This window comes from Rutidosis leptorrhynchoides, chromosome 2, assembly GCF_046630445.1.
Source record: "Rutidosis leptorrhynchoides isolate AG116_Rl617_1_P2 chromosome 2, CSIRO_AGI_Rlap_v1, whole genome shotgun sequence".
NCBI lineage: Eukaryota > Viridiplantae > Streptophyta > Magnoliopsida > Asterales > Asteraceae > Rutidosis > Rutidosis leptorrhynchoides.
In genome coordinates, this window is record NC_092334.1 from 467,613,917 (window position 1) to 467,686,005 (window position 72,089).

At 34.0% G+C, this 72,089-nt stretch overlaps 3 protein-coding genes across 3 annotated transcripts; all 3 read right to left on the reverse strand.

Annotated features, from left to right (window-relative positions):
• Positions 1-18,033: 18,033 nt before the first annotated feature.
• On the reverse strand, positions 18,034-45,256 carry LOC139892571 (11-beta-hydroxysteroid dehydrogenase A-like). Its single transcript, XM_071875684.1, has 6 exons — positions 45,074-45,256; positions 28,201-28,393; positions 28,045-28,123; positions 18,912-19,050; positions 18,644-18,808; positions 18,034-18,321 (listed from the first exon to the last, which is right to left on the reverse strand). The coding sequence occupies exons 1-6, from the start codon at positions 45,254-45,256 to the stop codon at positions 18,034-18,036; spliced, it is 1,047 nt and encodes a 348-aa protein (XP_071731785.1).
• A 647-nt stretch (positions 45,257-45,903) lies between these two features.
• Positions 45,904-49,106, reverse strand: LOC139892572 (recQ-mediated genome instability protein 1-like). The gene is made up of 8 exons (XM_071875685.1): positions 48,501-49,106; positions 48,252-48,422; positions 47,720-47,865; positions 47,446-47,582; positions 46,685-47,337; positions 46,498-46,608; positions 46,299-46,427; positions 45,904-46,182 (listed from the first exon to the last, which is right to left on the reverse strand). Exons 1-8 carry the CDS (start codon positions 49,104-49,106, stop codon positions 46,009-46,011), a joined length of 2,127 nt encoding a protein of 708 aa, XP_071731786.1. The 3' UTR covers positions 45,904-46,008.
• Positions 49,107-49,921: 815 nt separating this feature from the next.
• On the reverse strand, positions 49,922-54,013 carry LOC139892573 (SWI/SNF complex subunit SWI3A-like). The gene is made up of 8 exons (XM_071875686.1): positions 53,812-54,013; positions 53,186-53,724; positions 51,894-52,388; positions 51,681-51,806; positions 51,428-51,564; positions 51,288-51,337; positions 51,023-51,165; positions 49,922-50,332 (listed from the first exon to the last, which is right to left on the reverse strand). Exons 1-8 carry the CDS (start codon positions 53,906-53,908, stop codon positions 50,135-50,137), a joined length of 1,785 nt encoding a protein of 594 aa, XP_071731787.1. The 5' UTR covers positions 53,909-54,013; the 3' UTR covers positions 49,922-50,134.
• Between the last annotated feature and the right edge of the window lie 18,076 nt (positions 54,014-72,089).

A 72,089-nucleotide genomic window follows, 5' to 3' on the forward strand; every position in this document is an offset into this window, starting at 1 on the left:
TACTGTTGGTGAATAGTAAAATGAATTTGCTCAATTGTAATATTATTAATATTAATATTAATTTTATGACTTTTTAATTATGAACATTTGCATTTATTCTAGGAATAAAGGTAATAGTAATTGGCCAATGGTTCTTCCCATGTACTTTGTGTCATGAGATAGGGAGAGGTCATGGGTTCGATCCTTAGAAATGACATGATTTTCTTTAAACCAATTGAACACCAATCATTGTGGTATATATTAACCCTATAGAGAGGTTTTACCGGATTCGCTCACGGACCCCTACCCGGAACCACTGCCCGAATGAATGTGTTCCCGGGTACCGTCGATCGGGTTTGAGTTTCCTCCCGAACATGTTTGTTACGTGCAAATGATGAGGGTCGTTGAAAGAAATGATCTACTAATGACAAAAAAATCGCCGATCAAAAAAAAAATGGTAATAGTAATTAGTTACATAACAACCTGCCAGAAAAAGAAAACAGCTACTAACTGGTATCTATTGTGATGCAGTTAATGTGAATGACAACAACTACTTCATTTATTGGAGTCAAAATATGTACAGTAAATTATGTATTATAAATATTCCATCAAATGTAATCATAAGAATACACTTGAATAAAAATATCACTCATATCTTTCTTATCTAATACTCCATATAGTAATCTAATATCAAGAATCAAGCCAATAAAGGTAGTTATATACTGCTATATTATAACACGTTATCAGCATGAAGTGCTCCGTATAATCAAGATTTATCTAAGCAAGCACAAATCACTAATCAAGGTAATAATAAAAAAATTCTTTAACGATATCTTGTATTGTTTATTAGTAAGGTAAATATTATTATCATCATAACTAACATTTATATTTATGTTATATATGGTCGGTTATACCTCCTGAATTATATTTCTGTAATCTAACTATTATTAACTTCACTAACATTTATATTTATGTTATATATGGTCGGTTATACCGCCTGAACTATATTTCTGTAATCTAATTATTATTAACTTCACTAACATTTATATTTATGTTATACATAGTCGGTTATACCGCCTGAATTATATTTTTGTAATCTAACTCTTATTAACTTCACTAACATTTATATTTATGTTATCTAACATTTATAATTACTTATGCAATTAATCATTATTTATTTATGCATAATATGTTTATTCTCTTAATCTTCGTATTTATACTAAACGTATTTATACTAAATGTATTTTATAGTAATCATATTTATACTAATAAAATTCTTTTATTAAAATTCTTTTAATACAACGGCAACATAACGATCGTTAACATTAATTAACGACGTTACAACGGTCATATATACATAACGTTTGTTAACGTCGATTGACGACGTTACAACGACTATATTTTTCAAATATAAATTAAACATCCACGTTTTCACATTTTCACAAATCAATCTTCATTTTCTCAAATTACTACTCTCAAATTTTTTTAAAAAGATGATTAACTCAAGGATGATTTTTCCTACTGTATTGGTCATAATAGCTATCATCCTTGTTGCTTGTACACCACTAGATGAACCTATATTTTATCCTTCCCTTATGGTTTTATTATTTGTAATCATACCATTATTCCTTTGTTTGCTACTTATGAATCTAAACTAATTCTAATTTCATGTTGTTATTTGTCTATGGAAAAAAAATTGATTATGATTATGATTTATGTTGTTCATCTTTCTGAAAATAGAAAATGTCAAACTTATCAAAGCTTGAGTTTGATGCCTTAGACGTATCGGGAACAAACTACACATCATGGGTTATGGACGTAGAAATAAATCTTGGATCATTGGGTATTCTAGAAACTTTAAAAGAAAACAATACTTGTTCCGATCAAGATAAATTAAAATCAATTGCTTTTATTCGCAAACATATTGATACCACCTTAAAACATATGTTTCTCACTATCAAAGATCCACATGTTTTATGGGAAAGTATCAAGAGTAGATTCGATAATCAAAAGGAAATATTACTCCCAGCTGCGAGGGAAGAATGGAGAAATCTAAGGTTCCAAGATTTCAAAAAGGTAAGTGAATACAGCTCGGCCATGTTCAAGATCCGTTCAAAGCTTCAATTCTGTGGTCAAGAAATAAGTGATGCTGATATGATGGAGAAAACTTTCTCCACAATGCATTCTGCAAACATAACTGTGCAAGAAAATTTAAGAATGCAGAATTATAAAACTTTTTCCAAACTTCAAACTTATCTCTTAGTTGCAGAAGTTAATAAAGAATTACTGATGAAAAATCAAGAATCTCGTCCTACCGGTGCGCTAGCATTTCCTGAAGCTAATGCTATTAACAATAATAATAATAAAAGAAGAAATGCACATGGACGAGGGCGTGGACAAGGTCGTAGCCATATTGGCCAAAACCATCATCATGAAAATTACCATAACAATAATAAAAATCATAACTATGTTCGAAATCACCCTTATTGTGACGATCGCTCCAAATCCATATGGACGAACACGTCATTCATCGATTTCATTGCGAGGTATTTGACCTCTATATGATACGTTTTGTAAATATTGCATTCTTTTGAAAAGGCACACCATAAATGAATATTTAAATCAAAGGTTTTCGACATCTGATGATTTCTACATATAGACAATCACCGTAATATAATAGTTTACAATAGTACTTCCGTTCACAATGCAGTTAAAATAAGATACATGGTGATGATTTGGTGAATGCAACGTTTCCTTGAAAAAATATGTCATGTAAGACTCCATGCACATAACTTGTCTAACATATAAGCAAACAGCGGAAGACTTCTAGGGAACCTGAGAATAAACATGCTAACAAGTATCAACACAAAGGTTGGTGAGTTCATAGTTTTAATGTTTTGCATAATCTGTATATAAAGGTGGATCACAAGATTTCAGTTGTTTCATTCAGAAACGTTTATCAAAATATTCTACGAAATTGAGCACCCTGGTAACTAAACTTAACGTATATATAATAAGTACCCTTGTTTTAACATACATGCAACCAACATGTACAATACACGTAAACCAACGTGTATTAAACTCAAATAACATACGTCTGTTTAATAGTTCTGGCTAAGGTTTCTAAACCTGGAACAGACGGGGATGTCAAGTCCTATGGATCCATATACTACTACTCGTGCCCACCAGTTCTTATAACTGGCAGTTACTAGTTACCAAAGCTAAGAGATTTTCGGTTCAAACTCGGTGTAGAATTTAGTATGTACTTGTATCCATTGCGTTTAAAATAAAGTGCATGTATTCTCAGCCCAAAAATATAGATTACAAAAGCATTTAAAAGGGGAGCAAATGAAACTCACCTTAGCAGCATATAAAGTCGTTCACCAAAATGTGACCGAAACTCGGATTACCAAATAACCGTAGATCTCAACCTAGAGAACATATGTTGGTCAATAAATGTCTATTAAGCTAGGTCAGGTCATAGTGTATCACAATCCTAATGCTCGAGATTGACATACAAAATTTATCCAAAGTCGTTTCAAAAAGTCAATTTTGACTATAGTTCAACAAAACGAGACGTGCCGTATATAAGGATTCATTTACTCGGTTGGTAATATTCAAAAATCCAATTTATCAATCTTACAAACAAGTTGTTTAAATATTAATTGCAGATTCAAAAGCAATTCCAATTAACGTCAATCATAATTCAGTTGACCATATCTTTTAATTCGTTCATCGAAATTACTCGATTTCTAAATGAAAAGTTATTGATTTTTCGCCAGCTTTCCAAAAAAATGTATATCGTATACCTTTTACCAGTAATATATGTATTTAATTCGTGATTCATCATAAACTGTCTAACGATAAAAATTAGCATACAAGCATGCATAAATATATATACTCGGGCACTAGACATGGATACACAATTAATATATAAAAGATAAGATATGAATGCTCACGTATCAATATTGTGATTCAATATTGCAGGAAAGTACGTATACGCAACATAGATGATAAACACTAGGTTTGATTTGCCAATAATACCCACGTACATTACCCATAACCTCCATAGCTATAACCCATAATTTCCTTAGCTCTATCCCGCTTGAAAACCCATTTTGAAAGTGACACGCTCATGACTTCGTCATAGTATTTTATGTATAATAATACTACTAATAATAATCATTAATAATAATAATATTAATCTTAATAATAATAATAATAATATTAATAATAATAATAATAATAATAATAATAATAATAATAATAATATATAATTGAGAGATGAGATTGAGAGAGATTAGCAAATGAAACTGGTACCAGACTTCGCGTTTTATAGCATCTGAATTGTCCAGCCTTCCCATGCGATCACATGGGACTCAAGGCATATAGCCATGCTATCGCATGGCTCTGTTTGCCAGCCCACATTCTTTTGTTTTGTAGTTCGTCGACGTATTAAATAAATATATAATATATATATAATTTATATTAATTAATTATATATTATATTATATTCTCGTGCCTAGTTAACTTGTAATTTTTGTTCCGATAAGTCGTACGTTGTCACTCGACTTATGTCCCGATTTCGGTTTCTCGAACGCATTTTCGTACGTTTAGAAAACTTGCATTTTACGTTACGCGACGTGTACCTTTATCAAAAATTAAACTTAATCATTGATAAATTTTGTCACTCGAAGTGTAGCTTTAATCAATTAAGTGTTTTGGTTATTTGCTTCTATAAATCATCGTCTCGTAGTATATACATATACATATATACATTTTCATTTTGAAATAGTGTTTCACTGTAGCAAATAGTGATTTTTGAAAACATTGTAGCTTTTCGGGTACTTCGAAAATACTGTAGCAAATTAGTGTTTTACTGGTTCATCTTAAACGTTTTAATTAACTTATCTAAATATCAATTTAATCAATAATCGAATGTTACTATCGTTTACTAAATAACTTGAAATCATATATATATATATATATATATATATATATATATATATATATATATATATATATATATATATATACACACACATTAAGTTATATATATATTGTTCGTGAATCTTCGAGAACAGTCAAAGAATAATTGATTACATGAATATAGTTCCAAAACTTTGAGACTCAACATTACAGACTTTGCTTATCGTGTCGAAAATATTAAATCATTTAAAGATAAAGTTTAAATTTGGTCAGAAATTTTCGAGTCGTCACAGTACCTACCCGTTAAAGAAATTTCGTCTCGAAATTTGAGTGAGGTCGCCATGGCTAACAATAAAAATGTTTTCATGACGAATATGAGTTGATAATTAGAGTTTTATCACCATTGAATAATATGGATAAAACAATCCAATTACTCGAAGCGTATGAGAGAAATTATCGTAAAAGAGTGAAATGAAGGAATAGAGATTCGTCTTAATTTTTGACGTAGTAACGATTGATTTCCGGAATTTAAGGAATAGAAAATCTTCATATTCTAAATAAGATTTGATTCTTCGGGAATTAAGGAGATTAAGATCTTTTTTAATTAAATGCGTAATCTGCCTCGATTGCTATGTCTGATATTTCACTATAAATTGACCTCTTCCGTTTCATTTATTTTCACTACTCCTATAAGCTTCTTCCTTATTTCATACTTCCTAATAGATTGTGAAAATGCTTAATCCAGTTCTGATTCTTGATATTTTCTTGGCTATCGTATCCTTCATTCTTCTTTTTCATCTGCCACCAGAGGAGGTTATTTTCTTCTACTATTACCTTGGGGTTATAGTGTTTTTCATTCTCCAGTGTCTTTATATTGCTATACGCATTGATATACACGGTTTGTAATTTCGGGGTTTTTATCGGGTTTTTTATTCTCCATTATATTTCGGAGCTTCATTTTTTTGTTTTCTCTTCCCGACTTTAAGTCAAGCGAATAATGGTCCAGAATTCGTAGGTATGAATTTCGGAATGAACATAATTAATGTTCTAAGAAAGAAACGGTAATGGCACAATCTGACTTTTCAAATTACCAGAATACCTCGAAAAAGACCGAATCATCAAGAAAAATATTTTCTTGATATGTTTAGAGGTTAAATAGAATGAAAGAGTTATGTAACATGGTTCATGATGAGGGTATGATCTGTGAACCTTCATCACGTTCCATTAGAAACTCAGCATGACTTACTGTAATATAATCACGTTGATCAAGTGTCATTATATTATACTAACTCATGCTTCAGTTCCCAACAATACTTCAAAAACATTCATTTTTCAAAATTTTTAGAATTTAGAAACTAAAATAGTTTCTTTTATGATGTAACACAGATAGCGCAAAGAGATAAATAATTTCGGATGATAATAGTTATGAAGATATCTTCAGAAATATCGGAGATATTTATAATGAAAGATATGATAATATCTTAGAATTTCTAATATCGAAGGATGATGAAGAAGATTTGTTCGTAACGGATTTAGAGTCAGGAGCAAGGTATTCGTTAATGACTTTAGCAGATACTGAATCATTTGTATTCTTTGAAGGCAGGTTTAGTCTTTGTGATTTGTCCACAGCCTCCTTCATGGTCTGCTCAATCCGTTTTCAGTTCTAAACCTTCTCTTTTTCTCAGCTTTACCACCATACTATTCTTTATCATCAAACTTTTGACTGTTAAGGTCGTTTACAGTTTTTGCTGCTTCATCAGCATTTTTCCAAAATTCGGAGAACTAGTTTCGCAGTTTGGGTGTTTTTCAGAAACTTCACCTTCGAAGTAAATAAGTCTAGGAGATAGACATTATATGTATATATATAACTGTTGGCGTAGAATTGCTGCGAAATTCGAAATACTGATTGCTAATTCCCGGTAGTTGGTATGGTAATTACCGTTACAAGATGTGGATGAGTACATGATAGAGTTTCAATGAACAATTATAATGGTTTTTCGGAGAGACTTTAAGTCACAGATTAATGAATTTGCTGGTACATTTACTATTAATGTGGTGGAACATGAAAGGTTCCCCAGTAACAAAAACGTATATGCCAGAACGGTTGATAATACTGAATACTTTGAAAAAGAATTGCAAGGTTATTTTCGGTAAAAACAATGCTAATGGATCTTGCACAGATTTAAAGTCAAAGTATAGCTTTGAAAGATATAGATATCTAAGAATGATATCACCAGTTCAGAGTTATGACTTGGATTCTGATCCGTCAATATCAGAATATATAATTGAATTTGTATGAAAACGATTGTATATCATTGTGAGCATTGTTAATAATTTTTGAATCAAAGTTGAAGAATGTACAGTGTAACATATTAATTGCGAACTTATATATTTTCCGGGTATTACCTACCCGTTAAAGATTTCATAATTAATACTTTGTACAAAAGAATTTTTATTACCATCTTTATGAAAATATATGTATGTATATTTTCTTCAAATGTAACACAGATTTAATGAGTTAATATCATATTAAGCTCATTTATTTTTTTTTGGCTGGATTAGAAATGAATAATCTCTAAAACATTAAAGATTTCATAATTTTCGTGGAGTATTTTACTAATGTAATCAATACTTCGTTATTCGGTTTTATTGATATTTCCTCAGTGAGTCATATTGGTGCTTATGGAACTCTTGCTAACTTCGCAAGGTACAAATGATGTTTTCTGGAAAGTTTCGAGTATATCGAAAATGAAAATGTAAAATCAATTATGTAATTGAATAATACACTTGGTTTATTATGAAATGGAATTCATTAAGTTGAAACAGAGATTGTAGTTAACAATGGTTAAGTTATTAAGAAAGGATGTACATCATTACATATTAGTAATATGAACTAACCGAGTAGTACCTATCAGTTAAGATTCACACGTAATAGCTTAGTACGAAAAGATTTATTTTGATTTCAAAATTCATATATATTAAATATACATAAAATTTCTTCAGGGAAAATGAGTTAATACTTCATCGGTTATTGTTGCTGGTATTTCTTGGTAACTACGGTGCGTATGACGTTGATGCTCGTGGAACAGATTGTGAAGTTGAGGTTTGTGATGCGGTTGTTGTTGGTGGTGGTAATGGTACTGTTGGTGTTATTGTCGGTGGTACTGTTGATGCCGGTGATGCTGCTGGTGCTTGTAACCTTTGCACCATATTCTTCAAAGCCACTACCCAAGCGCGAAGCTCGTTGACTTCTTCTATTACACCGGGATGATTGTTGGTTCGGACGAGCGGATGAATAAGATTCAGAATTTGAGATAGTATATTATCGTGATGAGATACTCTGGAAATGAGAGAGAAAATGGTATTACGAACAGGTTCGCCGTTAAGTGCTTCAGGTTCTTCGCCAAGAGGGCAATGTGGTGGACGGAAGGGATCGCCTTCTTCTTGTCTCCAATAATTAAGTAGGCTACGAACCCATCCCCAATTCATCCAGAATAGATGATGGCTAATTGGTTGATCCATTCCGGTTACACTGTCTTCGGAATTCAGGTGAATATCCATATCGGAATAGCTGTCAGAGTTTAAGGAATTTGAACTAGATACGGGATCCATCTTGTATAATTAGGGAGATGATTTTTGATATGAATTAAATTATAGAATTTAGTTTGATATTCTTCAATACATAATTTGCATATGTATATATAATACCAAATTCCATAAATCACAGAGAAATTTTCGAAAGATGTCAGGAAAAGTTTACAGTAACAGATACGCTAAGATATGAATTTTTGTCTATACACTATTTATGCAATAAATGCAGGAAAACGTGTCTAGACTTAAGAATGATAAGCATGTAATTTTTGACAAGAAATTATAAGCAACACTTTTAACATGCAGACACGGTCGAAGTCCAGACTTACTAATGCATCTTAACAACTATCAGTTAGACACACTCATGCAAGACCTGGTTCGCTAGGACCAACGCTCTGATACCAACTGTGATGATCGCTCCAAATCCATATGGACGAACACGTCATTCATCGATTTCATTGCGAGGTATTTGACCTCTATATGATACCTTTTGTAAATATTGCATTCTTTTGAAAAAGCACACCATAAATGAATATTTAAATCAAAGGTTTTCGACATCTGATGATTTCTACATATACACAATCACCGTAATATAATAGTTTACAATAGTACTTCCGTTGACAATGCAGTCAAAATAAAATACATGGTGATGATTTGGTGAATGCAACGTTTCCTTGAAAAAAATATGCCATGTAAGACTCTATGCACATAGCTTGTCTAACATATAAGCAAACAGCGGAAGACTTCTAGGGAACCTGAGAATAAACATGCTAACAAGTGTCAACACAAAGGTTGGTGAGTTCATAGTTTTAATGTTTTGCATAATCTGTATATAAAGGTGGATCACAAGATTTCAGTTGTTTCATCCAGAAACGTTTTTCAAAATATTCTACGAAATTGACCACCCTGGTAACTAAACTTAACGTATATATAATAAGTACCCATATTTTAACATACATGCAACCAACATGTACAATACACGTAAACCAACGTGTACTAAACTCAAATAACATACGTCTGTTTAATAGTTCAGGCTAGGGTTTCTAAACCTGGAACAGACGGGGATGTCAAGCCCTATGGATCCATATACTACTACTCGCGTCCACCAGTTCTTATAACTGGCAGTTACTAGTTACCAAAGCTAGGGGATTTTCGGTTCAAACTCGGTGTAGAATTTAGTATGTACTTGTATCCATTGCGTTTAAAATAAAGTGCATGTATTCTCAGCCCAAAAATATAGATTACAAAAGCATTTAAAAAGGGAGCAAATGAAACTCACCTTAGCAGCATATAAAGTCGTTCACCAAAATGTGACCGAAACTCGGATTACCAAATAACCGTAGATCTCAACCTACAGAACATATGTTGGTCAATAAATGTCTATTAAGTTAGGTCAGGTCATAGTGTATCACAATCCTAATGCTCGAGATTGACATACAAAAGTTATCCAAAGTCGTTTCAAAAAGTCAATTTTGACTATAGTTCAACAAAACGAGACGTGCCTTATATAAGGATTCATTTACTCGGTTGGTAATATTCAAAAATCTAATTTATCAATCTTACAAACAAGTTGTTTAAATATTAATTGCAGATTCAAAAGCAATTCCGATTAACGTCAATCATAATTCAGTTGACCATATCTTTTAATTCGTTCATCGAAATTACTCGATTTCTAAATGAAAAGTTATTGATTTTTCGCCAGCTTTCCAAAAACATGTATATCATATACCTTTTACCGGTAATATATGTATTTAATTCGTGATTCATCATAAACTGTCTAACGATAAAAATTAGCATACAAGCATGCATAAATATATATACTCGAGCACTAGACATGGATACACAATTAATATATAAAAGATAAGATATGAATGCTCACGTATCAATATTGTGATTCAATATTGCAGGAAAGTACGTATACGCAACCGAGATGATAAACACTAGGTTTGATTTGCCAATAATACCCACGTACATTACCCATAACCTCCATAGCTATAACCCATAATTTCCTTAGCTCTATCCCGCTTGAAAACCCATTTTGAAAGTGACACGCTCATGACTTCGTCATAGTATTTTATGTATAATAATACTACTAATAATAATCATTAATAATAATAATATTAATCTTAATAATAATAATATTATTATTAATAATAATAATAATAATAATATATATAATTGAGAGATGAGATTGAGAGAGATTAGCAAATGAATCTGGTACCAGACTTCGCGTTTTATAGCATCTGAATTGTCCAGCCTTCCCATGCGATCGCATGGGACTCAAGGCATATAGCCATGCTATCGCATGGCTCTGTTTGCCAGCGCACATTCTTTTGTTTTGTAGTTCGTCGACGTATTAAATAAATATATAATATATATATAATTTATATTAATTAATTATATATTATATTATATTCTCGTGCCTAGTTAACTTGTAATTTTTGTTCCGATAAGTCGTACGTTGTCACTCGACTTATGTCCCGGTTTCGGTTTCTCGAACGCATTTTCGTACGTTTAGAAAACTTGCATTTTACGTTACGCGACGTGTACCTTTATCAAAAATTAAACTTAATCATTGATAAATTATGTCACTCGAAGTGTAGCTTTAATCAATTAAGTGTTTTGGTTATTTGCTTCTATAAATCATCGTCTCGTAATATATACATATACATATATACATTTTCATTTTGAAATAGTGTTTTACTGTAGCAAAGTTACTACTGAAAAGTTTTTTACTGTAGCAAATAGTGATTTTTGAAAACATTGTAGCTTTTCGGGTACTGTAGCAATTCGAAAATACTGTAGCAAATTAGTGTTTTACTGGTTCATCTTAAACGTTTTAGTTAACTTATCTAAATATCAATTTAATCAATAATCGAATGTTACTATCGTTTACTAAATAACTTGAAATCATATATATATATATATATATATATATATATATATATATATATATATATATATATATATATATATATATACACACACACACACATTAAGTTATATATATATTGTTCGTGAATCTTCGAGAACAGTCAAAGAATAATTGATTACATGAATATAGTTCCAAAACTTTGATACTCAACATTACAGACTTTGCTTATCGTGTCGAAAATATTAAATCATTTAAAGATAAAGTTTAAATTTGGTCAAAAATTTCTGGGTCGTCACACTTATGGTAATGGTCGTGGTGGTGGTCATGGTCGTGGTGGTCGTGGTCGTGGACAAAGAAATAATAATCCACAAAATTATAAAATCCAAACACCATACAATCCCACAAATCACAATGTTGAAGAAGGCTCTTCAAAGAATGTTGAAGATTCTTGTTACCGATGTGGTAAAATTGGCCACTGGTCTAAAAACTGCCGAACAAATCAGCATTCTGTTAATTGGTATCAAGAATCCCTAAAGGAAAAAGGAAAAGAAGCAAATCTTGTGGATGACCTTGATACAAAAATCACTGAGCCAACTTGTGACTACTTTAATGAATAAATTTCTAATATCTATATATATAGATATCCTATTATATGTTCCCATTAAATAAATGGTTGTAGATTTTCAATCTACACCATATCTAGTTTACTACATATTTCCTTATTATGTGCTATCGTTTGTAACATGTTTTGAATGTAATATATTGATGAATTATGTACTCATTATTTGTTTCTCATATTTTTTTGAAGTTCATGATGTATACTGCTGGAGTAAAAAATCAATCAAATGGTGGAGATATTTGTATTGCAGACAGTGGTGCCACTCACACCATACTCAAATCTAAAAAATATTTCACAGACTTGAAAGCAACGGAAGGAACTATACATACTATATCGGGTCCTGTGGACTTAATAAAAGGAATGGGAAAGGCAAAATTCATGTTACCAAATGGTACGAATTTTCTGATAAATAATGCCTTATTTTCTCCCATGTCGAAGAGAAATTTGTTAAGTTTCTCTGACATATACCAAAATGGATATGATTATCAGTCAATGACAACAGAAAATAAAAAATATTTAAGTATCACTGATAAGAATCGTGTAATTGAAAAACTACCAAGACTTCATTCTGGTTTACATTATACACATATAAATGTACCTGAAGTAAATGTGGTAGTTAAAGAAAAATCATGTGATCCTGTAATGATCAGTTTGTGGCATGAGAGATTAGGTCACCCAGGTTCAACAATGATGAAAAGAATAATACAAAATACACATGGACATCCATTGGCGGATCAAAGGATCCCTCATGATGCACTTATCCCATGTACATCATGCTCGCTTGGAAAGTTGATAATAAGACCATCACCTCTTAAGGTTGAAAAAGAATCACCAATGTTTCTTGAAAGAATTCAAGGTGATATATGTGGACCAATTCATCCACCATGTGGATCATTTAGATATTTCATGGTTCTAATAGACGCATCTAGTAGATGGTCTCATGTTTGTCTATTATCAAGTCGAAATGTGGCATTTGCAAAATTTCTTGCTCAAATTATTAAATTGAGAGCACATTTCCCTGATACTATTAAAAGGGTGAGACTAGATAATGCCGGTGAGTTTACATCTCAAGCATTTAATAACTTTTGCATGTCTATTGGGATTGTTGTTGAACATCCTGTTGCTCATGTGCATACACAAAATGGTTTAGCTGAATCATTAATTAAACGATTGCAGCTAATAGCTAGACCATTGATAATGAGAACAAAACTCCCGATATCTGTATGGGGCCATGCAATATTGCATGCTACATCATTGATTCGCATTAGACCAAGTGCAAGTCATACATATTCTCCCATGCAACTTGCTTTTGGCCATCAGCCAAATATTTCCCACCTTAGAACATTTGGTTGTGCAGTTTATGTCCCTATCGCACCGCCACAACGCACTAAAATGGGTCCTCAAAGAAGGATGGGAATATATGTTGGATATGAAACATCTTCAATAATAAGATATATTAAACCCATGACGGTTGATGTTTTTACACCACGTTTTGCTGATTGTCACTTTAATGAAACATTGTTCCCTAGATTAGGGGGAGAAATGAAAAATAAAGAAAATGATGTTTCATGGTATGAACCACAATTAATGTATCTTGATCCTCGCACAAAAGAATGCGAGACTGAAGTTCACAAAATTATGCATATGCAAGAACTTGCGAATAAATTGCCTGATGCATTTACAGATACAAAAAGGGTGACTAAATCAAATATACCAGCAGCAAATGCCCCAGCTCGAATTGAAATTCCAAAAGCTGACAATAAAGTCACTCTGGAGTCTTTGCCATGCCAGAAACGTGGGAGACCAAATGGTTCCAAAGACAAAAATCCTCGAAAAAGAAAATCAGCTGATAATGAGGTAAAAGAAAGTGTTCAAGAAGAACCACAAATCAATACTCCTTCTGCAGAGGAGATTGATGATGTAAATATGGAAATTGCAATCAATTATGCACACTCAAAAATAATATGGAACCGAAATGAAATGAAAAATCTTGATGAGAAATTTTCATATAATGTTGCATATGATATCATGAATGATGATGATGATCTAGAACCAAAATCTGTCATTGAATGTCAAAATAGACATGACTGGGATCAATGGAAAGGAGCAATACGAGCTGAATTTGAATCACTCAATAAAAGAAAAGTTTTCGAATCTATTGTTCTCATACCTAAAGATGTGAAACCTGTGGGGTATAAATGGATTTTTGTACGAAAAAGAAATGAGAAAAATGAAGTTACAAGATATAAAGCCAGACTTGTAGCTCAAGGTTTTTCTCAAAGACCAGGAATTGATTATGAGGAAACTTATTCTCCTGTTATGAATGCAATTACTTTTAGATATTTAATCAGTCTGGCCGTTTCTAAAAATTTAGAAATGCATCTCATGGATGTTGTTATTACTTATCTATATGGATCACTTGCTAGTGATATATATATATGAAGATACCCGAAGGATTTAAGGTATCAGAAGCATCAAATGAAAAACTCAAGGAAATGTATTCGATTAAATTACAAAGATCTTTATATGGGTTGAAACAATCGGGACGTGTGTGGTATAACCGATTGAGTGATTACTTGATAAGCAAAGGGTATACAAATAACCTTATTTGCCCTTGTGTTTTCATTAAGAAAACAACATCCAGATATGTGATCATAGCTGTTTATGTCGATGATATTAACATCATAGGGACAAATAAAGAGATCAATGAAGCCATTCAACTTCTAAAGAAATAATTTGAAATGAAAGATCTTGGAAAAACCAAGTATTGCCTTGGTTTTCAAATTGAGCATATGCCTAATGGTTTACTTGTACATCAAACCACTTATACCGAAAAGGTTTTAAAACTATTCAATATGGACAAGGCAAAACCATTAAGTACTCCTATAGTTGTTAGATCACTCAATGTTGACACTGATCCATTTCGTCCCCGTGAAGAACATGAAGATGTTCTTGGTTCAGAAGTTCCATATCTCAGTGCAATTGGAGCTCTTATGTATCTTACAAATTTTACAAGACCTGACATTTCTTTTGCAGTTAATTTGTTAGCAAGATTCAGCTCAGCTCCTACCAAAAGACACTGGAATGGGATCAAACACATATTTCGATACCTTCGAGGAACTACTGATTTAGGATTATTTTATTCTAACAATTCAAAACAAAATTTAGTTGGTTATGCAGATGCAGGTTATTTATCTGATCCACATAATGCTAAATCTCAAACTGGATATGTATTCCTAAATGGAGGTACTGCAATTTCATGGCGTTCTCAAAAACAAACACTTGTTGCAACATCATCAAATCATGCTGAAGTGATTGCATTACATGAAGCTACTCGAGAATGTGTTTGGTTGAGATCAATGACACAACTCATCATTGATTCTTGTGGGCTATATCGCAATAAAATTCCAACAACTATCTATGAAGACAATGCAGCTTGCATAGCACAGATGAAAGAAGGGTATATCAAAAGTGATCGAACAAAGCATATACCTCCCAGATTCTTTTCATATACTCAAAATCTTATTAAGGACAACCAGATTGAAATGAGATATGTTCAATCCAGCAACAACTCTGCTGATCTTTTCACCAAAGCACTTCCAACTGCTATTTTCAGAAAACACGTTCACAATATTGGCATGAGGCACGTTCAAAAGATGTAACAACTGAGGCAATGTCTATTTGATGGGGAGTCAACTATATGCTGCACTCTTTTTCCCTTAGCTAAAGTTTTTATCCCACTGGGTTTTTCTTTGGCCAAGGTTTTTAACGAGGCAGTAATTTATAGTCAATATCCGATCTAATAAAATTGTCATTCAAGGGGGAGTGTTGTGATGCAGTTAATGTGAATGACAATAATGTCTATAAGTACTGTGTCAACTACTTCATTTATTGGAGTCAAAATATGTACAGTAAATTATGTATTATAAATACCCCATCAAATGTAATCATAAGGATACACTTGAATAAAAATATCACTCATATCTTTCTTATCTAATACTCCATATAGTAATCTAATATCAAGAATCAAGCCAATAAATGTAGTTATATACTGCTATATTATAACAGTTACAAGATATAAAGCCAGACTTGTTGCTCAAGGTTTTTCTCAAAGACCAGGAATTGATTATGAAGAAACTTATTCTCCTGTTATGGATGCAATTACTTTTAGATATTTAATCAGCCTGGCCATTTTTAAAAATTTAGAAATGCATCTCATGGATGTTGTTACTACTTATCTATATGGATCACTTGATAGTGATATATATATGAAGATACCCGAAGGATTTAAGGTATCAGAAGCATCAAATGAAAAACCCAAGGAAATGTATTCGATTAAATTACAAAGATCTTTATATGGGTTGAAACAATCGGGACGTATGTGGTATAACCGATTGAGTGATTACTTGATAAGCAAAGGGTATACAAATAACTTTATTTGCCCTAGTGTTTTCATTAAGAAAACAACATCCGGATATGTGATCATAGCTGTTTATGTCGATGATCTTAACATCATAGGGACAAATAAAGAGATCAATGAAGCCATTCAACTTCTAAAGAAAGAATTTGAAATGAAAGATCTTGGAAAAACCAAGTATTGCCTTGGTTTGCAAATTGAGCATATGCCTAATGGTTTACTTGTACATCAAACCACTTATACCAAAAAGGTTTTAAAACATTTCAATATGGACAAGGCAAAACCATTAAGTACTCCTATAGTTGTTAGATCACTCAATGTTGACACTGATCCATTTCGTCCCCGTGAAGAACATGAAGATGTTCTTGGTTCAGAAGTTCCATATCTTAGTGCAATTGGAGCTCTTATGTATCTTACAAATTGTACAAGACCTGACATTTCTTTTGCAGTTAATTTGTTAGCAAGATTCAGCTCAGCTCCTACCAAAAGACACTGGAATGGGATCAAACACATATTTCGATACCTTCGAGGAACTACTGATTTAGGATTATTTTATTCTAACAATTCAAAACAAAATTTAGTTGGTTATGCAGATGCACGTTATTTATCTGATCCACATAATGCTAAATCTCAAACTGGATATGTATTCCTAAATGGAGGTACCGCAATTTCATGGCGTTCTCAAAAACAAACACTTGTTGCAACATCATCAAATCATGCTGAAGTGATTGCATTACATGAAGCTACTCGAGAATGTGTTTGGTTGAGATTAATGACACAACTCATCATTGATTCTTGTGGGCTATATCACGATAAAAGTCCAACAACTATCTATGAAGACAATGCAGCTTGCATAGCACAGATGAAAGAAGGGTATATCAAAAGTGATCGAACAAAGCATATACCTCCCAGATTCTTTTCATATACTCAAAATCTTATTAAGGACAACCATATTGAAATGAGATATGTTCAATCCAGCAACAACTCTGCTGATCTTTTCACCAAAGCACTTCCAACTGCTATTTTCAGAAAACACGTTCACAATATTGGCATGAGGCATGTTCAAAAGATGTAACAACTGAGGCAATGTTTATTTGATGGGGAGTCAACTATATGCTGCACTCTTTTTCCCTTAGCTAAAGTTTTTATCCCACTGGATTTTTCTTTGGCCAAGGTTTTTAACGAGGCAGTAATTTATAGTCGATATCCGATCTAATAAAATTGTCATTCAAGGGGGAGTGTTGTGATGCAGTTAATGTGAATGACAATAATGTCTATAAGTACTGTGTCAACTACTTCATTTATTGGAGTCAAAATATGTACAGTAAATTATGTATTATAAATACCCCATCAAATGTAATCATAATAATACACTTGAATAAAAATATCACTCATATCTTTCTTATCTAATACTCCATATAGTAATCTAATATCAAGAATCAAGCCAACAAAGGTAGTTATATACTGCTATATTATAACAGTATCATATATGTTTATTTATATATGAAGTCACAACCCTAATGGTTCATTCTTACCTAGATAAGATTAACATCAATTACTATCTATTTGTAAAACATTGATTCTTATCTCTATTTTTTTTTATCTAAAGTTTACATATAATGATTATTCCTTTATCTCTGAAGATCTCACAGATGCTGGCTGCGAGATTTGCCTTAGACCAGGAACATTCAAGAGCATCTTGCTTGGTGCGTCCGTTGATGAGGCCCCCAGCTTGACCCATAAGAACCAGCGGTTGACCCATTCCACCATCTCAGGGAAAAAAGCCACCCAATACACTGTTGTCTGGACCCATTTTGGCTCCGATAAGTACGCGTCTCCTCTGCAAGCACCTTCGACAATAGCCTTAGCCGAATTCACAGCACGCTCTATTGGCACAATACTCATTTCAACCTATCACCTGGTCAAAGAAAAAGTCAACAAAGATTAGAAATCCTTTGCATCAATAGCAAAAATGGGTCAGGTTGGATAACGGGTCAAAATAGGTTCGACTTAATTGTGGTAAGACAGTTTTTGTACAAAGTACGCATTTTAGCATCTTCAACTTGTTCCATTCTCGGTCACTCATCTAAGCCAATTTTTTCTTATATTTCCTGTTTGACCCGTTAATTAAAGATGTAATAACACAATCCAATAAAAATCCATAAGGAGTGATCCCATAACGTTTAATAAATGAAATTCAGAACTTAAAATGTATAATTACGACATCACTTACATCTCTCAAATCTTGGTCAACAACCATTTTGCCATCTTTGTTCATGATTTTTCCTTGACTCATTTCTGATTCGGTCAACCCTGGAGTCACAATTGTAATTCTAACTTCCGAATTAAGTTCAAGCCTCAGTGACTCGTAAAAGCTAACAACCGCCGCTTTGCTTGCCTAACGCAACACAAATATATAATAAAACTTAAACCAAACACTAAACCATAACAAACAATAATACTTCGTAATATATATTTTTAAAGGATCATTAAATTCTTACATTATAGAAGCTCATTCTTGGTACAGGCATCCAAGAAGTAGACGAAGCAATCGCAACAATTTTTCCGTTACTCCTTCTCAAATATGGAATCGATAAATACGTCATGTATACATAACCCCAAAAGTTTATGTCCTGTACCACATAATTATTACGTTGAGATATTTAATTGTTAATATATAAGTTCTAAACATGTACAAAATAGGTAACAAGTAACAAGTAACAACATAGGTGGAGAGAGTCGGAGACAGCGGGATGCATGTGGATGATTTGCCACCCCCAACTCTTCATAAATGCATATTATAATGTATTAAAATTTGTGAATTAATAGTCAGTATCCCATAATTATAAATTCTAGCACCCCAAATATAAGTATAAAAGTGTAAAAGTGGGACTATGATCTCACCTTTGATTGCAAGAGTAAATAAGTACTTCAACAAGTAATGTGCGCAAAGGATAACGCTAGCCTCGACCTAAACAAATAGGTTGTATCAATAACGATAGTCACGAAGGGTCAAAGTTGCTCAATTAGTCCTATGGCTCAACACGACTCAGTTATGAAGCATGTGAAGCAAATAGTCAAGTTTCATGCAAGATACATGTATAGAAACAAGTTAGAAAGATTGCATAATCAATTGGTTAAGTTTGACAAAAAGTCAAACTTTGGTCGGTCAAAGTCAACGAAAAAGTCAACATGTTCGGGTCGGGTCCCGAACAAATTTTCTATGCTAATTATTCATATATAAGTATATTAAAACAAGTTTCATGTGAATCGGAGGTCGGTAGCTAGTCAAACATTTCACGTGAAATGGGACACGGAGGTCAGAATCTGTCCAGGTTGTTCTGCGCGCCGCGCGGGGTGAGGTGCGCGCCGCGCCACCTGCTGTTCAGCTATTTTCCTGTTTTTCAAAAATATCCACGAACCAAAACCAATTCTAACACAACACTTGACCCGCAATTACATATAACGCTTATCATACATCGTTGGAAAGGTGTTTTGACGAGGAATGCAACTAAACACATATCATCAATCAAACTTCCACTTATAACAACCAAAAACCGCAATTAATGTTCCTCATTCAATGCATACAAGTCATAAATGCCATTTAATGATTCGGTAACCAATTTACATGAACAATATGCCGTTTCGAAGGTAATTAAGCATACAACACAACCTAACACTTACAATTAGCATTTCGTGTCATTTAAAGCATCAAAAGTCCATTTCTAGTTCATGAAACCCTAACTCAAATTCACCAAATTTCATAATCAAGTTTAGAAGGTTTCTTTAACCAAACCATACATCATAACGAAGCTAGTAACACTAGAAATAAGATTAAAACATGAACTCTTAGCATCAAACAACATATGAACACTCAAAACTCAAGATTAAGCATGTGAACTTTCAGTATGAACTAGTTACATCAAAATAGAAAGAACAAACATACAAATCACATAACCATACTAGACTTGAGCCATAGACACTAATTAACAACCTTTTAACTCAAAAATCTCAAGAACACATAAAATTAGTGATTTTAGAAAGTTACCCAAATGCAATGAGATTGGTATGGAATCGAAGAGGAGATCACGAGGAGTTCAAATATGTAATTTGTTTGGCCCGAAGCTTGATCGATTGAATATGGATGAAGATTTGCTTTTTGAAGAATTTAAAGAAAATACGAAAGTAGAGAATAAAAAGAGAAAAGAAAATGAAAAAAAAAATGGAGGTGGAAGATGGTTGACTAGTCAAGTGCTAGTCACCATTTTGGGGTTTTGGCAAAACAAGTCCCTCAAGTCGTAGTCGGGTGCGTTAAATTACCTAAATGAGATAATTTGAAACGCGTATTAACGGGAGATGTTATAAACATATAACGGAGTTTAAAATAGTTAAACGGAAAAGTAAACGGAAAAAGGCGGGATGTTACATTACCTACTCCTTAAAAGAAATTTCGTCCCGAAATTAAGCATGCGTAGTAATCGTTGTCTCTTCCTCTGAATCCGACGGTTCCGGAATCGGAAATAGATGAGGGTATTTCTTTCGCATTTGATCTTCCCTTTCCCAAGTAAACTCGGGTCCTCTTTTGGCGTTCCATCGGACCTTAACAATCGGGATCCGGCTCTGTTTTAATTCCTTCTCGACGTAGTCCACGACTTCAACCGGTTCCTCCACAAAATGAAGTTTGTCATTAATAGTAAGTTCCTCGAGAGGGAAGACGATATCAGGCTCGGCAAGACATTTCTTCAAGTTAGATACATGAAAAGTAGGATGGACGGAGCTTAGTTGAGGCGGAAGATCCAAACGATACGCAACGGTTCCAACACGCTCTAAGATTTCGAAAGGACCAACATACCGTGGATTTAGTTTCCCACGTTTCACAAAACGGATGACACCTTTCCAAGGTGCGACCTTTAACATGACGCGGTCACCGACTTGAAATTCGAGGTCTTTGCGTCTTTTGTCGGTATAGCATTTTTGACGACTCCGGACCGTCCGAAGCCTATCTCGGATTTGAAGGATCTTCTCGGTGGTTTCATGAATGAGTTCGGGCCCGAAAATTTGCACGTCACCCACTTCGGCCCAACAAAGAGGAGAGCTACATTTTCGGCCATATAATGCTTCAAAAGGTGCGGCCTTAATACTCGCGTGATAACTATTGTTATAAGAGAACTCGGCGAGAGGTAAGTGCTTGTCCCAAGCTTTTCCAAAATCAACAACACAAGCTCGTAGCATATCTTCCAAGGTTTGTATTGTACGTTCACTTTGCCCATCGGTTTGAGGATGATATGCGGTGCTCATGTCCAAACGCGTTCCCAACGCTTCTTGTAAAGTACGCCAAAATCTAGAAACGAAACGACCATCTCAGTCGGAGATAATCGATAAAGGTACACCGTGTCGGGCTACAATCTCCTTAATGTAAAGTCGTGCAAGTTTCTCCATTTTGTCGGTCTCTTTCATGGCGAGAAAGTGCGCAGATTTGGTGAGGCGATCGACAATGACCCAAATAGTATCATAACCGCCCGACGTTTTTGGTAGTTTGGTGATAAAATCCATCGTGATCCTTTCCCACTTCCATTGCGGGATCTCGGGTTGTTGAAGTAACCCGGACGGTCTTTGGTGTTCGGCTTTGACTTTTGTGCAAGTCAAACATTTGGCAACGTATCTAGCAACTTCCTTTTTGATGTTCGGCCACCAATATTGTTCTTTAAGGTCATGGTACATCTTATTGGCGCCGGGATGAATCGAGTATCGTGATTTGTGGGCTTCGTCTAAGATGAGGTTTCGTAAATCGCCATATTTAGGCACCCAAATTCTTCCGGCGTAATATCGAAGTCCGTTCTCCTTAACTTCTAATCGAGAGACGAGGATGTTTAAAAGTTCACGTCCGATGTGATTGTCCTTAAGAGCCTCCTCTTGAGCTACACGAATTTGGCTATTAAGGTTGGAGTGGATGGTGATGTTTAATGCTCGGACGCGAAGAGGTACCGTTCTTTCCTTTCGACTTAAGGCATCGGCCACTACATTTGCCTTTCCGGGGTGGTAACGAAGCTCACAATTGTAATCGTTCAAGGTTTCAATCCACCGTCGTTGTCTCATGTTTAGTTGCTTTTGATCGAAGATATGTTGGAGACTTTTGTGATCGGTAAAGATAGTACTCTTGGTACCAAGAAGATGATGTCTCCATAACTTAAGTGCAAAGATGACGGCTCCGAGTTCAAGATCATGTGTCGGGTAGTTTCGTTCGTGAACCTTGAGTTGTCGAGATGCATAAGCAATGACTTTCTTTCGTTGCATTAATACGCACCCATAACCGTTTTTCGAGGCATCGCAATATACGACAAAATCATTATTGCCTTCGGGAAGCGACAAGATAGGAGCGGTGGTTAGCTTAGTTTTCAAGATTTGGAAAGCGGTTTCTTGTTCGGATGACCAAATGAACTTTCGTTCCTTGTGAGTTAACGCGGTTAGAGGGCGAGCGATTAAGGAGAAATCCTTGATGAATTTACGATAGTATCCGGCGAGACCTAAGAATTGACGAATTTGAGTAGGAGTAGTAGGAGTCTCCCATTTACTAATGGCTTCGATTTTTGCGGGATCGACTTTAATGCCTTGATCACTTACAACGTGACCGAGGAATTGAACTTCCTTCAACCAAAATTCACACTTGGAGAACTTGGCATAGAGTTGTTCTTTTCTCAAGAGTTCAAGCACGAGTCGGAGATGTTCTTTGTGTTCCTCTTCGCTTTTAGAATAGACCAAAATATCGTCGATGAACACGATAACGAATTTGTCGAGGTAAGGTTTGCACACGCGGTTCATGAGATCCATAAACACCGCCGGTGCGTTAGTGAGACCGAAAGGCATGACAAGGAATTCATAACTACCATAACGAGTCCGGAAGGCGGTTTTGGAGACATCTTCCCCCTTAACCCTTAGTTGATGATAACCCGAACGGAGATCGATTTTTGAATATACACGAGAATCTTGTAGTTGATCAAAGAGGTCATCAATGCGCGGAAGAGGATATCGGTTTTTAATCGTTAATTTGTTCAATTCACGATAATCGATGCACATTCGTAGGGATCCGTCTTTCTTCTTGACGAACAAAATCGGAGCGCCCCATGGTGAATGGCTAGGTTGAATGAAACCACGGTCAAGTAACTCTTGGATTTGACTTTGCAATTCGTACATTTCGGATGGAGCGAGTCTATATGGTGCACGCGCTACGGGTGCGGCTCCCGGTATAATATCGATTTGAAATTCAACCGGTCGATGAGGTGGAAGACCCGGTAATTCGTCGGGAAATACATCGGAAAAGTCACTAACAATTGGCACATCATCGATGCGCTTTTCGTCGGCCTTGACTTTCTTAACGTGAGCAAGAATCGCAAAACAACCCTTGCGAAGTAGCTTTCGAACTTTAAGGCACGAAACGAGATTGAGTCCGGTGCAATTCTTGTCGCCATAGACAATCAATGGTTCACCATTCTCGATAGGAATTCGGATTGTGTGAAGATCGCAAAGAATGTGAGATTTATTTTTGACCATCCAATTCATACCGATTATTACATCAAAACTCCCTAGTTCCATGGGTATCAAGTCAATTTCAAATTCATTACCCAAAATATTTAAAGTACACCCCCGGTAGTATGTGTCGGCACTTAAGAGTTTTCCATCGGCCACCTCGATGGAGTAAGTAGTATCTAAAGGGTGTGGTGGATCGGAAAGAGTAGGAGCCAAAGTCTTAGACACAAAACATTTATCGGCACCCGAATCAAATAAGCAAGTAACATAAGTGTTGTTGAGAAGAAACGTACCCGTGACTAGTTCATTGTCATCTCGGGCTTCCTCGGTGTTGATGTTAAAGGCTCGGCCTCGGTTGTTGGGGTTGGCTTTCTTTTTCGGGCATTCGTTCTTATAATGGCCCGTTTGGCCACATTCATAACAAGTGACCGTCCTTGGAGGATTGGGCCCCTTTCGAGCGACGGGGGCGGCACTTCTACAATCATTGGCCACATGACCATTCTTTTGGCACCGGTGACAAAATAAATTGCCACATTCCCCGTAATGATGTTTGTGACATTTGTTGCAAAAGGGTTTATTTCCACCATAAATTTTCTTGCCGTCATTGTTAAAAGGCTTTTTGGTGAAGGTGTTGTTGTTGTAATTGGTTGATGGAGTGGCTTCCCATTTCCTTTTGTTGCCACCCGACTTGTCCTCGGCCTTAGGAGCCGGCACTACAATTTCGTCAACCGTCTCAATTAATTGGCGGGCCATGTTCATAGCGGCTTGATGAGTAGTGGGTTTGGATGACATCACCCCTTGTTTGATGCTTTTTGGAAGACCGTGCATGTAGAGCTCAATCCTTTGAGATTCGGGGCTAACGAGATTGGGACACATCAAAGATAGTTCGGCGAAGCGTAGATTGTAAGCCTTGAGGTCGTTTTCGACCGCCTTCAAAGCTCTTAACTCTTGCTCAAGCTTGCGGGTTTCTTCGCGCGGAAAATATTCAACAATCATCTTTTCCTTCAAATCGGCCCAAGAAAGGGCATGAGCTTCATCGGTTTCCACCGATTGAACATAGGTGTTCCACCACGTGAGAGCAACACCGGAGAAAGTGTGGGTGGAGTATTTGACCTTATCTTGGTCCCGACAACCGCTTATGCTAAAGACGGCCTCGGTTTGTTCAAACCAACGAGTAAGCATAACCGGTCCCCCGGTTCCATCATAAGTGTGAGGTTTGCACCCCGTGAAAGCTTTGTAGGAGCACCCTTCGCTAGAGTTACCGGATCCTTGGTTATTGTTGTTGTTATTGTTGTTATTGTTGTTGTTGGACGAGTGACCGGCCATGGCCGCATCCACGGCGGTGGCTATCATGCGTTGCAAAGCTTGTTCGGGAGTTTCATTGCGTCGTACACGGCGAGGAGGCATTGTTCCTTCAAAACAAAAGAATACCGTTGGTTAGTATTCTAAATAATACTAACCGTGATATGGAATAAAGATAAAGAGAAAATTATCCTTGACTCGCCTTAAATTCTTTATGTCATAATGTCGGTATGTTCATATGAGTCACCGTAATATAATCCCGGAAATTATATTACCCTAATTCATATGTGCATTCGACCTTACTACATATAGTCAAGGTGGCGTGTCAATTAAATTATACAACTCAAGAGTAAGATAGAATAAGAGTAGATATGAGTAAGAGAGTTCGAGTACAATGCACAAGTAGTCAAGTAATTCCTATGTCAAGTCTATATGCCGGTTGTAGTCTAGACTCATCAATGTACCCTATGACTCGGGGTCGACACCAATGAACTCTAAATCCCTACAACCAAGGCTCTGATACCACTTGTAGCTACCCCGACAAATCGTCAAGTGACGGCGTCGTCTACGTATGGTCCCATTACATGGTCATAAACATTTATAACAAAGTTTGACCGAAAATACGTCGCATTCATTTCATAAAAGGATGTTTCAATGTTTACAAAAGTAATTCCCAAGACAAGTACATATCAAAAGTTATAGTTCATATGAAACACGTGCGACATAGTTTAAAGTAGCCAAAAAGACGCTCCACGTATGCAAGTATACTCGACATCCAATGCAAGTATCAAAAGTATGAGCGGAAGCATGTATCACCTAAGTTCAAGGACCTGAGAAAAACATAGAGAATCTGTCAACAAAAACGTTGGTGAAATCATAGGTTTAGTAAGTAAGTAAGTGAGTAAGTAAGTTGAACCACAAGTGTTGTCACGTTGAAATAATAATAAACCATTCTAAAAGTTGATATCACGAGCACTCAATTATCAAGGCTTAACTATCACGAAACCCCATTAATATAGTGTCAGAACATACACTTATCCCCGAAAATATATTTCATCCGATTAACGGTAGCGAACCGTCCGAATGAGGGTTTGTCAAACCCGTATGGCCACACAACATAAGTTCTCGCTTACACCCTGCAAGTGTAACTAATGATAATTGAATTGAGGCTTTTTGTTCTAACTCGTACGTAGAATGTTTGTTTTCGTACTTGTGTTCACTTTGTAAAATGAAACGTTTATGTTTTCTCATCCCAAATATAAGTATAAAAGTGTAAAAGTGGGACTATGATCTCACCTTTGATTGCAAGAGTAAATAAGTACTTCAACAAGTAATGTGCGCAAAGGACAACGCTAGCCTCGACCTAAACAAATAGGTTGTATCAATAACGATAGTCACGAAGGGTCAAAGTTGCTCAATTAGTCCTATGGCTCAACACGACTCGGTTATGAAGCATGTGAAGCAAATAGTCAAGTTTCATGCAAGATACATGTATAGAAACAAGTTAGAAAGATTGCATAATCAATTGGTTAAGTTTGACAAAAAGTCAAACTTTGGTCGGTCAAAGTCAACGAAAAAGTCAACATGTTCGGGTCGGGTTCCGAACAAATTTTCTATGCTAATTATTCATATATAAGTATATTAAAACAAGTTTCATGTGAATCGGAGGTCGGTAGCTAGTCAAACATTTCACGTGAAATGGGACACGGAGGTCAGAATCTGTCCAGGTTGTTCTGCGCGCCGCGAGGGGTGAGGTGCGCGCCGCGCCACCTGCTGTTCAGCTATTTTCCTGTTTTTCAAAAATATGCACGAACCAAAACCAATTCTAACACAACACTTGACCCGCAATTACATATAACGCTTATCATACATCGTTGGAAAGGTGTTTTGACGAGGAATGCAACTAAACACATATCATCAATCAAACTTCCACTTATAACAACCAAAAACCGCAATTAATGTTCCTCATTCAATGCATACAAGTCATAAATGTCATTTAATGATTCGGTAACCAATTTACATGAACAATATGCCGTTTCGAAGGTAATTAAGCATACAACACAACCTAACACTTACAATTAGCATTTCGTGTCATTTAAAGCATCAAAAGTCCATTTCTAGTTCATGAAACCCTAACTCAAATTCACCAAATTTCATAATCAAGTTTAGAAGGTTTCTTTAACCAAACCATACATCATAACGAAGCTAGTAACACTAGAAATAAGATTAAAACATGAACTCTTAGCATCAAACAACATATGAACACTCAAAACTCAAGATTAAGCATGTGAACTTTCAATATGAACTAGTTACATCAAAATAGCAAGAACAGACATACAAATCACATAACCATACTAGACTTGAGCCATAGACACTAATTAACAACCTTTTAACTCAAAAATCTCAAGAACACATAAAATTAGTGATTTTAGAAAGTTACCAAAATGCAATGAGATTGGTATGGAATCGAAGAGGAGATCACGAGGAGTTCAAATATGTAATTTGTTTGGCCCGAAGCTTGATCGATTGAATATGGATGAAGATTTGCTTTTTGAAGAATTTAAAGAAAATATGAAAGTAGAGAATAAAAAGAGAAAAGAAAATGAAAAAAAATGGAGGTGGAAGATGGTTGACTAGTCAAGTGCTAGTCACCATTTTGGGGTTTTGGCAAAACAAGTCCCTCAAGTCGTAGTCGGGTGCGTTAAATTACCTAAACGAGATAATTTGAAACGCGTATTAACGGGAGATGTTATAAACATATAACGGAGTTTAAAATAGTTAAACGGAAAAGTAAACGGAAAAAGGCGGGATGTTACATTTTCGATATCGGTAGCCTCTTCTAGCATGCTCATTGGAGTCACCCCAGCACAATTCACCAAATGATTCACTATATTTAGCATTGTTGGTCAAAATGATAGTTACATGAAAGCGGACAAATGATGCATATATTATATACTTACTTACGTTGTCCATAATGATTGATAGTTTTGTTGACTAGTCGTTTACAGTCATCGATATTGGACACATCAGCGCGAACGGCAATAACCTCCGGTGCACCTAGTGACCGAGCCGTCTCAGCGACTTCAAGAAGACTCTTAGTTCTTCTAGCTGCCACCACTAAACATGCTCCTCTTCTTGCATACTCATACGCCACATGCTTCATTTATATACATAAACAAGCATGAATTTGGGTTAGTACTTGATTGTTCACAAGGCCGTCTCAACAATTTAGAAGGCCCTGTGCGAAAATAAAGATGAACACTCATACACGGTAAAAATTTTAATACATCTAAAAAGATAATACTTAAATGTATCTAATTATTCACTTACAATATATTTAACATTCAAATTTATGGTATTACAACTTTGATTGGCAATTTTTATTTAATTTAATTGAATCTATTTTGCTATTTTGATAAAAGTCTGCACACATGCAAAATTTTGGGGCCATCTGAATTTTTTGGGTCCTGAGTGGTTGCTCATCTTGTCCCTGTCCAAAGACACCTCTGATTATCAACTTTTAATAAACGAAACTGACTCAACTCTAGATCAATATCTGGAATCGTACGTATAATTGTCAAAAGTGAGTGATTGTTCATCGGAACTATTATAGTCCGAATACTCATTAGCATTAGGTTGGGTCAACGCCCGTCTCCCCCCAAACTGTACTTGCAAGTTTTCCCGCAAAAAATTCTCCACGCCTACTCTTAGAAAGCGTCTTGAAACAACCCAACCCGTAATCCTTACGATAATTTTTTTTTTATTAATACACATTTACGCGCCAATTAAATATGTAGACCATTCCACAAGTGCCATTTAAAACGTACCACAATTTAAATGCTTACAAGGCACGAAGGCCATTAATTTAGTTCAATACAAGTTCGACCCACTACAAATGATATTTTATAATCCAAACGACACTTCGAGCATGGTTTGGGACTAAACTATCCAAAACGCTAGGCCAACTTCCAAAAGCTCCAACGAAACATCATCAAAGGACACCTAGTGCCTAACAACCCCTTTTCCCCTATCCGCACCTGCATCTAAAAGGATGAACAACGAGAGGGTAAGCTAAAGCTTAATGAATGCAATAATTATACACATACACATATAATATACCTACTTGCAAACACTCAAATACACATACCGAAATACATGTTAGCAACACAATTAGCTTATCATCAATACGAGGCTACCAACCTCCAATACCACAAGCTAGCATAACAATCGCATAATTATATATAACTCGAACAATATAATAAGCCTTCGCTTACAACACAAATAACCATGGTTAACCAATCGTACAAGGGAATGGCGCCCGCGAAAGGCCATCAGAGTTCACAACATCCATTAGTGTACTTAGCACCTCGTATCACTAACTCCCGGGTGGCATCTTAACACCTCGATACTTCACCCTCGGGTGGCGTCTTAACACCTCGACACTTCACCCTTTATTATGGAGTGGCGTCTTAACACCTCGACACTTCACTCCTAGGTGGCATCTTAACACCTCGATGCTTCACCTCGAGTGGCATCTTAACACCTCGATGCTTCACTCGTCACGTGAAACGTGGTGTCTTAGCACCTCGACACTTCACATCTCACGCTACAACAAATAGATACATTATATACCTACACATATAATTATTCCACTCACCTTAACGATTTGGTGACGGTTTTATACTTCCGCAAGCTTCAAAGCAAAGTAACTAATATAATAAGTACTTCAATCAACACAATATCTAATTGGACTAAAATACCAACAATTCAGTTATGTGCATTTAATGACTTAATGCATTAAATGCCCCATTTTCACCAAAACCGCCCTTAAGGGTCAAGACTCAACTTCAATCACTAAAGCTAGTGAATTAAAGTCTACTAACACAAACTTGGTATTTCATACCCACTTCACCCAATTAGGTCAACTAGTACTCATTTGACCCATTTTAATTACTTAGACTCACAATCGGGTCAAACTTACTCATTAACACTTCTTTCATCAATTTAAAGGTGTATTAATGATCAACAACACCATTTAACACTTACAACCCCAAATCATAAGACCAAACCCTAGATTATGGCTATTTAGGGTTTCCTTTTATCACCTAACCCAAATCCACCCATATTACCCCCAAATGGGTCTTACAAGTTCCCAATGAACCAAACCCTAGCATAAACTAATTAAAACTCAAAACATGGAGTTAGGACTTACCAACACTATCCTCTTGTAGCTATGAACAAGGAGAACAACTTTAATTCTTGCACCAAGGTTTGATTCATAATTCTCCACTCTCAAATCTCACTTGAAATCAAATGGGTTTTTAAGTTTTGAGAGTAAATGGAGAAAGAAAAGGGAAATGAAAATGAATAAAATGGATGAGTGGTGGATAATTAGTGCTCCAATCAGATCTAGATGTAAAATGACGATTTTGCCCTTGAACCACTTATTTTAAAAACAAAATCCGGGACCAGTTCACCCAGTGGGTCACGGCGCGGCCCCAATTGTCGCGGCGCGACCCTCTTCTCCGCGGCGCGACATATAAAGGGAAACTCGACCCTTCTTAACATGCCTCCTGACTCTGGTTTGAGTTCAATGTCGCAGCGCGACAAAGGCTTCCGCGGCGCGGCAATGGCCTTCAACTGAGCCATTCGACAGCTTTACACAACTTAACGATTTATCCAACTTGTACACTTCGTTCACGCCTCCTATACACGTCTAAACCTCATCTTTAGTCTCACAAGCCTTAACATGAACAAAGACTCATGCATATAACTATACATGCATATATTCTAAACACATATATATATTCATACATATTCGTATATATATATATATATATATATATATATATATAATTATACAATTTCTAACACTTAAGTCTTTTAATCATATAAATGCAAAAGTTATAAGCGTACTAAAAATTAAGTTTGTACCTTTAAATGTGTACGGGAAAAACGGGATGTTACAACTCTCCCCCACTTGAATCGGAGCGTGTCCTCGCGATCCAAGCCGCATGACAAGAGGGAAGATAAACCAACACGAATTCTTCGAGCTCCCAAGTAAACTCGGAACCTTTACTACGACGCCATTGAACTTTAAAAGTCCTCACTTCTTTATTTCTCAACCTTTTGACCTTCTCATCGAGTATGGCAATCGGCTCCTCAATATATTCTAACTTATTGTTTAGCTCTATCTCGTCTAACGGCACCCATGATGAATCATACGCAAGACACTTACAGAGATGGGAAACATGGAATGTATTATGGATCCCCGCAAGCTCTTCGGGTAATTCCAAACGATACGCGACTTCACCAACACGAGCTAAAATTTTAAAAGGACCAATAAACCGAGGAGCTAACTTTCCCCGTTTTCGAAACCGAATAATACCTTTCCATGGTGAAACCTTAAGCATCACCATGTCACCTTCTTGAAATTCGATCATTCATCTACGCTTGTCGGCATACGACTTTTGTCTATCTTGCGCCTTTTTCAAATGATCCCGAATCATATCAATCTTACTATTCGTTTCTAAGACCAAATCGGTACTCCCGATTTCTTTTTGACCAATTTCACCCCAACAAATTGGAGTTCGGCACCTCCGCCCATAAAGCATCTCGTAAGGTGGCATCCCGATACTAGTATGATAACTATTATTGTACGAGAATTCCACCAAAGGTAAGTGCTCATCCCAACTACCACCGAAATCAATAATACACGCCCGTAACATATCCTCTAAAGTTTGATTCGTACGTTTGGTTTGACCGTCCGTTTGAGGATGATACGCCGTGCTCAACTTCAATTGTGTGCCCATGTCTTCATGAAACTTTTCCCAAAACCGAAATGTGAAACGGGTATCTCGATCCGAAATAATAGATATAGGAACCCCATGTCGAGCGACTACTTCCTTGATAAACAATTTAGCCAAGGCCTCCGACGATATCGCTTCCCGAATGGGAAGAAACAAGGCACTTTTCGTCAATCGATCAACTATTACCCAAATCGAGTCAAATTGGGTTCTCGCCGTCTTTGGTAACTTTGTAATGAAATCCATGGTAATGTGCTCCCATTTCCATTTCGGGATTTCTAACGGTTGTAACTTACCATACGGTTTTTGGTGTTCGGCTTTCACTTGCAAACACGTGATGCATTGTTCAACATACTTAACAACATCACGTTTCATGCCCGGCCACCAATACTCTTTCCTCAAATCAAGATACATTTTCGTTGCGCCCGGATGAATGGAATACTTTGACTTATGTGCTTCATCAAGTAGCACTCGTCGATAATCCCCCATCTTAGGCACCCACACTCTTCCTTGAAAAGACAACAAACCACGCGAGCCCATAGTAATGAACTCCGATTGCCCCACTATTCGTTCCGCATGCTTGTTGTGAACGTAAGCCTCTATTTGAATCACACCAAGTTTTTCAAGAAAATCGTTAGTAATAATCATACGTAACAATCCCAATCGTAACGCCGGGTGGTGACTCTTTCGACTTAACGCATCCGCGACCACATTCGCCTTGCCCGGATGATAAAGTATTTCACAATCATAATCTTTTACCACATCCATCCATCTACGTTGACGATAATTCAAATCTCTTTGATCGAAAAGATGTTTCAAACTCTTATGATCCGAATAAATCGTACACTTGACACCATACAAGTAATGGCGCCAAATTTTTAACGCATGAACAACCGCCGCCAACTCAAGATCATGAGTCGGATATCTCGTTTCGTGTTCCTTTAATTGTCGAGAGGCGTAAGCGATGACTTTACCTCTTTGCATTAGAACACACCCGACCCCATTTATAGAGGCATCACAATACACCGTCATGTCTTCCACCCCTTCCGGCAACACTAACACCGGAGCTTGACACAATTTCTCTTTTAGCAATTGAAAAGCAATTTCTTGCTCGTTCTCCCACATAAATCTCGCGTTCTTCCTCGTCAATTTCGTCAAAGAAGAAGCGATCTTAGAAAAGTCTTGAATAAACCGACGATAATAACCGGCCAATCTGAGAAAACTTCATATTTCCATAGGCGTAGTCGGTCGTCCCCAACTCTTTACCGTCTCAATCTTCCCCGGGTCTACTTGAATACCAATTTCGTTCACAATATGGCCAAGGAATTGAACTTCCCTTAGCCAAAATTCACATTTGGAGAATTTAGCATACAACTTCTCCTTCCGCAACGTCTTCAACACACATCGCAAATGATGTTCATGTTCCTTCATGCTCTTCGAATAAACAAGTATGTCGTCAATGAACACAATTACCGACTTGTCCAACATGGGTTGGCACACTCGGTTCATAAGGTCCATGAATGCCGCCGGTGCATTCGTAAGACCAAAAGGCATAACTACGAATTCAAAATGCCCATAACGCGTTCGGAAAGCCGTTTTCTCGATATCTTCCTCACGGACCCGCATTTGGTGATAGCCGGACCGTATGTCGATTTTAGAGGAATACGTTGCACCTTGGAGTTGGTCGAACAAATCGTCAATCCTAGGCTGTAATATCCTATAAAACTAAAACTTTAATAATAACTTAAACTAAAATAAATAATATATACAATATTAATACATAAGTTATTAGTGAAATATAAGTTAGATAATAAATTAATTAGCTTAACATCATAACTAGTTATGATGCGTGAGAAATGGATTATATAAAGTTGAACATGAAAGAAATGAATTAATTAAGATTAGTAAATATTAGTCAAATTACTTTCTACTAAAACTCAAACTAAGTTACTAGTGCTATCAAATTAAATGAGAAGCAACCCATCAGTTAGATGGAATTTACATGGCCAATACTTATTAAAAGGGTAGGGGATAAGTCTTTTTTTTAAAGTTATATGTATCCTACAAACATCATCATTTGACACTCTTAACCAAACCAAACAAAATGAAAGTTTCACCTAGTTGATAACCCTATTGCTCACTACAAACCCTCATAAGATTTAGAGGAAGGATATAGAGACATTCAAAGAAGAGTACAATATATTTTTGCGTCTAGTTTCGGTTCTACCACGAACACGATTTAAAGGTAATTACTAATCACTATCTTTGTTATTGATGTATAGTTAGTTTATCTTTGTTAATCAACTTACTAGTAGAATTACTACATATCACATGAATTATTATAGAGATGAGTGTTAAGATTTTGAGTGCAAAATGGGCATCTTTTGTGAATATTAATCCTAAACAAATGGTAGTCACATATTTAGTAATGGAGTGTTTAAAGCCTATATGTAACTAGGAAATCAAAATAATAACATGAATGGGTTTAGGTGTACAATTTTTTTGTGCTATTGACTTTTTATTAAATATTAAAAAGTGTACTTATAAAATTATAACTCATGAGCCATGGTAATAACAGTGAGTTGATAAAATTAATTAAGCTTTTATAATATGTTAATCGACACTGTCTATCTATAAGACTAGAATAAATATATCAAGTTTTAATTATTTCTTGTTAATTAAAATATTTCTTCTATAAAATATATATATTCATAGAAGTATTTTAATTAATATCACATGTATAGCTATATATATACACACGTTGGATACATCAGGGGATATTTATTTAAGATATATATGTATATCTTAATTAGACATGACCTATAAAGATATCTTTTATAAAACAACTACTTTTATTCTAATTAGATACTAGATATATGGATATATCTTCATACATATAGTAAGATTTAGTAAATTATAGTTTATACAGGATAGTTATTAACTATATTGTTTAATCACCGACGTAGGTTACTAAACTACAATTTAAGTATGAAACGATAGTACAAACTATTTAGGTGGAAACAAACACATAAGAATCATATGGAAATATTATTAATAAAGGATATTACATACTCCCTATTTGAATGCGTTTTGTACTCATACGTGTGTATTCATTAGATTTGGCTCGGTGATCGTCTCCTTTGGTGGTATTTTGTTGTCCTTGGAACTTCGTCATTCAACATAAGGTACGGATATTCTAGGTGGTTCTAGGATCGTTTCGGTAAATCTTTCCTCTCAAAACTTTGTTTCGAATTGTGCATAAAGAAATTATTGGTATGACATGCTTATTTAAAAATTCATTACATTTGTGAGTCTATATATTGTGTTATGTTTTCCTCATTTCGGATGTACTAACGAGGTTGCTAAACATATTGTTAATTGAGGAAACCATAATATTTGGGTATTTGAAAATTGTGTCAAAACCGTGTCTCAAAAACCCACCAAAAACAGCCTTAAAAACAGTCGCGAAAACAGCCCCAAATCAGTCCAGAAAATCAGCCCAGAAACTGTCGCTAAAGAGTCCAGAACTGTCGCTAAACAGTCCAGAACTGTCGCTAAACAGCCCAAAACTGTCGCGAAAAAGAGTTCCGAAACTGACAGCAAAACAGAAACGTATTTGGTCGCGAAAACAGCCCGAAATGGTCCCGAACTGCCCGGAAAAGAATATGGGTGAGTGTGGCGAGTGGTACGGTGATTCGTATCGTGTGTCCCTCATTCCATATGGCTTTTCATGTCCCGTACATTTCCGTTTAAAGTGTTATTTCATAAAGGGCTTTAAGATTGTATTTATTGACCCGTGATAAGATTTAGGCTTAATGGGTGGGTTGACACGTGATTTTAAAATAATACGACATACAATATTATAAACATTTTAAGTATTTGGTCAAGCGTAAAATATTTAAGTCATTTTATTAATTTTTTTTAAATATATATTTAGAGTCTTTTAATCACTTGAAAAGTGTTTGGAATTGCGTAGTTATAAGTTGGTAAAACGTTTTTTTTCATAAAATATGCCTAAGAGTAACCTATCCATGGAGGTCCCATGGGCGCGTTATTGTGACACCGGTAACGTGGCATCGACCGTAGCGGTGTATTTTGTTATATCTACGGCGTCTCCTTTTGATTACCCGGATGTTGGTACGAGATCTTTGTTATTATATATTTGTGATAGGAGGCGTATGGATCGATCCTAGGATTTTGTTTTGACGGTGTACGTTCATCGTAGTGTCATACGAAACGTCACCGATATGGATGATTAGTGGAGTAGCTACCCTATGATTTCATTTTGATACTTTGTACATATTTGTTTTGACTCTTAGTGCATTATTTTATGAAATTTGCATCATGACATATGGTATTGTGGATCTATACATATTCGCACTTTGTTTTGCAATTAAGTTATTTTAAAAATAAGTTCGTTTTGAAATTAAATTTTTGCATGTCATACTATACTCCGTTATTCGTTATATCCGTTCACTGGGCTTTGGCTCAGTCGTATTCTTTGTTTTCCTTCTTATACGACAGGTAATCAAGGGGGCGTCGGGAACGAGGGAAGAGTGTAGAGTGGAGTGAACTTAGCACCTTGCCTTAGAGATTTCCTTCAAGATTTAGTAGCTTATTTTGGTTTAGTAGTACTTTTGAATAAGTTTGTCAACTTTGGTTTGAACTATGGTTTGAATTCGAATAAGAATAACGCTCATTTATCTTTTAAGTTACCTTTATTTATATGTATTGGCATTCGTAAGATTAGGGTCTTTACATAGGCAATGGATAACGATTCTTGATCGTCACTTTGTTCAACTCCCGATAATCGATGCACATCCTCATACTACCATCCTTTTTCTTCACGAATAAAACCGGAGCGCCCCATGGCGAAGCACTCGGTCGAATAAAACCCTTTTTAAGTAGCTCTTGGGTTTGATTTGACAATTCTTGCATTTCCGTCGGCGCTAAACGATAAGGAGTTTTAGCATTGGGAGTAGCTCCCGGAACCAACTCAATGCGAAATTCAACTTGTCTTTCCGCCGGAACACCCGGTAACTCATTCGGAAAAACGTCTTCAAACTCATTTACCACCGGAATTTCACGAATGGATGATGGCTCATCTCGAGTATCAACAACATGGGCAAGAAAATCCATGCCACCAATGACAAGGAAACGACGTGCCCGTGCAAAAGTGCATATCGGCACAAGTCTTCTCCGTTTATCACCGTGAATAATTAACTCTCCCTCACTTGGGGTATTTACACGAATAAATTTTTCATGGCATGCAATATCGGCTCTATTATGATCGAGCTAATCCATACCCACAACGATATCAAAATCACCCAAAGTCATCGGGATGAGATCAATTTTAAAGTTTTCGGCACCAAACACGACATCACAATTTTTACACACATCAACCACTAGCACCGTTTTGTCGTCCGCTATTTCGACTTCTACCGGACGACTTAACTTAGCTAACGGTCTATTAAGTTTAGGCACAAATTTTGGAGACACAAACGACAAATTTGCACCGCTATCAAATAGAATTCTTGCCGGATTAGAGTTAACCATAAAAGTACCTGAGACAACTTCGTTGGATTGCTTGGCTTCATCATTCGTCATCAAATAGTTGCGACCCCTAGCCGTACCCGCTGCCTTCTCTAGACGCTTAACATTATCGTTTCGCAAATCGGGACACTCCGGCTTCTTATGCCCTTCTTCACCGCAATTAAAACAAGTGAGCTTGTTTCTGGAAGATGGTTTCGGACAATCACGAGTCATATAACCCGGTTGTCCACAATTATAGCACGAAAAAGAAAAACCACCGGAAGCGCCCTTCTTCACGCTATTGACACTTTCGGAACCCTTCTTGTTCTTGTTCTTCTTGTTTGAAAAGTTAGAATGACTAGAACCTTCAAACTTTCTTTTAGAAAAAGTGAAATCACTTCTCCTTGGAACCTCCAGCTCAAAACCCCGAGCCAATTCAAATAACTCTTCAAAAGACTTAGCCGCTCCTCGACTAATCTTACCCTTATACTCATCATTCATGGTACAGTAGAAATCTTTTATTAGCTTGTGATCGTCACCAACATATTCCTGACAAAAACGAGTCTTTGCCAAGAATGTAGACTTGAGAGTAACCAAGTCCATTGAACCTTGTTGCAAATTGTGCAACTCGTCCCGAATTCTATCAAGATCGGAAGAAGTTCGATATTCTTTGAAAAATTCCTTCTTAAACTCTTCCCACGTCAAACTCAAACATTGCTCCTCACCATATAAGTTGATTTTATCATCCCACCACAACTTAGCTTCTTCCCGCAACATACTAGAACCATACCTCGCCTTCTTCTCGGGAGGACATTCCGCGGTACGGAAAGCTCCCTCGATATCGGAAATCCAACATGTGCTTTTCAACGGATCTCGTACCCCATTAAACATCGGGGGTTGAGCATCCTTGAAATTTTTGTAATGGAAGTCCCGCCTTCCATTCCCGCCGTTACCATCACCCCCTTCACCACGAGGATGAATGTTTCTAGCTTTTAATGCCTCCTCAATCGCGGCATTCATTCGCTCGTTTATCATTTAGGTTGCTTGCCCATCAACCGACTCTTGGAAAACCTTTCGAACATCATCAAGAAAATCCTTTTTTAGCCTTTTAAAGATGGCCTCAACCTTGGTCGTGAGTTCAACGTCCTCACTCGTAGTTCCATCATTGGTGTCGTGTCCATTTCTCATCTTCATTCTATAAAACGAAGTAATTAAGCAATGATACGAAAGGACTTAACACATATGTATATACATATACACCACACTATCCCATCTTGCTCAACAATCGTCGTACATCGCTTGTTTGACACGATTTGTACCCGTAACAACGGTAGCTAATCGTTGTTACGCGAGCACATCGTATTAACTCGCTAGTACAACGTCTATCTCACTTGATGATTGCTAAAACAACACAAAACAATTAGTGCAAGGTTAATTCACATAAACACTAGCACTAACAATTCCCGTTCCGACCCAAAGTCCTACAAGTCCCGCATAAAGCGCACACACAATAAAGTCTAAGTCTAGACACCTATCTCAAGTCGCCTAAATCTCTTAGACCATGCTCTGATACCACTTGAAACAACCCAACCCGTAATCCTTACGATAAAATTTTTTTTTTATTAATACACATTTACGCGCCAATTAAATATGTAGACCATTCCACAAGCGTCATTTAAAACGTACCACAATTTAAATGTTTACAAGGCACGAAGGCCATTAATTTAGTTCAATACAAGTTCGACCCACTACAAATGATAGTTTATAATCCAAACGACACTTCGAGCATGGTTTGAGACTAAACTGTCCAAAACGTTAGGCCAACTTCCAAAAGCTCCAACGAAACATCATCAAAGGACACCTAGTGCCCAACAACCCCTTTTCCCCTATCCGCACCTGCATCTAAAAGGATGAACAACGAGAGGGTAAACTAAAGCTTAGTGAATGCAATAATTATACACATACATATATAATATACCTACTTGCAAACACTCAAATACACATACCGAAATACATGTTAGCAACACAATTAGCTTATCATCAATACGAGGCTACCAACCTCCAATACCACAAGCTAGCATAACAATCGCATAATTATATATAACTCGAACAATATAATAAGCCTTCGCTTACAACACAAATAACCATGGTTAACCAATCATACAAGGGAATGGCGCCCGCGAAAGGCCATCGGAGTTCACAACATCCATTAGTGTACTTAGCACCTCGTATCACTAAGCCCCGGGTGGCATCTTAACACCTCGATACTTCACCCTTTATTATGGAGTGGCGTCTTAACACCTCGACACTTCACTCCTAGGTGGCATCTTAACACCTCGATACTTCACCTCGAGTGGCATCTTAACACCTCGATGCTGTAGTGACCCGAACTTTTCAGAACCTTTCTATGATTATATGTTTAATGAAAACTATATTTACATGATTAAATGTTTTCAACATGTTAAGCAATCAAACTTGTTAAGACTTGGTTAATTGAAACGGAAATTTTGTAAACGTCTGATTACCCAGTTTGACCAATGATTCACGAACGCTATAAGTTGTATATGACATGATGATACATAAATGAATAAATATATATGTTTAACATGATATAATGATCATCAAATATCTCATTAAAAATAGTAACAATAAGTTATATACTTAAAAAGGAGACTATTGACGTATGAAACTCGAAACGATACATATAACGATTATCGTTAAAACCACGTCTTACTAAATATATATGAAGCATATTAATACATTGTTATATTATATATAACATGATAATATGATAATTAAATATATCATTAAGTGTATTAACAATGAACTACATAAGTAAAAACAAGACTACTAACTTAAGGATTTCGAAACGAGACATATATGTAACGATTATCGTTGTAACGACATTTAAGTGTATATATCATATTAAGATATATTAATATATCATAATATCATGATAATATAATAATTTAAAATCTCATTTGATATTACAAACTTTGGGTTAACAACATTTAACAAGATCGTTAACCTAAAGGTCTCAAAACAACACTTACATGTAACGACTAACGATGACTTAACGACTCAGTTAAAATGTATATACATGTAGTGTTTTAATATGTATTCATACACTTTTGAAAGACTTCAAGACACTTATCAAAATACTTCTACTTAACAAAAATGCTTACAATTACATTCTCGTTCAGTTTCATCAACAATTCTACTCGTATGCACCCGTATTTGTACTCGTACAATACACAGCTTTTAGATGTATGTACTATTGGTATATACACTCCAATGATCAGCTCTTAGCAGCCCATGTGAGTCACCTAACACATGTGGGAACCATCATTTGGCAACTAGCATGAAATATCTCATAAAATTACAAAAATATGAGTAATCATTCATGACTTATTTACATGAAAACAAAATTACATATCCTTTATATCTAATCCATACACCAACGACCAAAAACACCTGTAAACACTTTCATTCTTCAATTTTCTTCATCTAATTGATCTCTCTCAAGTTCTATCTTCAAATTATTTTCGTGTCATGATTCTGCTTCAAGAACTTTCAAGCCATCCAAGGATCCTTTGAAGCTAGATCCATTTTTCTCATTTCCAGTAGGTTTATCCAAGGAACTTGAGGTAGTAATGATGTTCATAACATCATTCGATTCATACATAAAAAGCTGTCTTATTCAACGTTATAAACTTGTAATCACTAGAACATAGTTTAGTTAATTCTAAACTTGTTCGCAAATAAATTTAATCCTTCTAACTAGACTTTTAAAATCAACTAAACACATGTTCTATATCTATATGATATGCTAACTTAATGATTTAAAACCCGAAAACACGATAAACACCATAAAACTGGATATACGCCGTCGTAGTAAAACCGGAGGCTGTTTTGGTTGGGATAATTAAAAGCTAAGAAGAACTTTGATTTAAAAGCTATACTTCTGGAAAAATGATTTTTCTTATGAACATGAAACTATATCCAAAAATCATGGTTAAACTCAAAGTGAAAGTATGTTTTTCAAAATGGTCATCAAGATGTCGTTCTTTAGACGGAAATGACTACCTCTTTCAAAAACGACTTGTAACTTGTATTTCCGACTATAAACTTATACTTTTTCTGTTTAGATTCATAAAGTTAAGTTCAATACGAAACCGTGGCCACTGTAATCACTCAAAACGGATTAGAAACGAAGAAATGGCGAGTAAAACAAGATTGATAAAAACTACTCATTTTACCTACGTGAAAGTTAGTAATAAATCTATTCCAACCATAACCTAATCAACTTATATTGTATATTATGTAATCTTGAGATACCATAGACACGTATACAATGTTTCGACCCATCTATATATATTGCGGAACAACCATAGACACTCTATATGTGAATGTTGGAGTTAGCTATACAGGGTTGAGGTTGATTCCAAAATATATATATAGTTTGAGTTGTGATCAATACTGAGATACGTATACACTGGGTCGTGGATTGATTCAAGATAATATATATCGATTTATTTCTGTACATCTAACTATGGACAACTAGTTGTAGGTTACTAACGAGGACAGCTGACTTAATAAACTTAAAACATCAAAATGTATTAAAAGCGTTGTAAATATATTTTGAACATACTTTGATATATATGTACATATTTGTTATAGGTTCGTGAATCGACCAGTGGCCAAGTCTTACTTCCCGACGAAGTAAAAAAAATCTGTGAAAGTGAGTTATAGTCCCACTTTTAAAATCTAATATTTTTGGGATGAGAATACATGCAGGTTTTATAAATGATTTACAAAATAGACATAAGTACGTGAAACTATATTCTATGGTTGAATTATCGAAATCGAATATGCCCCTTTTTATTAAGTCTGGTAATCTAAGAATTAGGGAACAGACACCCTAATTGACGCGAATCCTAAAGATAGATCTATTGGGCCTAACAAACCCCATCCAAAGTACCGGATGCTTTAGTACTTCGAAATTTATATCATATCCGAAGGGTGTCCCGGAATGATGGGGATATTCTTATATATGCATCTTGTTAATGTCGGTTACCAGGTGTTCACCATATGAATGATTTTTATCTCTATGTATGGGATGTGTATTGAAATATGAAATCTTGTGGTCTATTGTTACGATTTGATATATATAGGTTAAACCTATAACTCACCAACATTTTTGTTGACGTTTAAAGCATGTTTATTCTCAGGTGAATACTAAGAGCTTCCGCTGTTGCATACTAAAATAAGGACAAGATTTGGAGTCCATGTTTGTATGATATTGTGTAAAAACTGCATTCAAGAAACTGATTTCTATGTAACATATTTGTATTGTAAACCATTATGTAATGGTCGTGTGTAAACAGGATATTTTAGATTATCATTATTTGATAATCTACGTAAAGCCTTTTAAACCTTTATTTATGAAATAAAGGTTATGGTTTGTTTTAAAAATGAATGCAGTCTTTGAAAAACGTCTCATATAGAGGTCAAAACCTCGCAACGAGATCAATTAATATGGAACGTTTTTAATCAATAAGAACGGGACATTTCAGATGCTTCACTCGTCCCGTGAAACGTGGTGTCTTAGCACCTCGACACTTCACATCTCACGCTACAACAAATAGATACATTATATACCTACACATATAATTATTCCACTCACCTTAACGATTCGGTGACGGTTTTATACTTCCGCAAGCTTCAAAGCAAAGTACCTAATATAATAAGTACTTCAATCAACACAATATCTAATTGGACTAAAATACCAACAATTCAGTTATGTGCATTTAATGACTTAATGCATTAAATGCCCCATTTTCACCAAAACCGCCCTTAAGGGTCAAGACTCAACTTCAATCACTAAAGCTAGTGAATTAAAGTCTACTAACACAAACTTGGTATTTCATACTCACTTCACCCAATTAGGTCAACTAGTACTCATTTGACCCATTTTAATTACTTAGACTCACAATCGGGTCAAACTTACTCATTAACACTTCTTTCATCAATTTAAAGGTGTATTAATGATCAACAACACCATTTAACACTTACAACCCCAAATCATAAGACCAAACCCTAGATTATGGCTATTTAGGGTTTCCTTTTATCACCTAACCCAAATCCACCCATATTACCCCCAAATGGGTCTTACAAGTTCCCAATGAACCAAACCCTAGCATAAACTAATTAAAACTCAAAATATGGAGTTAGGACTTACCAACACTATCCTCTTGTAGCTATGAACAAGGAGAACAACTTTAATTCTTGCTCCAAGGTTTGATTCACAAATCTCCACTCTCAAATCTCACTTGAAATCAAATGGGTTTTTAAGTTTTGAGAGTAAATGGAGAAAGAAAAGGGAAATGAAAATGAATAAAATGGATGAGTGGTGGATAATTAGTGCTCCAATCAGATCTAGACGTAAAATGACGATTTTGCCCTTGAACCACTTATTTTAAAAACAAAATCCGGGACCAGTTCACCCAGTGGGTCGCGGCGCGGCCCCAATTGTCGCGGCGCGGCGTTTAACGTATTTTACGAGTTTTCTTAAATCATTCCTGACTCAGATTCTAGTTATTTGTCGCGGCGTGACCCTCTTCTCCGCGGCGCGACATATAAAGGGAAACTCGACCCTTCTTAACATGCCTCCTGACTCTGGTTTGAGTTCAATGTCGCGGCGCGACAAAGGCTTCCGCAGCGCGACAATGGCCTTCAACTGAGCCATTCGACAGCTTTACACAACTTAACGATTTATCCAACTTGTACACTTCGTTCACGCCTCCTATACACGTCTAAACCTCATCTTTAGTCTCACAAGCCTTAACATGAACAAAGACTCATGCATATAACTATACATGCATATATTCTAAACACACACACACACACACAAACATATATATATATATATATATATATATATATATATATATATATATATATATATATATATATATATATATAATTATACAATTTCTAACACTTAAGTCTTTTAATCATATAAATGCACAACTTATAAGCATACTAAAAATTAAGTTTGTATCTTTAAATGTGTACAGGAAAAACGGGATGTTACACGTCTACTCTTAGAAAATAAGACTGTTTTTGTTTTCTTGGTGTTTTCCTTTTTGAAAAGGGCATCGGTTATAGAAGTATTTGGTTTTTTTAATTAAAAAAAAAACTCCATATACATAACTCTAAAAAAACATATGATCGTCTTTGGATGCCAAAAAATAAAAATCGTTTTCAAGTTTATAATTTCAAAAGATTTGTGAAAAACAACTCTATTTTCCCAAAACTTGTGAAAAAATTGTTTTGCTATCTATTTGTAAAAATACAAAAATCGTACTTTTGTATGCGATCACGCTTCTAAAAATTTTGTTGGTCTAAAATAAAACTCGCACTTGTTCTTTAGATAAAAGAGCCTAAATATGTTAAGTTCGATTTGAAGTAGCTAGGTAGATGGAGAAGTTACGAACCTCGCCTATGCCTGAAGATGCTCCGACAATCAACACGACTTTTCCGGCGACGTTTTCTTTGGTGATTGAACGGAAGATGTACCATGAAACTTTGAAGATAGTATAGATTGGTGTAAAAAAGAATAATGCACCAACGGTTGTGATTGGAGCCACAAAATTTAGAACACTGTGAACAAAATCCATGGTTGCTTCCTTACATGATAGAGACAGTAGTTATCAAAACTGATCATGTAACGTTATTGAGGAAGAAGAGGCGGTGGTCAAAAGTCAAATAAATGTTACGTGTTTGCTTCACTATATCACACGTGGCTCATGAAAGTCAACGTGACACGTCGGATGCGTAGGACCAGAAACTTATACAGTATTTCTTAATGTTTTTTTTTTTTTTTCATATAACAGAAATTTAAATAAATGAAAGATATTCGAAGACCAACTTGAATTGAATTGAATTACAAATGATACAAACCTCAACATCAACATATAGATCATATGATCTATTTGAACACAACTAATAAAACTAGCCTGGTTAGGTTAAAAATGATAATATAGTTAATTCACTTGCATATATAACTGTTAACACTGAATTTTGAAATGATAGTTTGAACGACAAAAACTTTATCCGTTTCTTATACGGATAATTTCGTTAAATATGAAATTGAGTTATATATTCTATTAAATCCAAAATTTATCAAAGAAACATTACTACAACATGATCATGATCAATAATAAATATATCATAAAACCTTATATAGTCGCTATTCACCATCTAACATAAAATACTAAAACTACTATTTACCATAATGTTGGTACGAAAACGAATTAAAGGTCGGAGAAAACTGTGCAGATGAAAACAGAAACTAGACAAAACCATAATGTTGCTTTGTTTCAGTTAATATATCTCAATTGCAGCTATAACTTAAACGTCTAGGATGGATTTAAGGTGATAAAAGAATTGGATCCAAGGGTGGACATTGAGACGCTTGAGACTCTGCATTACTAGACTTGAGTCTCTTAAGAAGCAACCATGCATCTGATACAGAACAACCCTGCACCATTTCTACAGCAACTGGAAGACTCGAAACTCCATTCATCAGCACAACCATCGTTCCCTGTGAATGCAGCATACATGACCCGTAAGATAACTAAATAAAAAGACTCCAGAAATACAATTCGTTTATTTCTTATTTCAACAAAATATATTTAAAAGAATGGCTTAATTATAGACCTCAAAGTTGACTAAATAAACTTGGAACTGATTCACTGTATTCTTCATGTCTTGAACCCTCTTTGAATCTGAAGAAGACAGAGCAGTATTAACCTCCTCAGGAGAATACCCTATCCTTTGCTGTACAACCTGAATATTCACATATTCGCATCAATTAAATACTTATCGAACGAAATCAAAGTAACACAACGAAACTTACATTATGATCAACAAGTATCTCAGATATCAGGCTACCGTCATCTACATACACTTGAAGCATGTACGTGCTTCTTCCCTTAAACTGGAATCCCTTTACTCCGGTCACAATACACTAAAAGTTTTCCCAAAATCAGCAACATATCAAAACAAAACAACACTCAATGAAGAAAATGATAAAATCATATCACCTTAATTTTACCCTCAACATGAGACGTTTTATCCTGTAACGAAGACCATTTTAAAGACAAGCTGGACAGATACGTGAAAGGGCTTTCATTGCTTTTACTCAATGAATGGTGACGTTCATCAGCAGCCGCCATTTCGACATCTTCATCATCGGAAAGAGATACATGTGATTCCATGTGGATCGGACCAGAAACTTCTTCTCTACCACGTAACGGGGTTTCAAATGGAGCATTTTGTTCTGTAAACAAATTAACAGAGCTCTCTGTTGTAACGGGAATTGCAGAATTTGTTGTAGACGTAGATGGTAAAGGTTCATTAGTTTCCCCACTGGTGGAAAAGGATGAATTCACTTTGTTTCTTGTTGGGTTATGTGTTGTAGGTTCCCTGTGTATGGGAACGGGTTGTATATTCTCCCTACGAGCCGAAAAGGAAGAATCGGGTTCGGTTCTTGGTGGGTTATGTGTTGCAGGCTCCATGTAAACAGGAGTTGCAGAATTTGTTGTAGACGTAGATGGAAAGGGTTCAATATTCCCCCTACGAGTGGAAAAAGAAGAATCAACTTCAGTTATTGGTTGGTTGTGTGCAGCAGGTTCCCTGTGAACTGGAATTGCAGAATTTGAGGACACTCTTCTATTAACAGACGCAGGTGCGGGACCTACAGTACATGAATGTGTGGTAAAGCTATAAACACTATAAGTAGGGTTATTTCAGGTATCTTTTTGTGCCATTTACCTAATTTATGGATGAAAATCTAAATACGTACCTCGGTCATCTACCTGCATTGGGGTTGCCCTTTGAGAATTAGGGTTAATTGAGGGTTGTGAAACATCTGTATTGTCAGTCGGCCACGCAGCACGAGTAGCTCTAGTTGCTAAAGGGGGGACAACTCCTGATCTTGTTCTAAATAGAACAATTCACGAAAATAATTATCATGTGTCAGGAAAAAATGCATGTAAAAACAATCAAACAATTTGCTCAAAGAGTCAAAGTGTGAACAGTTTAAAGAATGAGTAGATTAGCCATATAAAACATAATACCTTTTGCCCCTTGGAGGCTTATTGACTTCATTAACAAGCCTTTGTCGTGCTTCGTCCAGCTCCTCAACCACTCCTCCTAAAACTTGAATAACTTCAGGAACTAACATTAGAAGCCCATGCCTTACATTTACATTAGATATAGCAACCTATAAACAAAAAATTATCTGACTTTAGTTTGTTTAGGACAAGAATGTGCTTAAACTTTATACAAATTATAACAAACTTATCATACACATATCCAAATATCCTGCTAATGAAAAAGGACACAGACTAGGTAACAAGCTAATTTTTGTAATTACTTAAACAAGAAAGTATGTTTGCAACTACACCAATTTAAACATTGCAACTGTACCATAACTAACTTATCCAGTAAAACTTCATTACAGATATAAACTCATAACAAGTGTGAAAACAAATCAAGGTACAGTTTAGCTGATAAAACTGCTTTGGTTTACTTTCTTGTTTGAAAAGACTAAAAACAAGAAACAAACTTGGTCAATGATTGAGAAAGAAACAAACTAGTGTAAAGAACCTTGAGTCCAGCAGGAGCAAGAGCCTCTAAATCTTTAATAGGCTGATATTCCATGCCAAACACTCGTTGAACACCGTCAGTCATCGACAGCTTTAAACACCTCTTTAAACCACAATTCGCCTTCTTGTAACGGTCTCGAAGTGGTTGACTAATATTGACTATCTCATCAACCTAAAATTGAATACATTTAAATCACTTTCAAAATAGATACAAACTAGCAAAAAGCAATTGTAACAAAACACATAATACCTGTAACACAAAAGGACCAGGGAGATCAACAAGGTGCATTTGATGCACATTATTCGGAAGCAATCCAGAACCACAATAATTCATATCACAATTCAAAAACTTTTCAAAACATAATTTGGCCTTTTTATCATCATCAAAACTCGAAAACCCATGGACGGCAGCCTGAAGACCCTGTATACATGAATCTAACCATTCATTACGTAACCGCAACCCTAATTCTTCTAAAATCCTACTAACAGGATTATCTGAAGGCTCACTCATACCAACACTACTATGAGTTCCAGAAGACTCTGTAGAATTAGTAGTTTGTTGACTTTGTTGTGGTGGCGGTGGCGGCGGCGGCGGTGGAGATGATAGATCTTCGAAAGCGTCGAGAAAATCTTCGTCGGAGATATCAATTGGGACGGAATTAGAAGGATTGTTAGGGTTTTGTGGATTTAGGGTTACGTTATGAAGGTTTAGGGTTTCGAATTCGATATCTTCATTATCATCGTTGTGTTGTTGTTGTTGTGGTGGTGGAAGCGGTGGTTGTACTTCTTGTAAATCGTCGTCATTGTCTTCTTCGTCGGAGGAAGTAATTATTCTCAGACGACGCCTGGAGGACATTGTAGAAGTCTGCAATGGCGGAGCTTTTTTCTAATTTTCCCTCCAGTTTTCTGTAGTTTTAAATTAGTCGAATATCGACACCATCTGTTTATTGTTTTTCATACGAGTATTTGTATTAGTAACATGTACTGTAACATTATTCTTACAAAATATACTTGAGGTGTTGAATAATTAGATCGTACAAGATTTTCCATCATAGCTTTATTTAGTGCTTTTGTAAATAAATTCAATTAACATTGTATAATATTTGATAATTTTTGATTTTGATGTCTTAAGACTTTATAAAATAATAAAATATAGGAAAATCGGCCATTGATATTTGTGTCTACAAAAATAAAGGATTAGAAGTGTATTAGCTAATTTTTTTTATTGTTATACTCCGTACATAATAATTTAAAAGTTTAATGAGAGAGAAAGTTTAATGCATTCAAAATCTTTACATAACTTAGGTTCATTCGACTGGATTAGCTCATTTTACTAAAAAAACAAGTTCTCTAGCAATTTTTTTAGATAAGTTTTGTGAACTCAACTCGTCAAATCATCTAGTAGTTTTTTTAGTGCAAGCCGGACTAAATATTGATTACTCCCTATTTATCTAACTCTAGTTATCCATAAGAGGTATGCATTGGATTTCTTTACCATCCGTTCAACCATCTATGCATCATCATCACCAGCATTAACAGTTTATATATATATATATGAATCTTACTTCTTTTTTTCTTTTTCTTTTTTTATAAAAAAGAATCTGGTTCCGGTCATCAGTAGTATTTTTGATAGACACAACCTAACCTGAATAATTTGTATCCGTTTCCAAACTCTTTCATAACCATCACAAGATTTGAAACTCATCTCTTACAAGGATCTTGGGCTTCCAACCAAGTGTGAAAAATAAGGCCCCAGGACCAGTGATTCTAATTATTTCAAATTGCTTACAGATAAATTGTTGTTAATACAATTTCTACATTTTCATACAAGATTAAACAATTAGAGGTAACAGATGAAACCACTGATCTAAACTACATTTGAATCTAGAGTATATTCTCTACATGGGACTTTGCAATCGAATGGTCCTTCCATCTACCTACCCCACCATCAATGGCCTTGTGAACAACCTCCATTCGCTCTGTTATCAGCCATTCTTCCAGCTCCATCATCTCACTGGACTCTTTTTCCATTATTGCCTCTACCTCTCTCAATAGTTCCATCTTATATTGCAACTTCTTTAGCTATTTTAATGTAAAAAAAACAAACACCAGTCTCATTAGAAAAACAAAGTAAAAATGCACAGGAAGAGAATACCACAGCCACAGGTAGCAATATCGACCCGTTTGACTAAAAAATTCTAGTTCAAGTTAACATATCATCCCCAATCTCTAACAAGTTGAAATTTCCCTCGGTTCATTCAAGTTCGTTACAACCTCCTAACTCGCATTATTCAGAGAGACTTAACAGATTATTGTAATAGTATAGTTTATGATTATACCAAATGCACTAATGATTTAGATGATAAAAATAATATAAACGAGACAACTTATCTGATATAGATCACACAGTTCATCGAACTTGTCAACTCTCTAAACACCCCCATATAGATTACAAATTTCGCATACCATGTAGTGTAAGCATGATTACTTTGCTACTTATCTGATATAATCTATGAATCGAGCATGTCATACAAAGATTTGTAAACTTGTAGTAACTACAATACGGATGATGTAGCCATTTTAACTTGAAAATGACCCAACAGTTTTCTTGAAATAACTGTAAACTCTCTTAATTTCAGATACCAAAAGAACTTTTAGTAGAGAGAGGGAGTTGGAAAGTTATCATGAAAACTGGTGCTATATGTTTCTTGAAATTTAAGTTAGAATTTCAGCTGATGTGACGAAATACAATACACGAAATTTGTAGCTCACCTGGGTATTAACTACGGTCGACACCAGACGTTCAACTTCTATATCTTCTTGAATTGCTAACAACTTGGCGTGCGCAGCTGCAGCACCAAGCACCGTCGCACTTGTAGCTCTCATCCGTAAAGGTAAAGGTATTACACCCTTCTCTGTTGAAATAGAAATACAGAATTAAACTTAATTAGAGTTTCCCATGTATACAAAAAAGCCTACAAGTATCTCTTTATGAAGGATGATGGTTCAAAGTGATACAATATCGACCCGCAAATACCTGATTCCTTAGGGCGCACCTCCATCTCTGATACATTGCCTTGAGCGATCCTGAAAAAAGAATATACAATCATTATTCATTCCGCTAATTGCAAACATAAGCTATAATATACAAGAAATGAAAATATCTGAATATCTAACCTCTCAGTCTCGTTGCCATTTTCTTCACTATCAAATATTTCTTTTGGAATTTCATTTTCGTCACATAGTGCACTAACAGCAGCTTCTGCTGCAGAAGCTACAACATGTGGACCAATCACACTAGAGATGCGAGCAACCTATCACGAGTATGAAATCAATGACAGATTGATCAGTAATTAATAACACTGGATAATATTATCACACGTTACAATTTCAACAATCAGTTTCATCATAAATCACAGCAATGGCATACCTGATGCATCAATGAACTACCAATATTCGGAAACAGGTTAGAACGACCAGTCTTCTGACTATCGTCTTCTCTTATCTCTTCAGACACGACTACATATGGTGCTACTTGTTCATCTCCATTTTCTATCTGCAACAAAAAAAATAATACTCATTCAGTCCACAAAATAGTGTAGGTGAACTAATCAAAAAAGTTAATGAGTACAAAGCAATCAACCTGCTCCACTTTTGAGTTTTTGGATTCTGATATTGGTGCAAGGCATATTCTCTTTGGTGGGGGTTCTTCAATATCAGCATCACCATTCTGTTGACTTTTGCTTTCAACTTCGAAATGTTGACTTCCGCTATCTATAGTCTCTTGAGGTGCCGGAGGGTCTCGTTTTACTCGTGTCTGGTTGTTTATGATGTTATTGGTATCTCGCTTTCTACATCTATCGTATGTTGGTCCTAACATAAGCTGTCCAAAGGGTAACTGTATAAGTTTTGAAATACAATCAAGTTTACTCTTAGTTTGAACGTTTTGAGCTACAAGATCCCAGTCATCTCCATGCTTCAATACAGATTCTAGAAGTTGTGTTTCTGCATCAGTCCACACAACAGCACGACTCGCATTGTCCTGAATGTCGTCGACAAATTTGTAATCCTCAGTAGATTTGTTCTTTCCATAAGATCCAGCTTTAAAGCACTTGATACATATTATGGAACTTCCATCCTGATACAGTAAAATCAAATAGCTAAAATTTAAAACAGGCAGATAAATTAGATTAAAGTTAACAAGTAATTTGGCTACACCGAGTCCAAATTTTACATGCAACTATCTGTGAGATGATTAAAAAATAACCAATCAATTATCTTTATAGGAAATGAAAATAACTTTAAGTTAAATAAAACTTCTATCAGTCAAGACATGTACAAGTGTACGTTAGATACTAAGAAGTTACTCAATATTTAATGCAGGTAAGAATTTGTACTTGGATATCGTGTTATATACATATACTGATATATTCAGTTGTAATAAAAATCCGTATCATCAATATCCAGGTTAGATGACGTAGTTATTTCCTGCTGAGTCAGATGCGTTTCTCACATAAGGTGTTTATGTAAGACATTAAAAATAAACCAATTGTTCCACGGGTTGAATTACAAACCAGCTATTGCATAAAATTAAAGCAAATTGCACCGTCAAGTATCTAACTTTACAAGTATCTAACTTTAAGGTTTTTGCAATTAAATTTATCAAACTGAAAATAAAGTTCTTTCTACGTATTAGCCTCGAGTAACTGAATCTTGGAACGACGTGGCAACCGTATCTGATGTCACATCATCAGAACCTCCGCCTCATAATACATACATTAGAACTTTATCTACTTAAAACAATTACAGAAAAAAAAAAGTAAATTTGGATACACTGCTGTGTAATTTGCCCTTTAAGTTACTAAAGTCATAAACGGTCCTAGCAATCCTGCAGCAAATGCAGTAGGCATCAAATAACACAGTTTTAAAAATTACCTTAGTATACTCGTAATGACCAGACTCGCATCGCTCCTTACAATTCCCACACACCAATTCAATCAACTCCTGATAAACATCCGAATAAGACGAGAGTGGTGGCATCTTAAAATCGCTCTCATTCGTTTTCCATCCATTGTTCGAGCTCACGTTAGCCGGTACTGTAACCGCCTTCAACGAATTAGGAATCGAAACAACCCTAACACCATGAGGTGGTCCGTCCTCAACCTTAACCTTCCACTTCCCTTCCTCCTCAACCAAATCACCATCCCGAATCACCGACGAATCAACGCCGAAATTAATCAATCCCGATTGTTCGAGAAACTTAAACACCTTAAGAAGATAATTCACGTCACCGACTAACGATTTCCTAACTTCCGAAAACGTTAACCTTCTAGAAGGATCTTCTCTAAACTTTGAAATAATAAAATCTCGATACTCTTTGTAAACCCTAGGGTTTCTGGTGAACGAATTACCGTTGAAAAACTCTTTTAGTGAAGTTTTCTCGGTTTCGTGAATGTTATCCCATGAAAACCAACCTATAGATACAGAAATAATATGTAAATAAGTAATTTGAGAAAGCTAGGGTTAGGGTTTGGTTTATAAAAAGGGGGGAAATGACTTACCGGCGGTTGCGGGGATGGTGTAGAGTTCGAATTGGCAGCGATGATCGTCGGCGGGAACGTATGGTTTTAAAAATTGGTTGTGTGAGGTCTTCTCCATCTGGTGAATGATTTTGCAGCGAGTGAGTTTATAAAAAAAAAACTGAGTTGGTCGCCCGAGTTGCTTAGTTACAAGTGAAAATAATCTTTTGAAGCGTATGTGGCTTGGTTTACTTTGGTTTGGGTTCCCCCCGAACCTTTGATATATATTCTTTCGCTATCTATCTACGGAGTATTATTATTATTATTACTTTTTCTAATATCTAATTATCGTACTTATCTAAATCTAAATTATCTATGCACTTGTTTTCGTTATTGATTATTATTATTATTATGATGATATGAAATGATGAAATTATGAATTACTCGTACTAATCACTAATAAAAATTATTAATTACTATCATTAATTTAATTTAATTATTAAATGATATTAATAATTATTAACGGCTATTGGTTTACCCATGCTTTGTTACCGACGAAATGGTTGTCGTTGTACTAAAAGACGTGAAATTCATGCCCTCTTAATTTTTCTGCAAAGCTAATAACCTTTTATTATTATAACTCCAAATTATAGAAGAAACACGCTAGGATCATGCCTATGATGTGTTATGAGTAGGGATGGCAATGGCCACCCGACCCGGTGGATATCCACCCGATCCATCCACTTTGTGATGGATATGGATGAACCTAAATGGATATGGATACGGATATGGATGAACCTAAGTGGATATGGATATGGACATGGATGAAAAGTTTCATCCATGGATATATCCATTACAACCCGAAATACGTATACAAATACAAAAATATAGATATATGCTTATATATTTACTATTACAAACTCATGTATGGTTAGATTTACATTTTGCTTTCAACCCTATAATGAAATGATTATAATATATTACAATAAAACATGTATATCTGACAAAATAAACTTACAAATTTCATATGTAATTTTTTTATAATCTGTCTTATAATGAATTTAACAAATTTTGTTATATCTTCGACAAAGTTTACACATTTTTATAGATAGAATTTAATAATGTCATGTTATATTTATTTTTGCTATACTACATTTTCGTTTTAATCGCATATAAGAAAATATTATAACATTTTTTTTATATCCATTGGATATCCATTAACCCGCTTAATCCACTGGATATGGATATGGACGGATGACCTGTAACTAAATGGATATGGATATGGATATGGATGAACAAAAACTAAATGGATATGGATATGGATACGGCGCCACCCGATCCATATCCGATCCATTGCCATCCCTAGTTATGAGTTTTCATGTTGCATGTGCACATGACATAAGTAAACAGCTCAATAATCTGTTACAAAATATTAACTACCCATTTACGGCCGTGAGTATGTTACCATTAGTAGTCTAAGTAGCAGTACCTTGTAACAAGTTAGGCAGTTTATGAATTTATTGTGTGTGGAAACACTCATCTTCTTCCCCTATCTCTAAATCTTTAGATTGTATTAATAATTTCATTCTAACTGTGATTTCAATCATTTGTAATCAATTTCAAGGCTCGATTCTTTCTCTAAAGCTTTCAGGTTGATTACTAGGGCTTCTTCAATATGTAAAAATTCAGGAGTTTATACAATTGGTATCAGATCGATTTCCTGAAGAAGTTGATTGTTTATTATCTGATTTGAAGGAATGGTGACATCAACAAGGAATAATGTTGTAAATGGAGGATGAGACACTATATTTGATGTCGTCATAACTTTAATTGCATAGTTGACTCAAGCGGCAACTCATATCAATGGACGAATTGATAAAGTGATCATGCAACAACAATATTTGACGGATGATATGCAACGAATGCGCAATGGTGAAGGAATTAATAGAGGTCAAGTGTAGTTATTAAGAGTGAAAAAGCTGGATTTCCCTAAATTTGAATGTGGAGATGTTAGGGGTTTGATATATTGAGGTAATTAGTTCTTTCAGTGGATAAGGTTGCAGAAGAATATAAGGTTCGAATAGCATCAATTCATATGTTCAAAAAAGTTCCCGTCTGGCATCAACAATATACAAGAATTCATGGTGAAGGTGTAGATTGAAATGTGTATGAAGAGGCTGTGTGTAACACCCTGAGATCGGGTCTAGGTGGAATGTGTTGGATTTCTTTTTAAGGGAATCCCTTTTTCATAAAATGAATCCAATGTTTATTTAAACATGTTCATATAGAGATAATGATCAAACTGTGGGACCGAGTTAAAGTTGGTCGTTATGTGATTTTATGACGGGAGGTTATAGTCGGGTTGGTGTTCATTATGTATTGTATAAGCTTGTCTGAAAAACGCTAATAAAAGTTACTACGAGTTGCGGCAATTTGGTCGAGTTGGTGTTCATTCGGTATTGTATATATTGTATAGGCTTATCTCACAAACGCTAAATATTGACGATTTTTCTTTGTTCTTCATTATGTGATGTTTTGATTTATATATATTATTTTAGGTTGTGTAAGTTGCAAAGTGGGCCCATCACGGGGCTGGGTAACAAAATGAAACGAGTCATTCCGATTGACCAAAAACACTTCGTTAAAGAACATGTTAACGGGTGATATCAACCATTATTAGAGAAAGACATCCCACCATTGATGGAATTTACGGGTCTAACGATCATGAATCTTGAATAAACACATATAGCTTAGCCATATCCGCTTTTGAAATTTAATCTAGTGTGTTTATTTATGATTTTAGACTTCATAAAACCTCCAAATTCATAGTATTCAAATAACTATGTAGATATATTGTCTGTAATAACTTTCTAATGTGTTTCTTTATGATGTTTGACAGACTGTATGTTGTTGTTTACATAATTCAATCGGTACATGAAACAACCCAAACCCGTTAATCCGAAAACGAGAACATATTTTTTTTTAATATATAAACAACGTTGTTATACGTACAATACTCTTTCGACCCAAACCGTTTAACCCCATTTGATTCCAAATTAATCATAAATAGTTTTAACGTATTCAAATAACAACTATACAATGAAACATGTGTTTAACACATGACTAAATCCAAAACATTCAATTCGACACATGTCGAACTGTTACACAACAAGTGGGTAATTACGACTCATTTATGCTACAAACCGGGTTAAGACTCAATAACTCAACCCGATACCAAGAGCATAATCCCGGGGATTTACCAAATCCCCAAACCACGTCCGATTATCCAAAAGCTACCCCTTCATGGGCTCAATCACCCAAAAGCAACTAATCTAACAACTAGTAGTCTTATCCTTAACATATGGTATCTATAAAAAGGTAACAACAACGAGGGGTAAGCTTACGCTTAGTGAATGCAATAATTATACATATACATATATAATCCATTTACTTGCAAACACTTACACAAATACCGCATACGAGCTAGCAATTCAACAACTATGCAATCACAGTGCAAAAATTAAATATCCGCAATTCACAATAAGCTAGCATCGCCAATAGCTTATAGTTCACAATTTAATATGCTAATACAAAATCACACAACCATGGTCAACCATAAGTACCAGGGAATGGTACTCGCGAAAGACCATCGGTGTTCACAACATCCATTGGTGTACTTAACACTGCGTAGCACTAATCCATGGGTGGTGTCTAAACACCGTGACTAACCCACTCATCACGACAAATGTGGTGTCTTAACACCGCGACTAACCCACATGTCATTAACCCTGGAGTGGTGTTTTAACACCGCGACTAACCCACCCGTCACGTAAGATGTGGTGTCTTAACACCGCGACTAAACCCACATTTCACAGCGCACAAGTAAATACATCATATACATACACGTATAATTATTCCACTCACCTTGGAATGCCCACAAAAAATCATGTAATATGATCTCCGTCCTCATATTCGAGCAAGCAACCACCTATATCACACATAGGCACAATATACACATAGATATACATTCTCTATAAGAGAATCCGACACAAACATCCCTTAGCCGAGTGATCACACCTTGCTCGCCAAAACCCGCCCATTTAACACCTAGTGGACACAAACCAATTACCACTTCGGGTGGTAATTCAAACCCACTCTACAAAGTACAATTTAACCCAAATTATACTTTACACCAATTAGACCAAACTGTGACAACCCGGAAATTTTCGACCAGATTTAAACTTTAATCTTTATATGTTTCCGATACGATAAGCAAAGTCTGTAATGTTGAATCTCAAAAATTTTAAAACTATGTTCATACATTCATTTAACCTTGACCAAACCCTGACGATTCACAAACCATTATAATTGGATTGGAATATATACGTATATATAGATATATATATATATTATAACTTGAAAACGTTAACAAAGTATTAGATATAATATTTTACATGAACGTATTTGTTTCAATATGTTTATCGGAGGAATTAGAAGATAATATCAAATGATTGATTTATCAGATACATTGTATGATTACGAGTCTCTATTGTGAGGTCCATGTTGTTTTGAGAAATCTATTCTTTTTAACGATATTCGGTAAATGGTAAAGTTATTTACAAGTAAAAACAAATGTGACAATTAACGGGAACTAGACAAGGGTTAGTGGAGATTCCTATTTGAATCTCAATTCAGACTTTATAATATTTTTCTCGTGACTTCGATAAGATAACTATTTTAGTTTTCATTTTACTTAAAGTGAAAGTAAGAACATGGAGTGTGAATAACTTAGATGTTGGATACCGACGAGTAATTAAATCGACATTTTACCTTAAAATGATTTCATACGTTCTTTTAACCTTGGACTTTATCTCACGTTTCATCAAATAAATGGTAATTCAAAAACTTGAAAATTATTATGTGTGATGACCCGGAAATTTCCGACCAAATTTAAACTTTAATCCTTATATGTTTCCGACACGATAAGCAAAGTTGTTAAGTTGAATCTCATAAATATCAAACTGGGTCCTTACATTCATTCAACCTCGACCAAGTCTCGACGATTCACGGACAATTGTTGCAAATAACTATAAATATATATATATATATATACATATAAATAATTATAAATGTAGGAATTAGAAATAATAAAAACTTAACCATTTAAATTAAGAATTATTAATATTAATATTAAGTATTGTCATTAAGAAATTATTGTCAAAAATGTTATTATTATATATATCATAAAATCAATAACAGATAATATTAATTTTTAATATAATAAATTTAATTAAAAAAATTAAACTATAATTGTTATAGTAATATTACTATTACTTTCAATAGTAATATCTATATTAGTATTGTTATATTATTATGAAAATGAATATAAATGAAAAATGTTATATTGTCATTACTAATATTATTGTAATCAGTATTATTAATAGTATCATTATTAATAATAGTATTATTATCATCATTATTGTTAAACTTATTATTGCTATCATTATTATTACTCTTGTTAATATTGTTATTTTTTATTTTAGTATTATGATTCAATATATATATATATATATATATATATATATATATATATATATATATATATATACACCTTTACTATATAATTATACAAATACAGATAGATATATATATATATAAATACAAATAATTATATATAAATTTCAGATATGTAATTATATACATAAATATATAAATAGATATATAAATGAATATATAAAATCACCTATACATAAATACATATATATTTAGGTAATACAACTTAATATACAGTTATTTAAGCATATACGGTTCTATACGTATAGATACAGCTGATATGTATTCTGTTAGTGATCCTAATCACTTTAAATTATTTATCTGTTATCCAAATCTTGATTGTACAAAAGAAATCAGAGATTTTAACTTGTTCTATTTGTTTTTCTCTCCTGATTCTGATTTGCATATCTGTCGACTCCAACACTAAATAACAATTAAGTTACTGCTCCAAAAGTTGATTTAATATTCTCATTTTCGTCATATAACAATTGTATCTGCATCTGATAGAAAATAAAACAGAAAGAAAATAAATAGAACCCATTTATCTCTGTTCTACATCTTTTTAGCAAAAATTCGAATTCAAGTTTTACTTTAAAATCTAGAATTACAGAGTTGTTAGGAATCTTGTATCTAATCTTTCTGCAAAGTTTCAAATGTTAATTTATTGTATCGAATTCAAATTCAAGAGTCAAAGTTTCGGGTTTAAAAAGTCAAACTATGTTCTTCAATCAAATTCGTGTTGTATGTTATGTTTCCAGTCAAATTAACGATTCCAATAGATTTTAGAAGTGATTTGAAATAAAAGTTGTGTTATAAATTTTGGCCAAAACTTTACCAAACTCAAAAATCATTTTTTTTTTTTCTCTAAAGGAACCGTAAGGCAGCAGCAGTAGCTGCGATTTCAATTTTTTTTTTTTTGATTACTAAGTATTATAAACGCATTTATATTAGTCTAGTAAAGAATTCAAATCCTTGTTCGTTATAATTACTTGGGTTTTGATATTTGACAAATTATTGTTTTGGGAAGAAGAATGAGGAACAAAAGAACGAGTTAAATATTTGTGGGTTGTAATAATAATCAGAAAATCGGCATCAGCCGAATGGTTAGAGAGTAATTCGGGTATGCGAGAGGTCGGGGGTTCGAGTCCCTGGAGTGGCAATATTTTTTTTAGGCCGAATTCTATTAAAGGTAGCTTCATTTTTTTCTTTATCATTAATATTATTATCATTAATATTATTATTATTATTATTATTAATTATTATGATTATTATTATTGTTGTTGTTCATGTTATTAGTAATATAATTATTAGTATTATTATCATTATTATTAATGATACTAACATTAGAATATATTTAGTATTATTATTGATATTATCCTTAAGTATTAATATTAAGTATTACTAATTTTAATATTACTATCATAATGAAATTTAATATATTTATCATTAATATTAGTAGTATCATCACATTCGTAATTATTGTAATTATCATTATTATTATTATTATTATTATTATTATTATAAGTCTTACTAATATTATTATTATTATTTTTACCATTATTAGCACTACAAATATATTATTATTACTATCATTATCATTATAAGTAGTTTTATTAAGGAGTATTATTATATAAATATTAAAATCATTAATCATAACTATCAGTAACAGTAAGATTAATATATTTTTTTCAATTATTATTATTAATATCATGACATTTATCACCAATAGAATTATTAACATTATTACCCTTATTAGTAATATTAAGCACTACAATAATTTTTACCAAAAGTAATATAATGTTAGTATCAATATAATCACTAGTTTTAACAAACAAATGATATATATATATATATATATATATATATATATAAGATATCTAATACACATAACTTAACTATATTAATATATCTATATATAAAATGAAAATATATATATTGAAACTGCTTAATCTACTATATATATAAATTATCACTAATAATAATATAAATATTGTTCGATTACAAAAATATGTTTTAATACATATATGAATTATATAGGTTCATGAATCCGAGACCAACCTTACACATGTTCAATGATGTTATATGTATTTTTACTGCAAAATACATTAGGTGAGTTTCATTTGCCTTTTTACCCTTTATATTTTTGGGCTGAGAATACATGCGCAATTTTTATAAATGCTTTACGAAATAGACACAAGTGATCGAAACTACATTCTATGGTTGGATTATTAAACCGAATATGCCCCTTTTTATTAAGTCTGGTAATCTAAGAATTAGGGAACAGACACCCTAATTGACGCAAACTCTAAAGATAGATCTATCGGGCCCAACAAGCCCCATCCAAAGTACCGGATGCTTTAGTACTTCGAAATTTATATCATGTCCGAAGGAGGATCCCGGAATGATGGGGATGTTCTTATATGCATATTGTGAATGTCGGTTACCAGGTGTTCAATCCATATGAATGATTATTTTTGTCTCTATGCATGGGACGTATATTTATGAAAAATGAAAATCTTGTGGTCGATTAAAACGATGGAAATGATTATTTATGTTAAACTAATGAACTCACCGACCTTTTGGTTGACACTTTAAAGCATGTTTATTCTCAGGTACGAAAGAAATCTTCCGCTGTGCATTTGCTCATTCTAGAAATATTACTTGGAGTCATTCATGGCATATTTCAAAAGACGTTGCATTCGAGTCGTTGAGTTCATCAAGATTTTTATTAAGTCAATTATAGTTGGATATATTATGAAATGATATGCCTGTCGTCAACTTTCGATGTAATGAACGATTATCTTTTCAAAAACGAATGCAATGTTTGTAAAATGTATCATATAGAGGTCAAGTACCTCGCGATGTAATCAACTGTTATGAATCATTTATAATCGATATGGACTTCGTCCGAATGGATTAGGACGGGTCCTTTCAGTTGGTATTAGAGCGGTGGTCTTAGCGAACCATGTCTGCATTAGTGTGTCTAACTGATAAGTCGTTAGGATGCATTAGTGAGGCTGGACTTCGACCATGTCTGCATGTCAAAAGTTTTGCTTATCATTTTGTGTCAAAAATTACCTGCTTATCATTCTTAGAGAATCACTTGCTTATCATTCTTAGTCTAGACATGTTTTACTGCATTGACTGCATGAATAGTGTATAGACAAAATTCATATCTTAGCGTATCTGCTACTTCATATCTTAGCATATCTGTTACTGTAACTTTGTCTGACAACTTCCGTAGATTCCTTCGTAACTTATGGGATTTTAGTATTATATATGCATATATGTAAATTATGTATTGCAGGGTACTAATCTACATCCTATAATCTATTTCTTATCGAGAATCCTTCATCTAATCGTACGAGATGAATCCTTCAACCAGTTCGAATTCCTCGGATTCCGACAGCTATTCCGATATGGAGTTTCACCTAAGCTCCGAAATCGGTGTCACCAGAATGAATCAATCAATCAGCCACCCCCAATTCATCTGCTGGGTTCATAGTCGACTTAATCAATGGAGACGCGAAGAAGACGATCCTTTTTACCAACCAAATTTACCTCTTGGCGATGAACCTGAAGCACTTGTCAGCGAACCAGTCCGAAACACCATTTTCACCCTCATTCTCCGGATATCTCGCCATGATTATATACTATCTCAAATTCTGGATCTTATTCATCTACTCGTCCCGACCGACAATCATCCCGGAATAATAGAAGAAGTCAACGAATTTCGCGCTCGAGTAATCAATTTGGAGAATATGGTGCAAAATTTACCAGCTTCAACAACATCACCGGCACCAACAGTACCATCAATAACAGCACCAGTAGCATCAACAATCCATGCGTCGACGTCTCATTCTATACCTCGAGTATAATCATCGTACTACGAATCGTTCTACATCATTTATCTTCGTTCGACATGGCGATTATGTAATCTCTAATGTTTTAGAGATTATCCATTCTAGTTCTAACGGTAAATCAAATGAGTTTAATATCATATTAACTCATTAAATCCATGATTATATCTGAAGAAAATATATGTGTAAGTATATTTTCATAAAGATTGTAATTAAAAATTCTTTTGTACAAACTGTTAATGGTGAAAATATTTTAACGAGTAGGTAATACCCGAGGAATATTTAGATTTCACATTAATAAGTTACACTGTATATTCTCCGAATCTGATTCAACAGTCATTTACGATCCTACTTACATTCATCGACATACGTATCCGTTCACCACAGAATAACAATTTTCATTCAATTTCATATTTGGATTTTGACCTATCAGAATCCGACAAGTGGCATAATGAAGAAAGCATTGGACAAAATAAAATTTGTTAGAAACAAACAAATTAACTATGATAAATTTTGTTAAGAATCCACGCTAACAAAATCCTAGCTAACTGTTCCTAGCTAACTGTTAATTCTTTATTGTACATTTAATTATCGCAATTTATTTTATCGCAATTTAATTCTCGCAATTTTATTTATTGTCATTTACATTCTGTTATTTATTTTACGCACTTTATTTATCATCATTTAATTTCTGTTATTTATTTTACGCACTTTAAATATCAGGACACGTATACAAGGTTTTGACATATCATATCGACGCATCTATATATATTATTTGGAATAACCATAGACACTCTATATGCAGTAATGATCGAGTTCTCTATACAGGGTTGAGGTTGATTCTATAATAATATATATACTTTGAGTTGTGATCGAGTCTGAGACATGTACACGGGTCACGATACGTATTAATTAATTCGAATATTATATATTAAACTATATATGAATTATTGAATTTCTAACTGTGGACTATCAACTGTGGACTACCAACATTGGACAATTAAAATGAATTAAAATATTGACTATAACATATGAAACTAAACAATTCTTCAAGTTTGCCACTTGATTTCATCTTAAACCTCATTTGTATATGGACGATTCAAATCTACGTTCAAACCTTTCATGATTCTTGAAAATACCTTAATCGAGGGGATGAACCAACCGCACTTCATCTACGGAAGGAAAGATTTATGCATATAGTTATGCGCCTGAAAAATTCTCGGAAACTGAGTAAACGTTTAACACGTAGTTGTGCTAATTCCTTAGTGTTATTATTACCCAAAATAACTTGATAATTCCTTTTAAAGTAGCAAATTTTGTCACAGCTCCAGCAAGACAACTTCGACTTTTCATTCGAAACAACCTTATTATAACCTTGATATATATGTGTGTTCTTTTATTGTTACCAGGGAACCTTTTATATTCCACCATATTACCAGCAGATGTACCAGCAACCCCGTCGCTCCTTGGTTTAAATCTCTCCGACAAATCACTATATTTATCTATTGAAGTCTCATCATATACTCATCCGCATCTTGTAACAAGAATTTCCATACCAAACAAATGATATATATATAAAAGATATCTAATACACATAACTTAACTATATTAATATATCTATATATAAAATGAAAATATATATAATGAAACTGCTTAATCTACTATATATATAAATTATCACTAATAATAATATAAATATTGTTCGATTACAAGAATATGTTTTAATACATATATGAATTATATAGGTTCGTGAATCCGAGACCAACCTTACACTTGTTCAATGATGTTATATGTATTTTTACTACAAAATACATTAGGTGAGTTTCATTTGCCTTTTTACCCTTTATATTTTTAGGCTGAGAATACATGCGCAATTTTTATAAATGCTTTACGAAATAGACACAAGTGATCGAAACTACATTCTATGGTTGGATTATTAAACCGAATATGCCCCTTTTTATTAAGTCTGGTAATCTAAGAATTAGGGAACAGACACCCTAATTGACGCGAACTCTACAGATAGATCTATCGGGCCCAACAAGCCCCATCCAACGTACCGGATGCTTTAGTACTTCGAAATTTATATCATGTCCGAAGGAGGATCCCGGAATGATGGGGATATTCTTATATGCATATTGTGAATGTCGGTTACCAGGTGTTCAATCCATATGAATGATTATTTTTGTCTCTATGCATGGGACGTATATTTATGAGAAATGAAAATCTTGTGGTCGATTAAAACGATGGAGATGATTATTTATGTTAAACTAATAAACTCACCAACCTTTTGGTTGACACTTTAAAGCATGTTTATTCTCAGGTACGAAAGAAATCTTCCGCTGTGCATTTGCTCATTCTAGAAATATTACTTGGAGTCATTCATGAAATATTTCAAAAGACGTTGCATTCAAGTCGTTGAGTTCATCAAGATTATTATTAAGTCAATTATAGTTGGATATATTATGAAATGATATGCCTGTCGTCAACTTCCGATGTAATGAAAGATTGTCTTTTCAAAAATGAATGCAATGTTTGTAAAATGTATCATATAGAGGTCAAGTACCTCGCGATGTAATCAACTATTGTGAATCGTTTATAATCGATATGGACTTCGTCCGGATGGATTAGGACGGGTCCTTTCATTATGAGTACATATAATTTTACTTTTCTAAAACATTGTATGATATAACGAATTCCATAATTTTAACCTTTTAAAATGATTCTTAAATATATTTAGTTTTGAAAAAATAAATTATCATATTTGTTTGATATAATTTCGAACGTACAAAACATTTTCAGTTTAAAAAGAACTTTATTATTAAAACATTTTATAAAACGACTTGTTTATGAATTTTAAAGAACTTCATTAAAGCTTGTATTATAAATTTGTAAATATATTTTTGTATTACTAAATAATAATTTCGAAACGATTTTAAAAATTATATATATTGAACTTTGAAATATAATAAATTTTGAAAAACTATATATTATATTGTTAAATAAATATTTCAAATTTATATTTCAAAATGAATATGTATATATATATATATATATATATATATATATATATATATATATATCAATGTAATAAAATTTAGTATTAAGTTAGTTATAAAACGTTTTGAGTTAAAATAATACTATTATATATATATATATATATATATATATGTGTGTGTGTGTGTGTGTGTGTGTGTGTATATAACGAGACGTTGATTTATAAAAGCTAATGATCAAAACACTCTAACATTCATGTTACACTTCGAATGATTTAGTTATTGATAAGTTAAGTCTATATTTTTGTTAAAGGTACACATCACGAAACGTAAAATGCTAGTTTTCAAAGTGTACGAGTTAGCGTTCGAGAAACCGGAACCAGGACACAAGTCGAGCGTTAACGATCGAGTCAACCGAACAAAATTTTTAATTCAACTATGAATATAAATATAATATAATATATAATTAATTAGATAAATTAAATATAAATATATATATATATATATTAAATATTAATATAAACGAGTGTCGGTAAATATGATTGAACGAATTTGAGTTGGCAAAGTTTACCATGCGATCGCATGGTCTTACCATACAAACCCCATCCGATCGTATGGGGGGTTGGTGGGAGAAATGTGTATAAATCGAGCGGTTTCAGTTTACTCGTTCATTCATTCTTCATTTCCTTATCCTCTTACACTATGTATTATTATTATTATTATTATTATTTATATTATTATTATTAATATTATTAATCTTAATATTATTATTAGTAGTATTAGTATTATTATTAGTATTATACATAAAATACTACTACGGAGTGCTGCTCGAGTGATCTAAAACGGATTTTTAAAACTGGTTTTCGAGTGGGATAGAGATAAGGAAATTATGGGTAATAGCTATGGAGTTTATGAGTATGGTTCGGGGTATAGCTTGGGAGGTCAACCTAGCGTTTATCATCTCCGTTGCGTCTACATATTTTCCTGCAATATTGAATCTCAATATTGATACGTGAGCACTCATAACTTAACTTTTATATATTAATAGTGTATCCCTGAGTAGTGCTCGAGTATATAGGATTATGCATGCTTGTATGCTTAATATTGTCGTTAGCTAATTTATGATAAATCACGAATTTGATACATATGCGATTGAGATAAGGTATATGATATGTATGTCGTTGGAAAGCTGGCGAAAAATTAATAACTTTTCATTTAGAAAGCGTATGGTTTCGATGAACGGATTAAAAGATATAGTCAACTGAATTATCGTTAATTTTAGTATTATTATCGTTAAAATGATTATTATTACTATCGTCGTTATTATCGTCGTTATTATTATTATCTAATAATAATAATAATAATAATTATTATTATTATTGTTATTATTATTATTTTCATTTAATATAAGTATTATTATTAAAAATTGTTATTATTATTATTATTACTATAGTTATTATCACTAAGGTTATTATTATTATTATTATTATTATTATTATTATTATTATTATTATTATTATTATTATTATTATTAGTATTATCATTAGTATTATTATAATACTTATCAGTATTATTATCATTAAAACTAATATTAGTATCATCTAATTATTATGATTGCTATTGTTATCATTATTATGAATGCGATATAAAAGAGGACTAAAAGCTATTAAACAAATCGATTAGGAATAATGAGTATGAGTATCATGATGAAATTAAAATATAGTAAGATATTGATTTAAGAGAAAAATATCGATTTCATTATTTTTATCATAATTATTATTACTAAAAATATCATTTATATTAAAACTATCATTTTTATTAAAATTATCATTTTTTTATAGAAATATCATTATTATAAAATATCACTATTATTATCATTTTAGTATTAATAATAAAATGAGTATATTTATTATTATCGATAACATTAAAAAGTATTGTTATTATTAAGATTATCATAATTGTTAGAAATTGTATTCATTAAAATTATCATTTTATGAATATTATTAATATTACTAATAACAACAATATTTTTATCACTGTTATTATCAATAACATGATTATACTAATATTATTTATTATTAAAAATTATTATTATCATTAATAAACATAAGTAATGTTATTATTATTATTATAAAAATATTAATATTATTATTATTACAAAATAATACAACTTTTATTTATTATTATTATCAATATTATCTTATCAAGTATATATGTGATACAAAAATATTTTTATCAAACGTAATAAATAATACATACCACTATATTTTTATGATATTAAGTGAACTATATAAACTATATTACTTAAGATATATAAAAGCATATTTTTATCATATATAAATTTTAATATAAATATTTGTTTATTAATAAAGGACTTGTATTATTTACTTAAATAAAAACCTGATAAACATATTTAAATATATAAAATGACTATATTTAAGTCATATAATAAACATGTATATATTTTGAAGTCATTTTGGGTCAAAATGATTTTTGTTAACCTCTGCATGATAATCTCGAGCATTATAATTGTGATACACTATGACCTGACCTAAATTGTTAGACAAATATTGACCAACATATAAATATATATAATTAATATAGGTTCGTGAATCCGAGGCCAACTTTGCACATGTTCAATGCCGTCATATGTATATTTACTACGAAATACAGTATTGTGAGTTTCATTCGCTCCCTTTTTAAATGCTTTGGCAATATATATTTTTGGGACTGATAATACATGCACTTTTATAAATGTTTGATGACATAGACACAAGTAATCGAAACTACATTCTATGGTTGAATTGTTATACCGGATATCGCCCTTGTTGAACTTGGTAGCTTAAGAATTGGTGTTTATTATAATTGCCACCAATTGACGCGAATCCTAAAGATATATCTATGGGCTTTGACACGCCCCAGTCAGAGAATTTGAACTGCTTTAGTACTTCGATGTTTATATGTTTGGGGATATTCTAGATGCATTTTGTTAATGTCGGTTACCAGGTTTTCAATCCATATGAATGAATTTTAAACACTTGCGAGTGTATGATTATTGAATAAAGGAAATCTTGTGGTCTATTAAAATTATGAAAATGATTGATTACGATAAACTAATGAACTCACCAACCTTTTGGTTGACACTTGAAAGCATGTTTATTCTCACGTATTAAAGAAATCTTCCGCTGTGCATTTGCTCATTTTAGAGATATTACTTGGAGTCATTCATGGCATATTTCAAAAGACGTTGCATTCGAGTCGTTGAGTTCATCAAGATTATTATTAAGTACATGATAGATTAAGTCATGTATAGTTTGGATATTATGAAATGATAGGCATGCCTGTCAACTTTCGATGAAAGGAAAGTTTGTCTTTTAAAAACGAATGCAATGTTTGTAAAAATGTATCATATAAAGGTCAAATGCCTCGCAATGTAACCATATGTTATTTTATTCGTCCTTATGGATTAGGACGGGTCGTCTCACAACCTAGGTCCCGACACCAGATTACTACTTAGGTAGTAATCATTGCAAGGCGTCGTTTATACCAAAACTACATCACGTGCAATATTGACCCATATCACACTTGACCTCCTTTGTCTTATGTTAAATTCAATCCAAAATCACCAATGGTTAGTGATTAGGCCTTAATCTACCAATTAACAACATAAACCAAGTACTTAAGTACTCATTACACCAACAGTAGCCTCAAATCATAGTTTGACACCAAATCAAGGTCAACACTCATTTAGACCAACAAACATGTTCCTATGAACAACAAAACCACTAACACACTTACAATCTAGTGATTAAGACCCAAACCATGACAAATACTTCCAAATTCGTTATCTAATTCTAAACCCACAATAATCAGGTTTACTTACACAACACATACAACAAAACCCTTAATTTCATAAGAAATGGGGTTTATAACCCAACACTAACACCAACCCTAACCCTAAATCAAAATCAAAGTAAATAAAATCGGATACAGGGTTTACCTCAACTCCAAAACCGAACTAGTAGCTAGAAACATCAAGAAGAACCAAGATTCACTTCAATTTGGGTAAAATCACCACCATCTTCACCCATCCAAGCTTCCTCCCTCTACAAACCTTTTTCTCTCTCTAAGACGGGAGTGTTTGAATATATAAGAAATGAGCTCTAGATGAGCCTTGGATCAGTTTTGTGGTCAAAAACCCGACCCCAAAGTGAGAGGACCAAAATGCCCCTCATTATTTGTTTTAGAAAAAAGCTTCAGCACCCGACCACTTGTTAAGGCGTGGCGCGGCCTAAAGCATAAAACCACGTCAGTCATTTCCAAAGAATCATCCTTCAGCTCTAGTTATGAGGCGCGACGCGCCCCTTTCTTCCATGACGCGGCTTATAGCTGGGGGTGAAAACGGGGATGTTATAGCACAACATTATAAATTTGAATACGTTGCTCAAATTACCAAACATGTCCATATTGCCATCCTTTTTTCTTTCTTTCGTTTTTTTGGGACATATATGGGGTTTCTTCTATAGAATGTAATAGTACTAACATTTTTTTTTTTTTTTTTTTTTTTTTTGCGTAGCCCAACTAATTTATACATGATGATGATGTAATTGTATTAATAATTCGTCTATTGTTTGTATAAAATCACATCTCGTTTTTGCAATATTGTTGTTTTTTTGCAATATCATGGGATTTTTTAACAATGTTTTTGTTTTTATTTGTTGCATGTAGATAGATTATTCGTTGTTATATTGAACCAGATCCAAATGTAAAGTACACTAATAATAAAGCAAACGACTTTCCCTCTCTATACAATTCATTAACGCGTTAAGAGATCAGAATCATGGAGTATATTGTTGGAAACTTGACCTAACAGTTAACTACAAACTTTTGCTTTTTTGTTATATTATGGTCTACAACTCTGTGTTATTTGATTTCTGCAATATTAAAACACCATTACTTTTATAAATGTTTAGCTTTATAATCAATCTAACAAATATTATATAAAATCGTATCAATGGGACAAATAAAATTACTTTGAATCTTAAAAAATCTTGCAAATTCGCGGGTCTTAGTTAGTTACTGTATTAATTAAAGATAGAATGAGTTTTAAAACTCCGTATATCGACTTATGTTTGCTACTCTTCCTTTAGATTGGAGATTAGGGATGGCAATGGCCACCCGATCCTGTGGATATCCATCCGATCCACCGTTTCGTGATGGATATGGATGAACCTAAATGGATATGGATATGGACATGGATGAAAAGTTTTATCCATGGATATATCCATTACCACCCGAAATACATATACAAATACATAAATATAGATATATGTTTACATATTTACTATTACAAGTTCATTTACCTTAGATTATATTTTGCTTTCAACCTTATAATAAAATAACTATAATATATTACAATAAAACACGCACATCTAATAAAATAAACTTACAAATTTTATATTTAATTTTTCATAATCCATGTTTTATAGTAAAATATAACAAATTTTGTTATATTCTGGACAAATATTACACATTCTTACGGGTAGATTTTAAATATGTAATGTTATATTTATTTCTGCTATACTACATTCATATTTTCATCGCATATTAGAAAATATAATAACATTTTTTTAATATTCATTGGATATCCATTAACCCGCTTAATCCACTTGATATGGATATTGATGGATGACCTGAAACTAAACGGATATTGATATGGATATGGGCAGAGGCGAAACTAGGATATTTTTCACCGGGGGCAAATTTTTTTTTTTAACCGTAGCAATTTTTTTGGACAAAATTTGAAGATTTTTGGGCAAAAGTTGGAGATTTTGGGGCAAAATTTGAAGATTTTGGGGCAAAAAAAAAATCCACCGAGGGCAAAGTCGAAATACCCAAAATTTTTACACTGAAA

Coding starts and splice junctions, on each gene's coding strand:
- LOC139892572 (XM_071875685.1), bottom strand. CDS start 49,106: ATGTCCTCCAGGCGTCGTCTGAGAATAATTACTTCCTCCGACGAAGAA. Junction 47,583..47,719: donor AAGCCTCCAAGGGGCAAAAG/GTATTATGTTTT, acceptor TGTTCTATTTAG/AACAAGATCAGGAGTTGTCC. Junction 46,428..46,497: donor AGATACTTGTTGATCATAAT/GTAAGTTTCGTT, acceptor GTGAATATTCAG/GTTGTACAGCAAAGGATAGG.
- LOC139892573 (XM_071875686.1), bottom strand. CDS start 53,908: ATGGAGAAGACCTCACACAACCAATTTTTAAAACCATACGTTCCCGCC. Junction 52,389..53,185: donor GTCATTACGAGTATACTAAG/GTAATTTTTAAA, acceptor TTACTGTATCAG/GATGGAAGTTCCATAATATG. Junction 50,333..51,022: donor CGACCGTAGTTAATACCCAG/GTGAGCTACAAA, acceptor ACATTAAAATAG/CTAAAGAAGTTGCAATATAA.
- LOC139892571 (XM_071875684.1), bottom strand. CDS start 45,256: ATGGATTTTGTTCACAGTGTTCTAAATTTTGTGGCTCCAATCACAACC. Junction 28,124..28,200: donor TATCAATCATTATGGACAAC/GTAAGTAAGTAT, acceptor TGCTAAATATAG/TGAATCATTTGGTGAATTGT. Junction 18,322..18,643: donor TTGACCAAGATTTGAGAGAT/GTAAGTGATGTC, acceptor ACCAGGTGATAG/GTTGAAATGAGTATTGTGCC.